This window comes from Heterodontus francisci, chromosome 39, assembly GCF_036365525.1.
Source record: "Heterodontus francisci isolate sHetFra1 chromosome 39, sHetFra1.hap1, whole genome shotgun sequence".
Lineage (NCBI taxonomy): Eukaryota > Metazoa > Chordata > Chondrichthyes > Heterodontiformes > Heterodontidae > Heterodontus > Heterodontus francisci.
This window is the reverse complement of record NC_090409.1, coordinates 41,291,871-41,363,959: the sequence shown is the minus strand read 5'-3', so window position 1 is coordinate 41,363,959 and position 72,089 is coordinate 41,291,871. Positions and strand designations below refer to the sequence as shown.

Here is a 72,089-nt window from a genome sequence, read left to right as displayed (position 1 = left end):
GGGCTGCTATTCTCTATAATATACACAGGGGCTGCTATTCTCTATAATATACACAGGGGCTGCTATTCTCTATAATATACACAGGGGCTGCTATTCTCTATAATATACACAGGGGCTGCTATTCTCTATAATATACACAAGGGCTGCTATTCACTATAATATACACAGGGGCTGCTATTCACTATAATATACACAGGGGCTGCTATTCTCTATAATATACACAGGGGCTGCTATTCTCTATAATATACACAGGGGCTGCTATTCTCTATAATATACACAGGGGCTGCTATTCTCTATAATATACACAGGGGCTGCTATTCTCTATAATATACACAAGGGCTGCTATTCACTATAATATACACAGGGGCTGCTATTCACTATAATATACACAGGGGCTGCTATTCTCTATAATATACACAAGGGCTGCTATTCACTATAATATACACAGGGGCTGCTATTCTCTATAATATACACAGGGGCTGCTATTCTCTATAATATACACAGGGGCTGCTATTCTCTATAATATAAACAGGGGCTGCTATTCTCTATAATATACATAGGGGCTGCTATTCACTATAATATAAACAGGGGCTGCTATTCTCTATAATATACACAAGGGCTGCTATTCTCTATTATATTCACAGGAGCTGCTATTCTCTATAATACACACAGGGGCTGCTATTCTCTATTATATTCACAGGAGCTGCTATTCTCCATAATACACACAGGGGCTGCAATTCTCTATAATATACACAGGGGCTGCTATTCTCTATAATACACACAGGGGCTGCAATTCTCTATAATATACACGGGAGCTGCTATTCTCCATAATACACACAGGAGTTGCTATTCTCTATAATATACACAGGAGCTGCAATTCTCTATAATATACACAGGAGCTGCTATTCTCCATAATATACACAGGAGCTGCTATTCTCTATAATATACACAGGAGCTGCTATTCTCTATAATATACACAGGAGCTGCTATTCTCCATAATACACACAGGGGCTGCTATTCTCTATAATATACACAGGAGCTGCTATTCTCTATAATATAAACAGGGGCTGCTATTCTCTATAATATACACAGGAGCTGCTATTCTCTATAATATACACAGGGGCTGCTATTCACTATAATATACACAGGGGCTGCTATTCACTATAATATGCACAGGGGCTGCTATTCACTATAATATACACAGGGGCTGCTATTCACTATAATATACACAGGAGTTGCTATTCTCTATAATATACACAGGAGTTGCTATTCTCTGTAATATACAGAGGAGCTGCTATTCTCTATAATATACACAGGAGCTGCAATTCTCTGTAATATACAGAGGAGCTGCTATTCTCTATAATATACACAGGGGCTGCTATTCACCATAATATACACAGGAGTTGCTATTCTCTATAATATACACAGGAGTTGCTATTCTCTGTAATATACAGAGGAGCTGCTATTCTCTATAATATACACAGGAGCTGCAATTCTCTGTAATATACAGAGGAGCTGCTATTCTCTATAATATACACAGGAGCTGCAATTCTCTGTAATATACAGAGGGGCTGCTATTCTCTATAATATTCACAGGTGCTGCTATTCTCTATAATACACACAGGAATTGCTATTCTCTATAATATTCACAGGTGCTGCTATTCTCTATAATACACACAGGAATTGCTATTCTCTATAATATTCACAGGGGCTGCTATTCTCTATAATATACACAGGAGCTGCTATTCTCTATAATACACACAGGGGCTGCAATTCTCTGTAATATACATTGGAGCTGCTATTCTCTATAATATGCACAGGAGCTGCAATTCTCTGTGATATACAGAGGAGCTGCTATTCTCTATAATATACACAGGGGCTGCTATTCTCTATAATATACACAGGAGCTGCTATTCTCTATAATATACACAGGGGCTGCTATTCTCTATAATATACACAGGAGCTGCTATTCTCTATAATATACACAGGGGCTGCAATTCTCTGTAATATACATAGGAGCTGCTATTCTCTATAATACACACAGGGGCTGCTATTCTCTATAATATACACAGGGGCTGCTATTCTCTATAATACACACAGGAGCTGCAATTCTCTGTAATATACAGAGGAGCTGCTATTCTCTATAATATGCACAGGAGCTGCAATTCTCTGTAATATACAGAGGAGCTGCTATTCTCTATAATATACACAGGGGCTGCTATTCTCTATAATATACACAGGAGCTGCTATTCTCTATAATACACACAGGAGCTGCAATTCTCTGTAATATACAGAGGAGCTGCTATTCTCTATAATATTCACAGGAGCTGCTATTCTCTATAATATACACAGGGGCTGCAATTCTCTGTAATATACACAGGAGCTGCTATTCTCTATAATATTCACAGGGGCTGCTATTCTCTATAATATACACAGGGGCTGCTATTCTCTATAATATACACAGGGGCTGCTATTCTCTATAATATGCACAGGAGCTGCTATTCTCTATAATATGCACAGGGGCTGCTATTCTCTATAATATACACAGGGGCTGCTATTCTCTATAATATACACAGGGGCTGCTATTCTCGATAATATACACAGGGGCTGCTATTCTCTATAATATACACAGGGGCTGCTATTCTCCATAATACACACAGGGGCTGCAATTCTCGATAATATACACAGGGACTGCTATTCTCTATAATATACACAGGGGCTGCTATTCTCTATAATATGCACAGGAGCTGCTATTCTCTATAATATACACAGGAGTTGCTATTCTCTATAATACACACAGGGGCTGCTATTCTCTATAATATACACAGGAGTTGCTATTCTCTATAATACACACAGGGGCTGCTATTCTCTATAATACACACAGGGGCTGCTATTCTCTATAATATTCACAGGGGCTGCTATTCTCTATAATATTCACAGGGGCTGCTATTCTCTATAATATACACAGCAGCTGCTATTCTCTATAATATACACAGGAGCTGCTATTCTCTATAATATACACAGGAGCTGCTATTCTCTATAATATGCACAGGAGTTGCTATTCTCTATAATACACACAGGGGCTGCTATTCTCTATAATACACACAGGGGCTGCTATTCTCTATAATATTCACAGGGGCTGCTATTCTCTATAATATTCACAGGGGCTGCTATTCTCTATAATATACACAGGAGATGCTATTCTCTATAATATACACAGGAGCTGCTATTCTCTATAATATACACAGGAGCTGCTATTCTCTATAATATACACAGGAGCTGCTATTCTCTATAATATGCACAGGAGTTGCTATTCTCTATAATACACACAGGGGCTGCTATTCTCTATAATACACACAGGGGCTGCTATTCTCTATAATATTCACAGGGGCTGCTATTCTCTATAATATTCACAGGGGCTGCTATTCTCTATAATATACACAGGAGATGCTATTCTCTATAATATTCACAGGAGCTGCTATTCTCTATAATATACACAGGGGCTGCTATTCTCTATAATATACACAGGAGCTGCTATTCTCTATAATATACACAGGAGCTGCAATTCTCTATAATATACACAGGAGCTGCTATTCTCTATAATACACACAGGGGCTGCTATTCTCTATAATATTCACAGGGGCTGCTATTCTCTATAATATACACAGGAGCTGCTATTCTCTATAATATACACAGGAGTTGCTATTCTCTATAATACACACAGGGGCTGCTATTCTCTATAATATACACAGGAGCTGCAATTCTCTGTAATATACACAGGAGTTGCTATTCTCTATAATATACAGAGGAGCTGCTATTCTCTATAATATACACAGGAGCTGCAATTCTCTGTAATATACAGAGGAGCTGCTATTCTCTATAATATACACAGGAGCTGCAATTCTCTGTAATATACAGAGGAGCTGCTATTCTCTATAATATACACAGGAGCTGCAATTCTCTGTAATATACAGAGGAGCTGCTATTCTCTCTAATATTCACAGGGGCTGCTATTCTCTATAATATACACAGGAGCTGCTATTCTCTATAATATACACAGGAGCTGCTATTCTCTATAATATTCACAGGGGCTGCAATTCTCTATAATATACACAGGGGCTGCTATTCTCTGTACTACACAGAGGAGCTGCTATTCTCTATAATATACACAGGGGCTGCTATTCTCTATAATATACACAGGAGCTGCAATTCTCTGTAATATACAGAGGAGCTGCTATTCTCTATAATATACACAGGAGCTGCAATTCTCTGTAATATACAGAGGAGCTGCTAGTCTCTATAATACACACAGGGGCTGCTATTCTCTATAATATTCACAGGGGCTGCTATTCTCTATAATATACACAGGAGCTGCTATTCTCTATAATATACACAGGAGCTGCTATTCTCTATAATATTCACAGGGGCTGCTATTCTCTATAATATACACAGGAGCTGCTATTCTCTATAATACACACAGGAGCTGCAATTCTCTGTAATATACAGAGGAGCTGCTATTCTCTATAATATTCACAGGAGCTGCTATTCTCTATAATATACACAGGGGCTGCAATTCTCTGTAATATACACAGGAGCTGCTATTCTCTATAATATTCACAGGGGCTGCTATTCTCTATAATATACACAGGGGCTGCTATTCTCTATAATATACACAGGGGCTGCTATTCTCTATAATATACACAGGGGCTGCTATTCTCGATAATATACACAGGGACTGCTATTCTCTATAATATACACAGGGGCTGCTATTCTCTATAATATACACAGGGGCTGCTATTCTCCATAATATTCACAGGGGCTGCTATTCTCTATAATATACACAGGAGCTGCTATTCTCTATAATACACACAGGAGCTGCAATTCTCTGTAATATACAGAGGAGCTGCTATTCTCTCTAATATACACAGGGGCTGCTATTCTCTATAATATACACAGGAGCTGCTATTCTCTATAATATACACAGGAGCTGCTATTCTCTATAATATTCACAGGGGCTGCAATTCTCTATAATATACACAGGGGCTGCTATTCTCTGTACTATACAGAGGAGCTGCTATTCTCTATAATATACACAGGGGCTGCTATTCTCTATAATATACACAGGAGCTGCAATTCTTTGTAATATACAGAGGAGCTGCTATTCTCTATAATATACACAGGAGCTGCAATTCTCTGTAATATACAGAGGAGCTGCTATTCTCTATAATACACACAGGGGCTGCTATTCTCTATAATATTCACAGGGGCTGCTATTCTCTATAATATACACAGGAGCTGCTATTCTCTATAATATACACAGGAGCTGCTATTCTCTATAATATTCACAGGGGCTGCTATTCTCTATAATATACACAGGAGCTGCTATTCTCTATAATACACACAGGAGCTGCAATTCTCTGTAATATACAGAGGAGCTGCTATTCTCTATAAAAGACACAGGAGCTGCAATTCTCTATAATATACACAGGAGTTGCTAGTCTCTATAATACACACAGGAGCTGCAATTCTCTGTAATATACAGAGGAGCTGCTATTCTCTATAATATACACAGGAGCTGCAATTCTCTGTAATATACAGAGGAGCTGCTATTCTCTATAATATACACAGGAGCAGCAATTCTCTGTAATATACAGAGGAGCTGCTATTCTCTATAATATTCACAGGGGCTGCTATTCTCTATAATACACACAGGGGCTGCTATTCTCTATAATAATCACAGGGGCTGCTATTCTCTATAATACACACAGGGGCTGCTATTCTCTATAATATACACAGGGGCTGCTATTCTCTATAATATACACAGGAGCTGCTATTCTCTATAATACACACAGGAGCTGCAATTCTCTGTAATATACAGAGGAGCTGCTATTCTCTATAATATGCACAGGAGCTGCAATTCTCTGTCATATACACAGGAGCTGCTATTCTCTATAATACACACAGGAGCTGCAATTCTCTGTAATATACAGAGGAGCTGCTATTCTCTATAATATGCACAGGAGCTGCAATTCTCTGTCATATACACAGGAGCTGCTATTCTCTATAATACACACAGGGGCTGCAATTCTCTATAATATACACAGGGGCTGCTATTCTCTATAATATACACAGGGGCTGCTATTCTCTATAATATACACAGGGGCTGCAATTCTCTATAATATACACAGGGGCTGCAATTCTCTATAATATACACAGGGGCTGCTATTCTCTATAATATACACAGGGGCTGCTATTCTCTATAATATGCACAGGAGCTGCTATTCTCTATAATATACACAGGGGCTGTTATTCTCTATAATATACACAGGAGCTGCAATTCTCTGTAATATACACAGGAGCTGCAATTCTCTATAATACACACAGGAGCTGCAATTCTCTGTAATATACAGAGGAGCTGCTATTCTCTATAATATTCACAGGAGCTGCTATTCTCTATAATATACACAGGGGCTGCTATTCTCTATAATATGCACAGGAGCTGCAATTCTCTGTAATATACACAGGAGCTGCAATTCTCTATAATACACACAGGAGCTGCAATTCTCTGTAATATACAGAGGAGCTGCTATTCTCTATAATATGCACAGGAGCTGCAATTCTCTGTAATATACACAGGGGCTGCTATTCTCTATAATATACACAGGGGCTGCTATTCTCTGTACTATACAGAGGAGCTGCTATTCTCTATAATATACACAGGGGCTGCTATTCTCTATAATATACACAGGAGCTGCAATTCTTTGTAATATACAGAGGAGCTGCTATTCTCTATAATATACACAGGAGCTGCAATTCTCTGTAATATACAGAGGAGCTGCTATTCTCTATAATACACACAGGGGCTGCTATTCTCTATAATATTCACAGGGGCTGCTATTCTCTATAATATACACAGGAGCTGCTATTCTCTATAATATACACAGGAGCTGCTATTCTCTATAATATTCACAGGGGCTGCTATTCTCTATAATATACACAGGAGCTGCTATTCTCTATAATACACACAGGAGCTGCAATTCTCTGTAATATACAGAGGAGCTGCTATTCTCTATAAAAGACACAGGAGCTGCAATTCTCTATAATATACACAGGAGTTGCTAGTCTCTATAATACACACAGGAGCTGCAATTCTCTGTAATATACAGAGGAGCTGCTATTCTCTATAATATACACAGGAGCTGCAATTCTCTGTAATATACAGAGGAGCTGCTATTCTCTATAATATACACAGGAGCAGCAATTCTCTGTAATATACAGAGGAGCTGCTATTCTCTATAATATTCACAGGGGCTGCTATTCTCTATAATACACACAGGGGCTGCTATTCTCTATAATAATCACAGGGGCTGCTATTCTCTATAATACACACAGGGGCTGCTATTCTCTATAATATACACAGGGGCTGCTATTCTCTATAATATACACAGGAGCTGCTATTCTCTATAATACACACAGGAGCTGCAATTCTCTGTAATATACAGAGGAGCTGCTATTCTCTATAATATGCACAGGAGCTGCAATTCTCTGTCATATACACAGGAGCTGCTATTCTCTATAATACACACAGGAGCTGCAATTCTCTGTAATATACAGAGGAGCTGCTATTCTCTATAATATGCACAGGAGCTGCAATTCTCTGTCATATACACAGGAGCTGCTATTCTCTATAATACACACAGGGGCTGCAATTCTCTATAATATACACAGGGGCTGCTATTCTCTATAATATACACAGGGGCTGCTATTCTCTATAATATACACAGGGGCTGCTATTCTCTATAATATGCACAGGAGCTGCTATTCTCTATAATATACACAGGGGCTGTTATTCTCTATAATATACACAGGAGCTGCAATTCTCTGTAATATACACAGGAGCTGCAATTCTCTATAATACACACAGGAGCTGCAATTCTCTGTAATATACAGAGGAGCTGCTATTCTCTATAATATTCACAGGAGCTGCTATTCTCTATAATATACACAGGGGCTGCTATTCTCTATAATATGCACAGGAGCTGCAATTCTCTGTAATATACACAGGAGCTGCAATTCTCTATAATACACACAGGAGCTGCAATTCTCTGTAATATACAGAGGAGCTGCTATTCTCTATAATATGCACAGGAGCTGCAATTCTCTGTAATATACACAGGGGCTGCTATTCTCTATAATATACACAGGAGCTGCAATTCTCTGTAATATTCACAGGAGCTGCAATTCTCTATAATATGCAGAGGAGCTGCTATTCTCTATAATATACACAGGGGCTGCTATTCTCTATAATATACACAGGAGCTGCTATTCTCTATAATACACACAGGAGCTGCAATTCTCTGTAATATGCAGAGGAGCTGCTATTCTCTATAATATACACAGGGGCTGCTATTCTCTATAATATACACAGGAGCTGCTATTCTCTATAATATACACAGGGGCTGCTATTCTCTATAATATACACAGGGGCTGCTATTCTCTATAATATGCACAGGAGCTGCTATTCTCTATAATATACACAGGGGCTGCTATTCTCTATAATATACACAGGGGCTGCTATTCTCTATAATATACACAGGGGCTGCTATTCTCTATAATATACACAGGGGCTGCTATTCTCGATAATATACACAGGGACTGCTATTCTCTATAATATACACAGGGGCTGCTATACTCTATAATATACACAGGGACTGCTATTCTCTATAATATACACAGGGGCTGCTATTCTCTATAATATACACAGGAGCTGCTATTCTCTATAATATTCACAGGGGCTGCTATTCTCTATAATATACACAGGAGCTGCTATTCTCTATAATACACACAGGAGCTGCAATTCTCTGTAATATACAGAGGAGCTGCTATTCTCTATAATATTCACAGGAGCTGCTATTCTCTATAATATACACAGGGGCTGCAATTCTCTGTAATATACACAGGAGCTGCTATTCTCTATAATATTCACAGGGGCTGCTATTCTCTATAATATACACAGGGGCTGCTATTCTCTATAATATACACAGGGGCTGCTATTCTCTATAATATACACAGGGGCTGCTATTCTCGATAATATACACAGGGACTGCTATTCTCTATAATATACACAGGGGCTGCTATTCTCTATAATATACACAGGGGCTGCTATTCTCCATAATATTCACAGGGGCTGCTATTCTCTATAATATACACAGGAGCTGCTATTCTCTATAATACACACAGGAGCTGCAATTCTCTGTAATATACAGAGGAGCTGCTATTCTCTCTAATATACACAGGGGCTGCTATTCTCTATAATATACACAGGAGCTGCTATTCTCTATAATATACACAGGAGCTGCTATTCTCTATAATATTCACAGGGGCTGCAATTCTCTATAATATACACAGGGGCTGCTATTCTCTGTACTATACAGAGGAGCTGCTATTCTCTATAATATACACAGGGGCTGCTATTCTCTATAATATACACAGGAGCTGCAATTCTTTGTAATATACAGAGGAGCTGCTATTCTCTATAATATACACAGGAGCTGCAATTCTCTGTAATATACAGAGGAGCTGCTATTCTCTATAATACACACAGGGGCTGCTATTCTCTATAATATTCACAGGGGCTGCTATTCTCTATAATATACACAGGAGCTGCTATTCTCTATAATATACACAGGAGCTGCTATTCTCTATAATATTCACAGGGGCTGCTATTCTCTATAATATACACAGGAGCTGCTATTCTCTATAATACACACAGGAGCTGCAATTCTCTGTAATATACAGAGGAGCTGCTATTCTCTATAAAAGACACAGGAGCTGCAATTCTCTATAATATACACAGGAGTTGCTAGTCTCTATAATACACACAGGAGCTGCAATTCTCTGTAATATACAGAGGAGCTGCTATTCTCTATAATATACACAGGAGCTGCAATTCTCTGTAATATACAGAGGAGCTGCTATTCTCTATAATATACACAGGAGCAGCAATTCTCTGTAATATACAGAGGAGCTGCTATTCTCTATAATATTCACAGGGGCTGCTATTCTCTATAATACACACAGGGGCTGCTATTCTCTATAATAATCACAGGGGCTGCTATTCTCTATAATACACACAGGGGCTGCTATTCTCTATAATATACACAGGGGCTGCTATTCTCTATAATATACACAGGAGCTGCTATTCTCTATAATACACACAGGAGCTGCAATTCTCTGTAATATACAGAGGAGCTGCTATTCTCTATAATATGCACAGGAGCTGCAATTCTCTGTCATATACACAGGAGCTGCTATTCTCTATAATACACACAGGAGCTGCAATTCTCTGTAATATACAGAGGAGCTGCTATTCTCTATAATATGCACAGGAGCTGCAATTCTCTGTCATATACACAGGAGCTGCTATTCTCTATAATACACACAGGGGCTGCAATTCTCTATAATATACACAGGGGCTGCTATTCTCTATAATATACACAGGGGCTGCTATTCTCTATAATATACACAGGGGCTGCAATTCTCTATAATATACACAGGGGCTGCAATTCTCTATAATATACACAGGGGCTGCTATTCTCTATAATATACACAGGGGCTGCTATTCTCTATAATATGCACAGGAGCTGCTATTCTCTATAATATACACAGGGGCTGTTATTCTCTATAATATACACAGGAGCTGCAATTCTCTGTAATATACACAGGAGCTGCAATTCTCTATAATACACACAGGAGCTGCAATTCTCTGTAATATACAGAGGAGCTGCTATTCTCTATAATATTCACAGGAGCTGCTATTCTCTATAATATACACAGGGGCTGCTATTCTCTATAATATGCACAGGAGCTGCAATTCTCTGTAATATACACAGGAGCTGCAATTCTCTATAATACACACAGGAGCTGCAATTCTCTGTAATATACAGAGGAGCTGCTATTCTCTATAATATGCACAGGAGCTGCAATTCTCTGTAATATACACAGGGGCTGCTATTCTCTATAATATACACAGGGGCTGCTATTCTCTGTACTATACAGAGGAGCTGCTATTCTCTATAATATACACAGGGGCTGCTATTCTCTATAATATACACAGGAGCTGCAATTCTTTGTAATATACAGAGGAGCTGCTATTCTCTATAATATACACAGGAGCTGCAATTCTCTGTAATATACAGAGGAGCTGCTATTCTCTATAATACACACAGGGGCTGCTATTCTCTATAATATTCACAGGGGCTGCTATTCTCTATAATATACACAGGAGCTGCTATTCTCTATAATATACACAGGAGCTGCTATTCTCTATAATATTCACAGGGGCTGCTATTCTCTATAATATACACAGGAGCTGCTATTCTCTATAATACACACAGGAGCTGCAATTCTCTGTAATATACAGAGGAGCTGCTATTCTCTATAAAAGACACAGGAGCTGCAATTCTCTATAATATACACAGGAGTTGCTAGTCTCTATAATACACACAGGAGCTGCAATTCTCTGTAATATACAGAGGAGCTGCTATTCTCTATAATATACACAGGAGCTGCAATTCTCTGTAATATACAGAGGAGCTGCTATTCTCTATAATATACACAGGAGCAGCAATTCTCTGTAATATACAGAGGAGCTGCTATTCTCTATAATATTCACAGGGGCTGCTATTCTCTATAATACACACAGGGGCTGCTATTCTCTATAATAATCACAGGGGCTGCTATTCTCTATAATACACACAGGGGCTGCTATTCTCTATAATATACACAGGGGCTGCTATTCTCTATAATATACACAGGAGCTGCTATTCTCTATAATACACACAGGAGCTGCAATTCTCTGTAATATACAGAGGAGCTGCTATTCTCTATAATATGCACAGGAGCTGCAATTCTCTGTCATATACACAGGAGCTGCTATTCTCTATAATACACACAGGAGCTGCAATTCTCTGTAATATACAGAGGAGCTGCTATTCTCTATAATATGCACAGGAGCTGCAATTCTCTGTCATATACACAGGAGCTGCTATTCTCTATAATACACACAGGGGCTGCAATTCTCTATAATATACACAGGGGCTGCTATTCTCTATAATATACACAGGGGCTGCTATTCTCTATAATATACACAGGGGCTGCTATTCTCTATAATATGCACAGGAGCTGCTATTCTCTATAATATACACAGGGGCTGTTATTCTCTATAATATACACAGGAGCTGCAATTCTCTGTAATATACACAGGAGCTGCAATTCTCTATAATACACACAGGAGCTGCAATTCTCTGTAATATACAGAGGAGCTGCTATTCTCTATAATATTCACAGGAGCTGCTATTCTCTATAATATACACAGGGGCTGCTATTCTCTATAATATGCACAGGAGCTGCAATTCTCTGTAATATACACAGGAGCTGCAATTCTCTATAATACACACAGGAGCTGCAATTCTCTGTAATATACAGAGGAGCTGCTATTCTCTATAATATGCACAGGAGCTGCAATTCTCTGTAATATACACAGGGGCTGCTATTCTCTATAATATACACAGGAGCTGCAATTCTCTGTAATATTCACAGGAGCTGCAATTCTCTATAATATGCAGAGGAGCTGCTATTCTCTATAATATACACAGGGGCTGCTATTCTCTATAATATACACAGGAGCTGCTATTCTCTATAATACACACAGGAGCTGCAATTCTCTGTAATATGCAGAGGAGCTGCTATTCTCTATAATATACACAGGGGCTGCTATTCTCTATAATATACACAGGAGCTGCTATTCTCTATAATATACACAGGGGCTGCTATTCTCTATAATATACACAGGGGCTGCTATTCTCTATAATATGCACAGGAGCTGCTATTCTCTATAATATACACAGGGGCTGCTATTCTCTATAATATACACAGGGGCTGCTATTCTCTATAATATACACAGGGGCTGCTATTCTCTATAATATACACAGGGGCTGCTATTCTCGATAATATACACAGGGACTGCTATTCTCTATAATATACACAGGGGCTGCTATACTCTATAATATACACAGGGACTGCTATTCTCTATAATATACACAGGGGCTGCTATTCTCGATAATATACACAGGAGCTGCTATTCTCTATAATATACACAGGGGCTGCTATTCTCTATAATATACACAGGGGCTGCTATTCTCGATAATATACACAGGGACTGCTATTCTCTATAATACACACAGGGGCTGCTATTCTCTATAATATACACAGGGAATGCTATTCTCTATAATATACACAGGAGTTGCTATTCTCTATAATACACACAGGAGCTGCTATTCTCTATAATATGCACAGGGGCTGCTATTCTCTATAAAATTCAAAGGAGCAGCTGAAAAAGTTTTCGAATCCGATAATTTTATTGTGCCCCCGATCCCATCGATGATAGTCCAGTCTGTAACTCACTCCCAGGTATCTGTTATACTATATATAAACCCCCCGAACCCCTCGATTAGATTACAGTCTGTAACTCACTCCCAGGTATCTGTTATTCTATATATAAACCCCCCGAACCCCTCGATTAGATTCCAGTCTGTAACTCACTCCCAGGTATCTGTTATACTATATATAAACCCCCCGAACCCCTCGATTAGATTACAGTCTGTAACTCACTCCCAGGTATCTGTTATTCTATATATAAACCCCCCGAACCCCTCGATTAGATTCCAGTCTGTAACTCACTCCCAGGTATCTGTTATACTATATATAAACCCCCCGAACCCCTCGATTAGATTCCAGTCTGTAACTCACTCCCAGGTATCTGTTATTCTATATATAAACCCCCCGAACCCCTCGATTAGATTCCAGTCTGTAACTCACTCCCAGGTATCTGTTCTACTATATATAAAATCCCCGAACCCCTCGATTAGATTCCAGTCTGTAACTCACTCCCGGGTATCTGTTATTCTATATATAAACCTCCCTGTACCCCTCGATTAGATTCCAGTCTGTAACTCACTCCCGGGTATCTGTCTTTCTATATATAAACCCCCAGAACCCTTCGATTAGATTCCAGTCTGTAACTCACTCCCGGGTATCTGTCTTTCTATATATAAACCCCCCGAACCCTTCGATTAGATTCCAGTCTGTAACTCACTCCCAGGTATCTGTTATTCTATCTATAAACCCCCCGAACCCCTCGATTAGATTCCAATCTGTAACTCACTCCCGGGTATCTGTTATTCTATATATAAACCCCCCGAACCCTTCGATTAGATTCCAGTCTGTAACTTACTCCCGGGTATCTGTTTTTCTACATATAAACCCCCCGAACCCCTCGATTAGATTCCAGTCTGTAACTCACTCCCAGGTATCTGTTATTCTATATATAAACTCCGCGAACCCCTCGATTAGATTCCAGTCTGTAACTCACTCCCAGGTATCTGTTATACTATATATAAACCCCCCGAACCCCTCGATTAGATTCCAGTCTGTAACTCACTCCCGGGTATCTGTTATTCTAGATATAAACCTCCCCGTACCCCTCGATTAGATTCCAGTCTGTAACTCACTCCCGGGTATCTGTTATTCTGTAGATAAACCCACCCCCCCGAACCCGTCGATTATATTCCAGTCTGTCACTCACTCCCGGGTATATGTTATTCTATATATAAACCCCCCGAACCCTTCGATTAGATTCCAGTCTGTAACTCACTCCCGGGTATCTGTTATTCTATATATAAACCCCCCGAACCCCTCGATTAGATTCCAGTCTGTAACTCACTCCCGGGTATCTGTTATTTTATATATAAATCTCCCGAACCCCTCGATTAGATTCCAGTCTGTAACTCACTCCCGGGTATCTGTTATTCTATATATAAACCCCCGAACCCATCGATTAGATTCCAGTCTGTAACTCACTCCTGCGTATCTGTTATTCTATATATAAACCCCCCGAACCCCTCGATTAGATTCCAGTCTGTAACTCACTCCCGGGTATCTGTTATTCTATACATAAACCACCGAACCCCTCGATTAGATTCCAGTCTGTAACTCACTCCCCGGTATCTGTTATTCTATATATAAACCCCCCCGAACCCCTCGATTAGATTCAGGTCTGTAACTCACTCCCAGGTATCTGTTATTCTATATATAAACCCCCCGAACCCCTCGATTAGATTCAGGTCTGTAACTCACTCCCAGGTATCTGTTATTCTATATATAAAGCCCCCGAACCCCTCGATGATATTCCAGTCTGTAACTCACTCCCAGGTATCTGTTATTCTATATATAAACCCCCCGAACCCCTCGATTAGATTCAGGTCTGTAACTCACTCCCGGGTATCTGTTATTTTGTATATAAACCCCCCGAACCCCTCAATTAGATTACAGTCTGTAACACACACCCGGGTATCTGTTATTCTATATATAAACAACCTGAACCCCTCGATTAAGTTCCAGTCTGTAACTCACTCCCGAGTATCTGTTATTCTATATATAAACCCCCCGAACCCCTCGATTAGATTCCAGTCTGAAACTCACTCCCGGGTATCTGTTATTCTATATATAAACCCCCCGAACCCTTCGATTAGATTCCAGTCTGTAACTTACTCCCGGGTATCTGTTATTCTATATATAAACCCATCCCCCCGAACCCCTCGATTAGATTCCAGTCTGTAACTCACTCCTAGGTATCTGTTATACTATATATAAACCCCCCGAACCCCTCGATTAGATTCCAGTCTGTAACTCACTCCCGAGTATCTGTTATTCAATATGTAAACCTCCCCGTACCCCTCGATTAGATTCCAGTCTGTAACTCACTCCCGGGTATCTGTTATTCTATATATAAACCGTCCCCGAACCCCTCGATTAGATTCCAGTCTGTAACTCACTCCCGGGTATCTGTTATTCTATAGATAAACCACCCGAACCCCTCGATTAGATTCCAGTCTGTAACTCACTCCCAGGTATCTGTTATTCTATATATAAACCGTCCCCGAACCCCTCGATTAGATTCCAGTCTGTAACTCACTCCCGGGTGTCTGTTATTCTATATATAAACCCACCCCGGACCCCTCGATTAGATTCCAGTCAGTAACTCACTCCCGGGTATCTGTTATTCTATATATAAACCCACCCCGAACCCCTCGATTAGATTCCAGTCTGTAACTCACTCCCGGGTATCTGTTATTCTATATATAAACCCCCCGAACCCCTCGATTAGATTCCAGTCTGTAACTCACTCCCGGGTATCTGTTATTCTATATATAAACCCCCCGAACCCCTCGATTAGATTCCAGTCTGTAACTCACTCCCAGGTATCTGTTATTCTATATATAAACCCCCCCCCCCCGAACCCCTCGATTAGATTCCAGTCTGTAACTCACTCCCGGGTATCTGTTATTCTATAGATAAACCCACCCCCCCGAACCCGTCGATTAGATTCCAGTCTGTAACTCACTCCCAGGTATCTGTTATTCTATATATAAACCCCCCCCCCCCGAACCCCTCGATTAGATTCCAGTCTGTAACTCACTCCCGGGTATCTGTTATTCTATAGATAAACCCACCCCCCCGAACCCGTCGATTAGATTCCAGTCTGTAACTCACTCCCAGGTATCTGTTATTCTATATATAAACCGTCCCCGAACCCCTCGATTAGATTCCAGTCTGTAACTCACTCCCGGGTGTCTGTTATTCTATATATAAACCCACCCCGGACCCCTCGATTAGATTCCAGTCAGTAACTCACTCCCAGGTATCTGTTATTCTATATATAAACCCCCCCCCCCCGAACCCCTCGATTAGATTCCAGTCTGTAACTCACTCCCGGGTATCTGTTATTCTATAGATAAACCCACCCCCCCGAACCCGTCGATTAGATTCCAGTCTGTAACTCACTCCCAGGTATCTGTTATTCTATATATAAACCGTCCCCGAACCCCTCGATTAGATTCCAGTCTGTAACTCACTCCCGGGTGTCCGTTATTCTATATATAAACCCACCCCGGACCCCTCGATTAGATTCCAGTCAGTAACTCACTCCCAGGTATCTGTTATTCTATATATAAACCCCCCCCCCCCCCGAACCCCTCGATTAGATTCCAGTCTGTAACTCACTCCCGGGTATCTGTTATTCTATAGATAAACCCACCCCCCCGAACCCGTCGATTAGATTCCAGTCTGTAACTCACTCCCAGGTATCTGTTATTCTATATATAAACCGTCCCCGAACCCCTCGATTAGATTCCAGTCTGTAACTCACTCCCGGGTGTCTGTTATTCTATATATAAACCCACCCCGAACCCCTCGATTAGATTCCAGTCAGTAACTCACTCCCGGGTATCTGTTATTCTATATATAAACCCCCCGAAACCCTCGATTAGATTCCAGTCTGTAACTCACTCCCGGGTATCTGTTATTCTATATATAAACCCCCCCGAACCCCTCGATTAGATTCCAGTCTGTAACTCACTCCCGGGAATCTGTTATTCTATATATAAACCCCCTGAACCCCTCGATTAGATTCCAGTCTGTAACTCACTCCCGGGTATCTGTTATTCTATATATAAACCCCCCGAACCCCTCGATTAGATTCCAGTCTGTAACTCACTCCCGGGTATCTGTTATTCTATATATAAACCCCCCGAACCCCTCGATTAGATTCCAGTCTGTAACTCACTCCCGGGTATCTGTTATTCTATATATAAACCCCCCGAACCCCTCGATTAGATTCCAGTCTGTAACTCACTCCCGGGTATCTGTTATTCTATATATAAACCCCCTGAACCCCTCGATTAGATTCCAGTCTGTAACTCACTCCCGGGTATCAGTTATTTTATATATAAACCCCCCGAACCCCTCGATTAGATTCCAGTCTGTAACTCACTCCCGGGTATCTGTTATTCTATATATAAACCCCCCGAACCCCTCGATTAGATTCCAGTCTGTAACTCACTCCCGGGTATCTGCTATTCTATATATAAACCACCCGAACCCCTCGATTAGATTCCAGTCTGTAACTCACTCCCGGGTATCTGTTATTCTATATATAAACCCCCCGAACCCCTCGATTAGATTCCAGTCAGTAACTCACTCCCGGGTATCTGTTATTCTATATATAAACCCCCTGAACCCCTCGATTAGATTCCAGTCTGTAACTCACTCCCGGGTATCTGTTATTCTATATATAAACCCCCTGAACCCCTCGATTAGATTCCAGTCTGTAACTCACTCCCGGGTATCTGTTATTTTATATATAAACCCCCCCGAACCCCTCGATTAGATTCCAGTCTGTAACTCACTCCCGGGTATCTGTTATTCTATATATAAACCCCCGAACCCATCGATTAGATTCCAGTCTGTAACTCACTCCCGGGTATTTGTTATTCTATATATAAACCACCCGAACCCCTTGATTAGATTCCACTCTGTAACTCACTCCCGGGCATCTGTTATTCTATATATAAACCCCCCCGAACCCCTCGATTAGATTCAGGTCTGTAACTCACTCCCAGGTATCTGTTATTCTATATATAAAGCCCCCGAGCCCCTCGATGATATTCCAGTCTGTAACTCACTCCCGGGTATCTGTTATTCTATATATAAACCCCCCGAACCCCTCGATTAGATTCAGGTCTGTAACTCACTCCCGGGTATCTGTTATTTTGTATATAAACCCCCCGAACCCCTCAATTAGATTACAGTCTGTAACACACACCCGGGTATCTGTTATTCTATATATAAACCCCGCGAACCCCTCGATTAGATTCCAGTCTGTAACTCACTCCCGGGTATCTGTTATTCTGTACATAAACCCCACCCCCCCCGAACCCCTCGTTTAGATTCCAGTCTATAAGTCACTCCCGGGTATCTGTTATTCTATATATAAACCCCCCCCGCGCCCCTCGATTAGATTCCAGTCTGTAACTCACTCCCGGGTATCTGTTATTCTATATATAAACCCCCCCCGAACCCCTCGTTTAGATTCCAGTCTGTAACTCACTCCCGGGTATCTGTTATTCTATATATAAACCCCCCCCGTACCCCTCGATTAGATTCCAGTCTGTAACTCACTCCCGGGTATCTGTTATTCTATATATAAACCCCCCCGAACCCCTCGATTAGATTCCAGTCAGTAACTCACTCCCGGGTATCTGTTATTCTATATGTAAACCCCATGAGCCCTTCGATTAGATTCAGGTCTGTAACTCACTCCCGGGTATCTGTTATTCTATATATAAACCGCCCGAACCCCTCGATTAGATTCCAGTCTGAAACTCACTCCCGGGTATCTGTTATTCTATGTATAAACCCCCCGAACCCCTCGATTAGATTCCAGTCTGTAACTCACTCCCGGGTATCTGTTATTCTATATCTCAACCTCCCGAACCCCTCGATTGGATTCCAGTCTGTTACTCACTCCCGGGTATCTTTTATTCCATAAATAATCCCACCCCGAACCCCTCGATTAGATTCCAGTCTGTAACTCACTCCCGGGTATCTGTTATTCTATATATAAACCCCCCCCGAACCCCTCGTTTAGATTCCAGTCTGTAACTCACTCCCGGGTATCTGTTATTCTATATATAAACACCCCCCGAACCCCTCGATTAGATTCCAGTCTGTAACTCACTCCCGGGTATCTGTTATTCTATATATAAACCCCCCGAACCCCTCGATTAGATTCCAGTCTGTAACTCACTCCCGGGTATCTGTTATTCTATATATAAACACCCCGAACCCCTCGATTAGATTCCAGTCTGTAACTCACTCCCGGGTATCTGTTATTCTATATATAAACCCCCCGAACCCCTCGATTAGATTCCAGTCTGTAACTCACTCCCGGGTATCTGTTATTCTATATATAAACCCCACCGAACCCCTCGATTAGATTCCAGTCTGTAACTCACTCCCGGATATCTGTTATTCTATATGTAAACCCCCCGAACCCCTCGATTAGATTCCAGTCTGTAACTCACTCCCGGGTATCTGTTATTCTATATGTAAACCCCCCGAACCCCTCGATTAGATTCCAGTCTGTAACTCACTCCCGGGTATCTGTTATTCTATATGTAAACCCCCCGAACCCCTCGATTAGATTCCAGTCTGTAACTCACTCCCGGGTATCTGTTATTCTATATGTAAACCCCCCGAACCCCTCGATTAGATTCCAGTCTGTAACTCACTCCCGGGTATCTGTTATTCTATATGTAAACCCCCCGAACCCCTCGATTAGATTCCAGTCTGTAACTCACTCCCGGGTATCTGTTATTCTATATGTAAACCCCCCGAACCCCTCGATTAGATTCCAGTCTGTAACTCACTCCCGGGTATCTGTTATTCTATATATAAACCCCCCCGAACCCCTCGATTAGATTCCAGTCTGTAACTGACTCCCGGGTATCTGTTATTCTATATATAAACCCCCTGAACCCCTCGATTAGATTCCAGTCTGTAACTCACTCCCGGGTATCTGTTATTCTATATATAAACCCCCTGAACCCCTCGATTAGATTCCAGTCTGTAACTCACTCCCGGGTATCTGTTATTCTATATATAAACCCCCCGAACCCCTCGATTAGATTTCAGTCTGTAACTCACTCCCAGGGGAGAAGGAGGAGGGGGAAAGGTCCTTATGGCCAGGCTGGAGGAATAGAGAATGATCGGTAGGATTGATGAGGAGACAGAATAAATCAAATTTTTGCAGTGCAGAAACATTATAACAGCAGATGTGATATGAAAGGAAGTTTGATTGCTGAATAAAAATTACAAACATTCGGAAACCCACCGACCTCCTACCTGAAACTAAACCTACTGAAAAACCCGAGCCCATATTCCAGGCTGAAAATGCCGTGTGTCAGTACTGAGGGAGTGCTGCACTGTCGGAGGGTCAGTACTGAGGGAGTGCTGCACTGCCAGAGGGTCAGTACTGAGGGAGTGCTGCATTGTCGGGGGGTCAGTACTGAGGGAGTGCTGCACTGTCGGAGGGTCAGTACTGAGGGAATGCTGCATTGTCGGGGGGTCAGTACTGAGGGAGTGCTGCACTGTCGGAGGGTCAGTACTGAGGGAATGCTGCATTGTCGGGGGATCAGTACTGAGGGAGTGCTGCACTGTCGGAGGGTCAGTACTGAGGGAATGCTGCACTGTCGGAGGGTCAGTACTGAGAGATTGCTGCACTGTTGCAGGGTCAGTACTGAGGGAGTGCCGCACTGTCAGAGGGTCAGTACTGAGGGAGTGCTGTACTGTCGGAGGGTCAGTACTGAGGGAGTGTCGCACTGTCAGAGGGTCAGTACTGAGGGAGTGTCGCACTGTCAGAGGGTCAGTACTGAGGGAGTGCTGCACTGTCGGAGGGTCAGTACTGAGGTAGGGCTGCACTGTCGGAGTGTCAGTACTGAGGGAACGCTGCATGTCAGAGGGTCAGTACTGAGGGAATGCTGCACTGTCGGAGGGTCAGTACTGAGGGCGCGCTGCACTGTCAGAGGGTCAGTACTGAGGGAGTGCCGCACTGTCGGAGATTCAGTACTGAAGGAGTGCCGCACTGTCGGAGGGTCAGTACTGAGCAAGTGCTGCACTGTCGAGGGTCAGTACTGAGGGAGTGCTCCGCTGTCAGAGGATCAGTACTGAGGGAGTGCTGTACTGTTGGAGGCTTAGTACTGAGGGAGTGCCGTACTGTCGGAGGGTCAGTACTGAGGGAGTGCTGCACTGTCGGAGGGTCAGTACAGAGGGAGTGCTCTGCTGTCGGAGGATCAGTACTGAGGGAGTGCTGTACTGTCGGAGGGTCAGTACTCAGGGAGTGCCGCACTTTCGGAGGGTCAGTACTGAGGGTGCGCTGCACTGTCAGAGGATCAGTACTGAGGGAGTGCTGTACTGTCGGAGGGTTAGTACTGAGGGAGTGCCGCACTGTCGGAGGGTCAGTACTGAGGGTGCGCTGCACTGTCAGAGGATCAGTACTGAGGGAGTGCTGCACTGTCAGAGGATCAGTACTGAGGGAGTGCTGTACTGTCGGAGGGTTGGTACTGAGGGAGTGCTGCACTGTCGGAGGGTTAGTACTGAGGGAGTGCTGCACTGTCGGAGAGTCTTATATTGATGGCCCCGAGTTCTGGTCTCTCCTCCACAAGTGGAAACATCTTCTCTACGTCTACCCGATCGAAACCCCCTTCATCATTTTCAAGACCTCAATCAGGTCACCCCTCAGCCTTCTCTTTTCCCGAGAAAAGAGCCCCCAGACTGGTCAGCCTTTCCTGACAGTTGTAACCTCTCTCCATTCCCAGATCCCTTGCAGAAACAGTTACCAGCAAAATCAATTTCCAAACTCCTTGCCTGGGAAGGGTTAAGGAATCCAAGCTGTTGCCTCCGCCCCTTGTGGAGTGGGTGTGGAGTGAATATTTCAGCAGTCTGACTGTTGCATTCTCTACTCATATGTGTTGTGAGTTTAACCTTGCCTAGTTTTCACCTTTGTGGCTTGCAGAAGTGATCGAATTGTAAGTAATTTCGACTGGAAGCATCACTGTAAAATTTTCTGGGTGATTTTTGTTCGTTTTAAAGTGGGTTTCCTTATTTGAAAGCTTGTCCTCAACCCTCAGTGAATACAGCAGTCGGGGCCTCCCTTTTGAATTTGTGGAAGGCATCCATTTTTTTTGTGTGTGACTCTGTCGACTTGTTTGGTTCAGTGACATTATTCCGGGGAGTTAGGAAGTCTCGGGCTGTGGAGCTTTGAGGTGAATTGTACGGATCCAGTCTTTTTTTTCCCTGATGCAGATAGATGTTTTTATTTTTGTGTTTGCAGGATTTCAAGAAGCAGTCAGACAAAGTGTGGACCCTTTCCCCAATCTCTGTTGCCTGCCAATTATTTGACTGAAGTGTTTGGAGTAAAATCTGCATTCCTTAATGGGGAGTGTTTAAAGGACTTGTTTCAAACACTCTAATCTCATTAATTTAGAATCCTCTAACCCAACCCTCCTCTCAATTTTTAAATTGGATTAAACTCCTCTCTTTTAAAAAAAAAATAGGGAGGAACTAGTTTTCTGGGAAAGAGGAGGATAAAGTTTTATAAACTTTCTATATCTGCTTGAACTTTTGTGTGTGTGTGTGTGTGTCAGGCTGTTGAATGGGTTGAAACTGACTTTGATTTTCCCCAATCTCCTGATGTCAGTTTCACTTATTTTTGGGTGGGGGAAAAAAAAAGTTTGGTTCAAAGTTTTTCAAGTTTTCCCCAAAAAACTAAACTTTAAAAAATTTTATTATCAGGTCGAGATGTTTGAGACAGCAACTGGGCTGATGTTCCTTGCTGCTGGTAAGAATTGTCATTTTTTTTTTCTTCTCTCTCCTTCCTTCCTCTCTCTTATTTTTCCGTTGTGAAATTGTTGGGGATTTGATGGTGTTGGATGCAGGCTGATAGAACACTTTGTTGTTTTTTTCTGCAAAGAGAGAGAGAGAGAATGGAGATTAGAATCACGATATTGTCTTATTTACATGAAAGCTTTTGTTAGGCTCTTTTTTTTTTTGGTTGGTTTTATAACACGCAACCTAGCTCTGTTCTCTGAGACGCTGGCTCTTGAGATCTTCCTGTGCACGGTAAGTGGAGCTGGGTTCAATTGTTGTTTTAACTGCTGAGTGCTTTTTTTTTTAAAGAGAGAGAGAGAGACAGCTTCACTCTAGCTCCCTCCCAGTGGAACATTCTGTCTGCTGCGAGTCAGAGGATTTTTAATGGGGTTTTTTTTTTCCCTGAAATTGCGTCTGCTGGACGTGTCTCCTGTCATGATCGCAGGCAGCCCAGCCCAGAATGGGGACCTCCCCTCTCTTTTCTACCTGATGCTCTCCATGGGAATTGTCCTCACTGTTGTAATGTAGGAAACGCAGCGGCCGATTTGCGCACAGCAAGATCCCACAAACAGCAATGTGATAATGACCCAGCTCATTTTTTTAAGTGGTGTTGGTTGAGGGATAAATATTGTCCTCAGGACACCGGGGAGAACTCCCCCGCCACCCCCCCCCCCAACCGCTCTTCTTCCAAATAGTGGCCGTGGGATCTTTTACACCCACCTGAGAGGGCAGACGGGGGCCTCGGTTTAATGTCTCATCTGAAAGACGGCACCTCCGACAGTGCGGCACTCCTTCAGTACTGGCCCTCCGACAGTGCAGCAATCTCTCAGTACTGACCCTCCAACAGTGTGGCTCTCCCTCAGTACTGACTCCAGCCCCTACAACCCTCCCTATCTCTGTAACCTCCTCCAGCCCCTACGACCCTCCCTATCTCTGTAACCTCCTCCAGCCCCTACGACCCTTCCTATCTCTGTAACCTCCTCCAGCCCCTATGACCCTCCCTATCTCTGTAACCTCCTCCAGCCCCTACAACCCTCCCTATCTCTGTAACCCTCCTCCAGCCCTTACAAACCCTCCCTAACTCTGTAACCTCCTCCAGCCCATGCAACCCTCCCTATCTCTGTAACCTCCTCCAGCCCCTACAACCCTCCGAGATCTCTGCGCTCCCTCCAATTCCGGTCTCTCTCCCATCCCCCGATTCCCATCGCTCCACCATTGGCGGTCATGCCTTCAGCTGCCTGGGGGCCCAAAGCTCTGGAATTCCCTCCCTAAACCTCTCCACCTCTCTCTCTCTCTCCTCCTTTAAGACGCTCCTTAAAAAACCGACCTCCCTGACCGAGCCTTTGGTCGCCGGTCCCTAATATCTCGGGGTCGGATTTTTGTTTGATTAAACGCTCCTGTGGAGCACCCTGGGGCGCTTTCCGCGATGAAAGGTGCCAGATAGATGCAAGTAGCTGTTGTGTGTTCTCTGCTCTCAAGAGTCCTAAAGGTTCACCTTTCTCCGAACGTTTAACCTTGGAGCGTTTTACTGCCTCATTTGGTGACTCTGATGGCTGTTTTGATGACTGGGCACGGCTCTGAACGACTCACCTGACATTTTATGGCTTTATATATTTTAAAAAAACCGTAATAAATCTTTGTAACATGGCTTCAGTCCAGGTTAGCTAGTTGTTGTTGTCCCGTGTGGAGCCCTCCCCTCCCCTCCCCTCCACTCTCCTAACTCGTGACTCGTTATGCAGCCCGGGGTCCGTTGCAGTTTTACACCTCTGGAATTTCCACTAGGGGCAGGGGTAGAAAGTTCGATCCCTTTCTCCTTCCTGAGGGCGACTATTTCACTATCCGGAGTTAAAGCAGATAATAAGGAAATGGCAGATGAAATGAACAAAAATTTGCTTCTGTCTTCACGAGAGAGGATACAAGAAACATTCCAGTACTAGCTGTAAATCAGGAGGTGGAAGGAAGAGAGGAATTTGGTGAAATTGCAATCACCAGGGACACGGTACTGAGCAAAGTAATGGAGCTGTGGGCTGACAAGTCCCCGGGTCCTGATGGAATTCATCCGAGGGTCTTAAAAGAGGTGGGGAATGAAGTAGCAGATGTATTGGTGTTAATTTTTCAAAATTCGCTAGATTCTGGAATGGTTCCATCAGACTGGAAAGTAGCAAATATAACCCCTCTATTCAAGAAGTAGGGGAGGCAGAAAACAGGTAACTGAAGGACAGTTACTTTAATGTCTGTCATGGGGAAGGTGTTAGAATCGATCATGAAGGAGGCTATAGCTGGGCACTTAGAAAAACTCAAGGTAATCAGGAACAGTCAGCATGGTTTTGTGAAAGGGAAATCGTGTTTAACCAATTTATTGGAGTTCTTTGAAGGAGTAACATGCGCTGTGGATAAAGGGGAGCCCGTAGATATACTGTACTTGGATTTCCAGAAGGCATTTGACAAGGTGCCACATAAAAGGTTATTGTGCAAAGTAGGAGCTCATGGTATAGTGGATAACATATTAGAATGGATAGAAGATTGGCTGGCAGGGAGAGAATAGAGTATGTATAAGTGGATCCTTTTCTGATTGGTAGGATGTGACGAGTGGAGTCCCACAGGGGTCTGTGCTGGACCCTCAACTTTTTACAATTTATATCAATGACTTAGATGAGGGGAGCGATGGCATGGTAGCTAAATTTGCAGATGACACCAAGATAAGTAGGAAAGTATGTTGTGAAGAGGACATAAGGAGGTTGCAGACTGATATAGACAGGTTGAGTGAGTGGGCAAAAATCTGGCAGATGGTGTATAATGTGTGAAAATGTGAAGTTGTTCACTTTGGCAGGAAGAATAAAAAAGCAGAGTATTACTTAAACAGAGGACTACAGAACTCTGAGGTGCAGAGGGATCTAGATGTTCTCGTGCATAAGTCACAAAAAGTTAGTAGGCAGGTACAGCAAGTAATAAAGACGGCTAATGGAATGCTATCCTTTATTACAAGAGCAATTGAAAATAAAAGTAAGGATATTGTGTTTCAGTTCCTCTCGGAGGGTCAGTACTGAGGGAGTGCCGCACTGTCGGAGGGTCAGTACTGAGGGAGTGCCGCACTGTCGGAGGGTCAGTACTGAGGGAGTGCCGCACTGTCGGAGGGTCAGTACTGAGGGAGTGCCGCACTGTCGGAGGGTCAGTACTGAGGGAGTGCCGCACTGTCGGAGGGTCAGTACTGAGGGAGTGCCGCACTGTCGGAGGGTCAGTACTGAGGGAGTGCCGCACTGTCGGAGGGTCAGTACTGAGGGAGTGCAGCACTGTCGGAGGGTCAGTACTGAGGGAGTGCCGCACTGTCGGAGGGTCAGTACTGAGGGAGTGTCGCACTGTCGGAGGGTCAGTCCTGAGGGAGTGCTGCACTGTCGGAGGTGCCGTCTTTCAGATGAGACATTAAACCGAGGCCCCCGTCTGCCCCCTCAGGTGGGTGTAAAAGATCCCACGGCCACTATTTGGAAGAAGAGCAGTGGGGGGGAGTTCTCCCCGGTGTCCTGGGGACAATATTTATCCCTCAACCAACATCACTAAAAAAAAAAATGGATTATCTGGGTCATTATCACATTGCTGTTTGTGGGATCTTGCTGTGCGCAAATTGGCTGCCGCGTTTCCTACATTACAACGGCGACCGCACTTCAGAAACAGCCCTTCATTGGCTGTGAAGCTCTTTGGGATGTCCCGAGAAGGTGAAAGGCGCTATAGAAATGCAAGTCTCTCTTTTCGACACAGAGAGTGGTGAGAATGTGGAACTCGCTCCCACAGGGAGTGGTTGAGGTGAATAGTATCGATGTATTTAAGGGGGAAGTTGGATAAACACATGAGGGAGAAAGGAATAGAAGGATATGGTGATAGGGTGAGATGGAGAGGGGTGGGGGGTGGGAGGAGGCTCGAGTGGAGCAGAAACACCAGCACGGGAGCAGATGGGCCAAATGGCCTGTTTCTGTGCCTGTGGACTCAATGCTATCGAATCCTAATGGAGCAGCTCAGTGATTGGTTTGTCCCTCCCTTCCTGTGAGGTAAAGATTAAAAATCTATATTTCCTTACGTGCAGAATGAGGGCGAGGATCTTCAAACTCAAGGTCACAAGGCAATCCTCTTTTCCCCACCCCCCTCCGGTTCTTTTACCGATTTATCCTCAATCTGTGTCCCTCTGGTTACCGACCCTCCCGCCACTGGGAACAGTTTCTCCTCATTTAACTCCATCAAAACCCCCTCATGATTTTGAACGCCTCGATTAAATCTCCCCCTTAACCTTCTCTGCTCTGAGGAGAACAATCCCAGCTTCTCCCAGTCTCTCCACGTTAACTGAAGTCCCTCATCCCTGAGACCGCTCCGGTAAATCTCCCTCCGCACCCGCCCCCCCCCACCACCCCCGCCGGTCCCATCTTTTCAAGACAGCGCCATTTGGATTACACACCGCCCCCCACCCCCCCCCCGCGATGTTTTCACCCAAAGCACATCGGTTCACACTCATCTGCCTTAAACTGTATTTGCCGCACGTTGGCCCATGCCACTATTCTGTGGAAGTCCTCCCGGAGTCTTATTATCCTGCTCGCTATTTATCGGTTGCCAATTTTTTTTTTCTTTTTGCATCATCAAAATTGTCACAGAGTGACTGTCTATCCTCAAAACAGAGTCTGACTCTTTCCGGATGGGAAAGTGGGAGGGGGTGCGGGTTTGCAGATTTAATGTCTGGTTTTTGAGTTTCAATTTAAAAACCTTTCAATTAAATGTCTGCTCAGTGCGAGACTCGCACAGCGTAAACACTGCTGTGACACAGTCACTGCTACATTCATTAACCCCTTCAGCGTGCTGTCAGAATTCTCTCTCCATTCAGCTGTCCTAATTCTTTACCCACCCACCCCCCCCACCCCCCTCAATTACCTTCTTTAACCAGTCTGTTGCCTCTGACAAGATTGCATTTCTCTAGCGCCTTTCCCCACCCTCAGGACGTGCCCAAAGCGCCTCACGGCCGGTGTAACACATTTTGTTTCGAAGCGCGGTCTCTGTTTGTAATGTGAGAGACATGGTAGCCGATTTGTGCACAGCAAGATCCCACAAACAGCAATGTGATAATGACCCGGATCATCTGTTTTTTTTTTAAGTGATGTTGGTTGAGGGATAAATATTGTCCACAGGACACCGGGGAGAACTCCCTCCCCCCCACCCCTGCTCTTCTTCCAAATAGTGGCCGTGGGATCTTTTACACCCACCTGAGAGGGCAGACGGGGGCCTCGGTTTAATGTCTCATCTGAAAGACGGCACCTCCGACAGTGCAGCACTCCCTCAGCACTGACCCTCCGACAGTGCAGCGCTCCCTCAGTACTGACCCTCCGACAGTGCAGCACTCCCTCAGCACTGACCCTCCGACAGTGCAGCACTCCCTCAGCACTGACCCTCCGACGGCGCGGCGCTCCCTCAGTACTGACCCTCTGACAGTGCAGCGCTCCCTCAGCACTGACCCTCCGACAGCGCAGCACTCCCTCAGTACTGACCCTCCGACAGTGCAGCACTCCCTCAGTACTGACCCTCCGACAGTGCAGCACTCCCTCAGTACTGATCCTCTGACAGTGCAGCGCTCCCTCAGTACTGACCCTCCGACGGCGCAGCGCTCCCTCAGTACTGACTCTCCGACAGTGCAGCACTCCCTCAGTACTGATCCTCTGACAGTGCGGCACTCCCTCAGTACTGACCCTCTGACAGTGCAGTACTCCCTCAGTACTGACCCTCTGACAGCGCAGCACTCCCTCAGCACTGACCCTCCGACGGCGCGGCGCTCCCTCAGCACTGACCCTCCGACGGCGCGGCGCTCCCTCAGCACTGACCCTCCGACAGCGTCTGCCCCGGATTATGGGGCTGAAATCTCTGATGAGGGAGATAGTATTTCTTTTTTCTCCCCTTTTGACCTCCTGACTGCGGGGCGAGAGGGTCCTGATCCAAGACGGATGCCTCCGATCCGAGGCGTGGGGGTGGGGGGTGGGGGGGGGGGGTGGGTGGAGGGGAGCTACGAGCAGGGGGTAGAAAAAAAAACCCATTCCAATTATTTGTGCTGCGCGTCTGACCTTGAACACTCTGTCGTCAGCGACTGAGTGACGGTAAGTATCTGACAGCCGATCAGCTTTCGACTGAGGAGTTTTTAGCCTTCAGGCAAGTCTTGCTTTATTTTTTTTTGTTGTTTGAAAAAGCAGTCTGGCTGCAGCCCAGTGCCTTCTCGATCAGAGCAAACCAGACGTTGGGTACCGACCCTGGGGTGGGGTGGGGTGGCGGGGGGCGGGGGGGGAAAGGAGGGTGTCGAATCTCACACGCACCGCTCAGTGATTTGACAGCTTTGCAACGCAGTGTGATTTTAGTGAGAATCTGTATGTTGCTTAACATGCGAGTGAGACACGTCGGGGTACGGTGCGGGCGGGTTCAAAGGCAGACCCGAGCTGCGGGTTTGGACAGCGGGTAGGACCCGCGTTCAGAGCAAAGCGCCTGACCCTCAATGCATCACAAATATTGACCCTTTTTTCTGACATGGGGGTTTTTGGCGGAGAGTTGTGTGTGTCTGTGTGTGTGTCTGCGTGTGTGTCTGCGTGTGTGTCTGCGTGTGTGTCTGCGTGTGTGTCTGCGTGTGTGTCTGCGTGTGTGTGTGTCTGTGTGTGTGTCTGTGTGTGTGTGTGTCTGTGTGTGTGTCTGTGTGAGCGCAGTAGGAGTTCGATCGCTCGTGCGGTTTGCTGCTTTTACTAATGGTTTTCTGTCTCCACTTTCTGTTTTCCAGTGACTCAGGGATTTTGGGTCGTGAAGGCTGGTGAGTGCATCACCTCCTGTTGTGTTTTTTTTATTTTGTTGCGTGCAGCTGTGCTCTGGAATCTATTCTGAGGGCGTCGCGAATTGAGTACCGAGGGAAGACCTCACGTGTATCTCCCTCTACGGCGTCTGCAGTCAATTGTGGTTTATAATTTTTATAATTGACGAACGAAGGGGTTTGGAAGAAAATTAAAACAAGCGCGCGGGCTGATTTTTTTTTTTTTTGGTTTTATTTTCACCCGGGTTTCCGGCAGTACAGAGCCCCGGGAAAGGGGCCGCGCACAGGGGGAGACCATTCGGCCACTCGTGTCTGTGCTGGCTCCTTTCCCAGAATTTACGATCAAAGTTTAAATTCAACCGGGGATCAGTTGAAAGTGACTGGGATTGTCATGGGTGCTGACCCTCACTGGGGTGTAGCCTTCCATTGGGCGTTGACGGCAGGAGTTTCTACGCAGACTGGCGACATATTTGTCAAATTCTCTGCTGACTTCTATTTTTTATTTGTTTTGTTTTTTATTTCCAGCGGACACAGACCATGACGATCGTTTCACTTACGGTGAGTTTTTCTGACCTGTTCCCATCTCCGCTCATTTTTTTTTGTTTTCTCCCTACGTCCAGCTGCTTCAACGTCGCCTGAAGCCGGACTCTGGAACGGGACGGACATCGATGTGACGGCAGTCCGGGGCAGTCCCGAATGAGCTCCATCGCACAAACGTGCATTTATATAGAGCCTGCGGCATACTAAAACTGGAGCGTAAATCCAGACACAGTGGCGCAGTGGTTAGCACCGCAGCCTCACAGCTCCAGCGACCCGGGTTCAGTTCCGGGTACTGCCTGTGTGGAGTTTGCAAGTTCTCCCTGTGTCTGCGTGGGTTTTCTCCGGGTGCTCCGGTTTCCTCCCACAGCCAAAAGACTTGCAGGTTGATAGGTAAATTGGCCATTATAAATTGTCACTAGTATAGGTAGGTGGTAGGGAAAATATAGGGACAGGTGGGGATGTGGTAGGGAGATATGACGAAGAGGACAGCTCCGATCCACTCATCATCATCAATTCCGTCCTCTCTCCCATCCCCCGATTCCCATCGCTCCACCATTGGCGGCCGTGCCTTCAGCTGCCTGGGGGCCCTAAGCTCCGGAATTCCCTCCCTAAACCTCTCCGCCTCTCTCTCTCTCTCTCTCTCTCTCTCTCTCCTCCTTTAAGACGCTCCTTAAAAAAACCGACCTCTCCGACCGAGCTTTTGGTCGCCGGTCCCTGATATCTCCTGACGTGGCTCGGGGTCAAATTCCGTCTGCCAGATGTTCTGTGAAGCGCCCTGGGATGTTTCACTTTCCACGGCGCTATATAAACGCACAGTGTCACTGTTGCCGGTTCTGGGTGAACACTTAACGTATTCGTGTGTCTGTCGCTCAACACTTTGTGTTTAAATTTCCCTTTGAGCCGGCTGATAGCACTTTCTAAAATGATATAGGGCGGTTACATCCGGATAACCCCCAGGCGGAGGTGGGGGGGGGGGGGGGGAGCGGGTGAAGAACTTGCGTTTTTCTAGCGCCTTTCCCCATCTCAAGACATCCCAAAGCGCCTCGCAGACATTGAAGGATTTTTATTTTTTTTTTGGTTGAGGAAGCGCGGTCACTGTTGTAATGTCGGAAATTCGGCAGCCAGTTTGCGCACAGAAAGATCCCACAAACAGCCGGGTGCCTTCGGAACGAAGATGAACGGTCCAGAGACTAATTGATTTTTCTATTCAGCCAGTTTGGTCCCCTCCCTGTTGTCGAGTACGTGACCGTCTTGCTCACTGACCCTGGCGTCCAGATGCTTCAGTCGTTACGGTTGTCTCCTGTGCACCAACTGCTCTCTCTAATCTCCTTTTTTTTTTTTTGCACAGATTATTACAGACTGCGTGTTGTCGGATTGATTGTAGCTGCAGTGCTGTGCGTGATCGGAGTGATAATTCTCCTGGGTGAGTGTCGCGTTGACAGCAGAGGAGGAGGCCGCTCGGCCCGTCCCGTCTGTGCTGGCCCTCCGTCAGAGCAACTCAGCTGGTCCCACTGCCTTTTCCCCTGTAGCCCCCGCACAACTTTACTCTTCACATCATTATCCAATTGCCTTTTGAAATCCACCATCGAATGTGCCTCCACCACACTCTCTCAGGCAGCGCATTCCACATCCCAAACACTCGCTGACCATAAATGTTTCCCCCACCGCCCCACACCCCCCTCCCCCCACCCGCGCCCCTCAAGCCGCCATTGCTTCTTTCACCAATCACTTCAAATCGGTGTCCTCTGACTCTCCATCCTTCCGCCAACGGGAACAGTTTCTCCCGATCGACTCCGTCCGGAGCCCTGGTGGTTTCGAACACCTCGATCAAATCTCCTCTCGACCTTCTCCTCTCCAAGGAGAACGGTCCCCAGCTTCTCCAATCTATCCACGTAACTGAAGTCCCTCCTCCCTGGAACCGTTCTGGTGAATCTTTTCTGCACCCTCTCGAAAGCCTTCACATCCTTCCTAACGTGTGGTGCCCAGAATTGGACACAATACTCTAGTTGAGGCCGAACCAGTGTTTTATAAAAGGTTCAGAACTTCCTTGCTTTTGTACACAATGCCTCTATTTAAAAGCCCGGGGTCCCGCGTGTTTTATTAACCGCTCTCTCAACCTGTCCTGTCACCGTCAATGATTTGTGCAAATACACCCCCAGATCTCTCTGCTCCTGCACCCTCTCTAGAATTGTACCCTTTAATTTGCCATGGACTGAAGGTGAAGAGGCTTTTTATTTTCAAATTGCAGTTTGATAATTTAATTAATTCCTCTGGTGGGGGGAGGGGGAGTCCAGAACAAGGGGGCAGAACCTTAAAATCAGAGCCAGGCCGTTCAGGGGGTGATGTCAGGAAGCACTTCTTCACACAAAGGGGAGTGGGAATCTGGAACTCTCTCCCCCCGGAAAGCTGTCCAGGCCGGGGGTCAACTGGAAATTTCAAACCTGAGTGACGGATTTTTACTGGGTGAGGGGATTAAGGGTTACAGAACCAAGGCGGGGAGATGGAGTTAAGATACAGATCAGTCATGATCTCATTGAATGATGGAACAGGCTCGAGAGGGGCTGAATGGGCCTCCTCCTGTTCCTGTGTAACAGGCTCGAGAGGGGGCTGAATGGGCCTCCCCCTGTTCCTGTGTAACAGGCTCGAGAGGGGGCTGAATGGGCCTCCCCCTGTTCCTGTGTAACAGGCTCGAGAGGGGGCTGAATGGGCCTCCTCCTGTTCCTGTGTAACAGGCTCGAGAGGGGGCTGAATGGGCCTCCTCCTGTTCCTGTGTAACAGGCTCGAGAGGGGCTGAATGGGCCTCCTCCTGTTCCTGTGTAACAGGCTCGAGAGGGGGCTGAATGGGCCTCCTCCTGTTCCTGTGTAACAGGCTCGAGAGGGGGCTGAGTGGGCCTCCTCCTGTTCCTGTGTAACAGGCTCGAGAGGGGGCTGAATGGGCCTCCTCCTGTTCCTGTGTAACAGGCTCGAGAGGGGGCTGAATGGGCCTCATCCTGTTCCTGTGTAACAGGCTCGAGAGGGGGCTGAATGGGCCTCCTCCTGTTCCTGTGTAACAGGCTCGAGAGGGGGCTGAATGGCCCTCCTCCTGTTCCTGTGTAACAGGCTCGAGAGGGGCTGAATGGGCCTTCTCTTGTTCCTGTGTAACAGGCTCGAGAGGGGCTGAATGGGCCTCCTCCTGTTCCTGTGTAACAGGCTCGAGAGGGGGCTGAATGGGCCTCCTCCTGTTCCTGTGTAACAGGCTCGAGAGGGGGCTGAATGGGCCTCCTCCTGTTCCTGTGTAACAGGCTCGAGAGGGGCTGAATGGGCCTCCTCTTGTTCCTGTGTAACAGGCTCGAGAGGGGCTGAATGGGCCTCCTCCTGTTCCTGTGTAACAGGCTCGAGAGGGGGCTGAATGGGCCTCCTCCTGTTCCTGTGTAACAGACTCGAGAGGGGGCTGAATGGGCCTCCTCCTGTTCCTGTGTAACAGACTCGAGAGGGGCTGAATGGGCCTCCTCCTGTTCCTGTGTAACAGGCTCGAGAGGGGCTGAATGGGCCTCCTCCTGTTCCTGTGTAACAGGCTCGAGAGGGGGCTGAGTGGGCCTCCTCCTGTTCCTGTGTAACAGGCTCGAGAGGGGGCTGAATGGGCCTCCTCCTGTTCCTGTGTAACAGGCTCGAGAGGGGGCTGAATGGGCCTCATCCTGTTCCTGTGTAACAGGCTCGAGAGGGGGCTGAATGGGCCTCCTCCTGTTCCTGTGTAACAGGCTCGAGAGGGGCTGAATGGACCTCCTCCTGTTCCTGTGTAACAGGCTCGAGAGGGGGCTGAATGGGCCTCCTCCTGTTCCTGTGTAACAGGCTCGAGAGGGGGCTGAATGGGCCTCCTCCTGTTCCTGTGTAACAGGCTCGAGAGGGACTGAATGGGCCTCCTCCTGTTCCTGTGTAACAGGCTCGAGAGGGGCTGAACGGGCCTCCTCCTGTTCCTGTGTAACAGGCTCGAGAGGGGGCTGAATGGGCCTCCTCCTGTTCCTGTGTAACAGACTCGAGAGGGGCTGAATGGGCCTCCCCCTGTTCCTGTGTAACAGGCTCGAGAGGGGGCTGAATGGGCCTCCTCCTGTTCCTGTGTAACAGACTCGAGAGGGGCTGAATGGGCCTCCCCCTGTTCCTGTGTAACAGGCTCGAGAGGGGCTGAATGGGCCTCCTCCTGTTCCTGTGTAACAGGCTCGAGAGGGGCTGAATGGGCCTCCTCCTGTTCCTGTGTAACAGACTCGAGAGGGGCTGAATGGGCCTCCCCCTGTTCCTGTGTAACAGGCTCGAGAGGGGCTGAATGGGCCTCCCCCTGTTCCTGTGTAACAGGCTCGAGAGGGGCTGAATGGGCCTCCCCCTGTTCCTGTGTAACAGGCTCGAGAGGGGGCTGAATGGGCCTCCTCCTGTTCCTGTGTAACAGACTCGAGAGGGGCTGAATGGGCCTCCCCCTGTTCCTGTGTAACAGGCTCGAGAGGGGCTGAATGGGCCTCCTCCTGTTCCTGTGTAACAGGCTCGAGAGGGGCTGAACGGGCCTCCTCCTGTTCCTGTGTAACAGGCTCGAGAGGGGGCTGAATGGGCCTCCTCCTGTTCCTGTGTAACAGACTCGAGAGGGGCTGAATGGGCCTCCCCCTGTTCCTGTGTAACAGGCTCGAGAGGGGGCTGAATGGGCCTCCTCCTGTTCCTGTGTAACAGACTCGAGAGGGGGCTGAATGGGCCTCCCCCTGTTCCTGTGTGTGACTTGGAAATCAGTCAGTTCCTGATGTCGCAATCTTGGTTACCTATTAAATTGCCACCTGCTAACTAGTTTCTTTATCACTCATTGTGTGCTGACAAGAGCCAGGTAATACGCACACGCATCTTCAATTTCCTAATCTCTCCAGTCATTTTTCCAGTTGATAAAAGCTCTCCTGTTTTATCTCTTAGACAATCTCGCTCTGCCCAGCCCTCCTTTCCCCCAGCGCCTCTGAGTCTCTCTCTCTCTGTACATTCAGAGGTGCCTTGAGCCGAAAGATCTCAACTCCGCCCCCTGTTTCCACTGTGCGATCTGTGAAAATCTCACCCAGTGCCTACAATACAACCTTGTGTTGTAACAGGACCCCCTTATGGCCAACACTGGCCTTGAGCCACGGTTTGTTGTGAAATTAATATTCTATTGAGTAATCTCAGGTGTTACTGCCTCGGCACATAATTCCTTTAATCACCTTGTATATGTAGATACCCAGGAGTGAGTTACAGACTGGAATCTAATCGAGGGGTTCGGGGGGTTTATATATAGAATAACAGATACCCAGGAGAGAGTTACAGACTGGAATCTAATCGAGGGGTTCGGGGGTTTATATATAGAATAACAGATACCCGGGAGTGAGTTACAGACTGGAATCTAATCGAGGGGTTCGGGTGGTTTATATATAGAATAACAGATACCCAGGAGTGAGTTACAGACTGGAATCTAATCGAGGGGTTTCGGGGGGGTTTATATATAGAATAACAGAAACCCGGGAGTGAGTTACAGACTGGAATCTAATCGAGGGGTTTCGGGGGGGTTTATATATAGAATAACAGATACCCGGGAGTGAGTTACAGACTGGAATCTAATCGAGGGGTTCGGGGGGTTTATATATAGAATAACAGATACCCGGGAGTGAGTTACAGACTGGAATCTAATCGAGGGGTTTCGGGGGGGTTTATATATAGAATAACAGAAACCCGGGAGTGAGTTACAGACTGGAATCTAATCGAGGGGTTTCGGGGGGGTTTATATGTAGAATAACAGATACCCGGGAGTGAGTTACAGACTGGAATCTAATCGAGGAGTTCGGGGGGGTTTATATATAGAATAACAGATACCCGGGAGTGAGTTACAGACTGGAATCTAATCGAGGGGTTCGGGGGGTTTATATATAGAATAACAGATACCCGGGAGTGAGTTACAGACTGGAATCTAATCGAGGAGTTCGGGTGGTTTATATATAGAATAACAGATACCCGGGAGTGAGTTACAGACTGGAATCTAATCGAGGGGTTCGGGTGGTTTATATATAGATTAACAGATACCCGGGAGTGAGTTACAGACTGGAATCTAATCGAGGGGTTCGGGGGGTTTATATATAGAATAACAGATACCCGGGAGTGAGTTACAGACTGGAATCTAATCGAGGGGTTCGGGGGGTTTATATATAGAATAACTGATACCCGGGAGTGTTTGATGGGGACAGTGTAGAGGGAGCTTTACTCTGTATCTGAACAGTTTTGAAGGGCGATCTCAGGTACTGGTAGAGGGAGGGGAAGTGCTGTGTGGAACTGTGCAAACAAATCTGGACTGTGAACATTGTCCCTTTCCCGTATAATGTCTTTTATGATCTGATAACTGCTTTTTCTTTCTCTCCTAGCTGGGAAATGCAGATGCAAATTCAATCAGAACAAGAGGTATGTGTCTGTGTTTGTTAAATGTTCTAAATGTGCATTACCATCACTGAATCCCCCATTATCAACATCCTGGGGGTTACCATTGACCCGAAACTGAACTGGAGTAGCCATATAAATATCGTGGCTACAAGAACAGGTCAGAGGCTAGGAATCCTGCGGTGAGTAACTCACCTCCTGACTCCCCAAAGACTGTCCACCATCTACAAGGCACAAGTCAGGAGTGTGATGGAATACTCTCCACTTGCCTGGATGGGTGCAGCTCCAACAACACTCAAGAAGCTCGACACCATCCAGGACAAAGCAGCCCGCTTGATTGGCACCCCATCTACAAACATTCACTCCCTCCACCACCGACGCACAGTGTCAGCAGTGTGTACCATCTACAAGATGCACTGCAGCAATGCACCAAGGCTCCTTAGACAGCACCTTCCAAGCCCGCGACCTCTACCAACTCGAAGGACAAGGGCAGCAGATGCATGGGAACACCACCACCTGCAAGTTCCCCTCCAAGTCACACACCATCCTGACTTGGAACTATATCGCCGTTCCTTCACTGTCGCTGGGTCAAAATCCTGGAACTCCCTTCCTAACAGCACTGTGGGTGTACCTACCCCCACATGGACTGCAGCGGTTCAAGAAGGCAGCTCACCACCACCATCTCAAGGGGCAATTAGGGATGGGCGATAAATGCTGGCCTGGCCAGTGACGCCCACATCCCATGAATGAATTAACACTGGCGGCCACACCTTCCTCCACTTCAGGATGAGGAACTCCTGTTAAACTCCTTTCCAAAACTTTCTAAAGAGGGCAAAGTAGTTTGACTGGGATCTGTTGGGCGTAGGGAGGTGATGGGAGGCTGTTTGGAATGATACTCTCAATTTGGAGTTACTAATTCTCTCTCTGCGTCTCTGTCTGATTATTTTTTGCAGGACCCGGTCTAACAGTGGCACTGCCACAGCCCAGCATCTCCTTCAACCAGGTAAGCGGGGGGAAAGTTGCCAGGCTTGTTGAGAGGAGTTGGGTCATCTACCAAAATGGATTTCCTCTCGGTCCTCTGCTGTGTCTGTCTCTTGGCGGTGTGTGATCTGAAGGGTTAATGGGCCCAGGCAGAGAGCTGCTTAAAGCTGAGGTTGGCTGGGCTGAGTCTCCAGTCCTGGACACGATACCTTCGGAGACCCCTCAGCGCCGTGACTCAGGAACAGGAGGAGGCCCATTCAGCCCCTCTCGAGCCTGTCCCGTCATTCAATGTGATCCTGTCTGATATGTATCCGAACTTCCTCCACCCGCCTTGTCTCCTTATCCCTCAGTCCCCTTGTCTGGCAAAAATCCACCGCTCTCAGATTGAAAATGATTCACTGACCTCCCTCCCCATCCCCCCACTCCCTCCAGCATCAACTCCTTTTTGTGGCAGAGATTCCAATCTTCTGTCGGAGGGTCAGTACTGAGGGAGTGCCGCACTGTCGGAGGGTCAGTACTGAGGGAGTGCTACACTGTCGGAGGTGCCGTCTTTTAGATGAGACATTAAACCGAGGCCCCCGTCTGCCCTCTCAGTTGGGTGTAAAAGATCCCACGGCCACTATTTGGAAGAAGAGCTGGGTGGGGGGTGGGGGTGGGGGGGGAGTTCTCCCCGGTGTCCTGGGGACAATATTTATCCCTCAACCAACATCAATAAAAAAAAACAGATGATCCGGGTCATTATCACATTGCTGTTTGTGGGATCTTGCTGTGCGCAAATTGACTGCCGCGTTTCCCGCATTCCAACAGTGACTGCACTTTTGAATGAAGTGTTTCATTGGCCGTGAGGGTCTTTGGGACGTCCTGGGGCGGAGTGGGGGGGGGGGGGGGGTGGGGGGAGGTGGTGAAAGGCGCTGAAGAAATGCAGTAATGCCAGCGCACAGCAAGATCCCACAGCCAGCCGCCACGCCGTGTTTGTTCGGATGGTTGAGGGATGAATATCGGCTTGGGGGGGCCCCGGGGTGAAACTCCGACCTCTTCCCCACCCCCGCCCCCCCCCCCAGTGCTTGCCGAATTGGTGGTTACGGGATTTTTCTCGATTTGGGATGAACTCTGAACTCCTTCTCTCTCTCTTTTTTTCTCCGCAGGCGAAGCAACTGAATGCTAAACATCTCCGGAATGACGTCAACCGACGCCAGCAGAAAGGGGGCCAACCATCCCCCTTCCCTTTAATCCCCCGTGTGTCGTGTATCTATTTATGATTTGCCTCTTGTCCCCTCCTCTCCTCACCTGATGTTAATTGTAATCACCTAGGGTCTGTCTCTCGGTCCCACGTGTGGATCGAACGGGACTCGCAAGTTTATGCCATTTAATATCTTCAACATCGTTCCACATTCTGTCACTGTGTGTGTGTGTCTGTCTTTATGCTATCGTTAACAATTCTGCTACTGCTATCTAGAACCCAGGTGATGTTTGTCCTTAATAGTGCACCTGATATTTTTAATTCCACCTGACTGTGTGATATTATTGGTTGTAAATCCTGTGTGTGGCTCGTCCATCCTCTCCCAGTGCAGAAATCCCAGCACCCTCCGCGGTGTCTGTTTTTGAAGAATTTGTTGACGATTCTCTCTCGCGCGCTCTCTCTATCTACCCCTGGTCCTTTTTTTTTTTGTTCAATCTCCGTTTTGTAATTTCCAATTGACTCCCGGCCTCGTGATTTTAAAGGGCAGGTGGGGCAGAGGGTACCAGGAGATAATGCTAAACCGTGAGGGAGCAGCGTCTGAGAAGGGGGGGTGGGGGTGGGGGTGGGGGGGGGGGGGGCGCGGGAACCTCCTCGTGTTTTATGGCGCAAGTCTGGCAGTTACGCAAGGCTGCACAGGCTGAGAGACGTGTGGTCTGCGTGGTAACGGCTTGGGAGCAGAAGAGAACTTTAAAACACGCTCTCTCTCTCTCTCTCTCTCTCTCTCGCGTTCGTCCAGGGAGAGGTGACTGCCTGTCGTGCTCAGGAGGTGAGGGATAATTGCACCAGGGCATGTGATTTGGGTCCACTTTGCAAAATCGTACACTCGGTCCTTATCTTTTTCTTCCAATACTAGAAACTGGTTTGAGTCGGCATTTATAATGGGAACTGCGTGTCTAAACTCTTCAGTGCAGTCTGTCGAGGATTGGGCGGGGTTGGGGTTTATAGCAAACAGTCCACAGAGTCTATTTAAATGGCACACTGCAGCAAACAGTCTACAGAGTCTATATTTAAACAGTCTCTAAGTACCATGGCAAACAAAACTCCTGACTGAAACTGCAGCAAAATCTCCTGGCAAAGGAAGGATTATTTCTCCAGCAGAATACGGTGAGTGGAGGACAGTTACAGAATAGCAAATGACGTGTGTGAGAGCAAGCAGTGGTGGGGGTAGAAGGGGGCATCGCCCATCGAGCCAGGACCCGCGATGTCACCCGTAAAACTGGCCGTCCTGTAATGGCACCTGTGTGCCGGCTGTGGCGATGCAGCACCTCCAGTGGTGGGAGGGTGTAACTGCAGTGTGACTGTTTACATAGAATTGCCCATTATAAATGCACTGGTGTGGAAAGAGAGGGCGGGGGTGCTATTTTCTGCATGGAAGGGGAAGAGAGATTTCTGTCGATGTTTGTGTGTATTGCAGGCGCAGCTGCTTTCCGATTACTTGTCATAAATGTTCAATTCAAGGGGTGACTTTGAACTATTCCCATTGCCTTAAATGTTTTCTGTAATTTGAAAGTGTCGGCACTTTGTCCTTTTCGAAGAAAGGTTAATAAAGAGGATTATAACAGGAGTTAGCGTGTTTGTGTGTACTTTTCGAAAACATCAGCTGTGTGGACATTTGCGATCAACGGGGATCAGTGCTGCAGCCATGTTTGCGCGCAGCCTATTTCCAGCACAGAAACAGGCCGTTCGGCCCATCTGCTCCGTGCTGGTGTTTCTGCCCCACACGAGCCTCCTCCCCACCCCCCCCTCTCTCCATCTCACCCTATCACCATATCCTTCTATTCCTTTCTCCCTCATGTGTTTATCCAGCTTCCCCCTTAAATACATCGATACTGTTCACCTCGACCACTCCCTGTGGGAGCGAGTTCCACATTCTCACTACTCTCTGGGGAAAGAGGTTTCTCCGGAATTCCCCATCGGATTTATTAGTGACTGTCTTATATTGATGGCCCCGAGTTCTGGTCTCTCCCCCCCACAAGTGGAAACATCTTCTCTACGTCTACCCGATCGAAACCCCCTTCATCATTTTAAAAACCTCAATCAGGTCACCCCTCAGCCTTCTCTGTCCAAGAGAAAAGACCCCCAGATTGTTCAGTCTTTCCTGATAGTTATAACCTCTCAGTTCTGGGATCGTCCTTTTGAATCTCTTTTGCATCTTCTCCAGTGTCCCTATATCCATCTTTTACAAGACCGGGATTGTGCACAGTGCTCCGAGTGTGGTCCAACTGAGGTAGATGGAGACCGGGACTGTGCACAGTGCTCCGAGTGTGGTCCAACCGAGGTAGATGGAGACCGGAACTGTGCACAGTGCTCCGTGTGTGGTCCAAACGAGGTATATGGAGACCGGAACTGTGCACAGTGCTCCGAGTGTCGTCCAAACGAGGTATATGGAGACCGGAACTGCGCACAGTGCTCCAAGTGTGGTCTAACCGAGGTATATGGAGACCGGAACTGCGCACAGTGCTCCGAGTGTGGTCTAACCAAGGGATATGGAGACAGGAACTGCGCACAGTGCTCCATGTGTGGTCTAACCAAGGGATATGGAGACCGGAACTGCACACAGTGCTCCAAGTGTGGTCTAACCAAGGGATATAGAGACAGGAACTGTGCACAGTGCTCCGGGTGTGGTCCAACCGAGGTAGATGGAGACCGGGACTGTGCACAGTGCTCCGGGTGTGGTCCAACCGAGGTAGATGGAGACCGGGACTGTGCACAGTGCTCCGGGTGTGGTCCAACCGAGGTAGATGGAGACCGGGACTGTGCACAGTGCTCCAACCAAAGTTCAACATAATTTCTTTGCTTATCAATTCTATGCCTTGAGAAATGGGTCTCAGTCTTGATTTTTTTTAGCTTTGTTAACTGATGTCTTTGCTTCTGGTGATTTGGAAATGTTGTGAAGATATCCTCATTCTGCTGACAGCTGACAGATTCTGCAGTCTGACCTAAACCCTGGTGGTTAGAAGGGGATTGAGTCTTTCCACTGACGAGCAGAGGCAGTAACAGACTGAAATAATTACCGCCTGTACCTGGTGTTTAGTGATTAGAGGCTGCTCGAGAGTTGGGTGTCTACGTGATTTCTGCACACATAAACAAAACTATTTGGAAATTTATATAATCAACGTGAGGGTGTTTCCTGCAGGGGATTGCCATATCTTATATCACACACACCCAGTGTCAGTATAGAACTCAGCTGGGGAAGGTTAGATACAGAGTAAAGCTCCCTCTACACTGTCCCCCATCAAACACTCCCAGGACAGGTACAGTACGGGGGTTAGATACAGAGTAAAGCTCCCTCTACACTGTCCCCCATCAAACACTCCCAGGACAGGTACAGTACGGGGGTTAGATACAGAGTAAAGCTCCCTCTACACTGTCCCCCATCAAACACTCCCAGGACAGGTACAGTACGGGGGGTTAGATACAGAGTAAAGCTCCCTCTACACTGTCCCCATCAAACACTCCCCAGGACAGGTACAGCACGGGGGGTTAGATACAGAGTAAAGCTCCCTCTACACTGTCCCCACCAAACACTCCCAGGACAGGGACAGCACGGGGGGTTAGATACAGAGTAAAGCTCCCTCTACACTGTCCCCATCAAACACTCCCAGGACAGGTACAGTACGGGGGGTTAGATACAGAGTAAAGCTCCCTCTACACTGTCCCCATCAAACACTCCCAGGACAGGTACAGTACGGGGGGTTAGATACAGAGTAAAGCTCCCTCTACACTGTCCCCATCAAACACTCCCCAGGACAGGTACAGCACGAGGGTTAGATACAGAGTAAAGCTCCCTCTGCACTACAAAAAAAGACAAAAAAATGGGCTACATACAGAGTGATTGAAGGGACAGTCATAGAGTCATAGAGAGATACAGCACTGAAACAGGCCCTTCGGCCCACCGAGTCTGTGCCGACCAACAACCACCCATTTATTCTAATGCTCCATCAATCCCATATTCCCTACCACAGTGTTGCACTCCCCCCACACTGCACTATATAGGGAGTGAGGGGGAGAGTGGGATTAGACTGGGTGGGATATTAAAGGGTGTGGGGAGTGAGGAGGAGAGTGGGATTAGACTGGGTGGGATATTAAAGGGTGTGGGGAGTGAGGAGGAGAGTGGGATTAGACTGGGTGGGATATTAAAGAGTGCGGGGAGTGAGGGGGAGAGTGGAATTAGACTGGGTGGGATATTAAAGGGTGTGGGGAGTGAGGGGGAGAGTGGGATTAGACTGGGTGGGTTATTAAAGAGTGCGGGGAGTGAGGGGGAGAGTGGGATTAGACTGGGTGGGATATTAAAGGGTGTGGGGAGTGAGGAGGAGAGTGGGATTAGACTGGGTGGGATATTAAAGAGTGCGGGGAGTGAGGGGGAGAGTGGGATTAGACTGGGTGGGTTATTAAAGAGTGCGGGGAGTGAGGGGGAGAGTGGGATTAGACTGGGTGGGATATTAAAGGGTGTGGGGAGTGAGGAGGAGAGTGGGATTAGACTGGGTGGGATATTAAAGAGTGCGGGGAGTGAGGGGGAGAGTGGGATTAGACTGGGTGGGTTATTAAAGAGTGCGGGGAGTGAGGGGGAGAGTGGGATTAGACTGGGTGGGATATTAAAGGGTGAGGGGAGTGAGGGGGAGAGTGGGATTAGACTGGGTGGGTTATTAAAGGGTGTGGGGAGTGAGGGGGGAGAGTGGGATTAGACTGGGTGGGATATTAAAGGGTGTGGGGAGTGAGGGGGAGAGTGGGATTAGACTGGGTGGGATATTAAAGGGTGTGGGGAGTGAGGGGGAGAGTGGGATTAGACTGGGTGGGATATTAAAGGTTTTTAAGGGATACAGGCCAAGGGTTGACTGGTACTGAATGGGCTACTCCTCCGACATTAAGAGTCTGGCTGTGCGGTCTGGGTCTGACTGTGAACCAAGCTCCAAGATCACGAAGCATCTTGAGGATTGAGAAAAACATCAGTGAAATGATGAGCTCAGAGACTCGAAAACTCCCCCACTGGGAACTGGTTCAAAAGTGCACAGTCATTCTCCAGTTATTTACATCCAGTCATATCACACAGCACGATTAAACTGCCTGACTGTTGGAGCAGTTTACACCTTGTACGTCTGCTCACTGTATATACTTAGCAACCTTCACTGACAGCACGCTGCATTTTCATAGCGCCGTTACTGCAGTACAACATCACAAGGTGCTTCACAGGAGCTAAAATCAGAGAGAATCTGACCCCGAGCCACATCCGGAGATATTAGGGACCGGCGACCGAAAGCTCAGTCAGAGAGGTCGGTTTTTTTTTAAGGAGCGTGTTAAAGGAGGAGAGGGAGAGAGAGAGGCGGAGAGGCTTAGGGAGGGAATTCCGGAGCTCAGGGCCCCCAGGCAGCTGAAGGCACGGCCGCCAATGGTGGAGCGATGGGAATCGGGGGGGACGGGCGAGAGGGCGGAATGAAATAACATGAGGCAACAATGGAAAATGCGCCTGTTTGTGGAAGGGTCATGTGGCCAACCCTGGGAGCAGATCCGTGCACAGAAAGACCCCACAAATTCATACTGGGGCTGAAAGGGTTAAATTACGAGGACGGGTTGCACAGACTGGGCTTTGTCTCCCCGCGAGTGTAGAAGATTAAGGGGGGTGATCGAATCGAGGGGGGTTTAAGATGATTAAAGGATTCGATCGGGTCGATAGAGAGAAACTATTTCCTCTGGTGGGGGGAGGGGGAGTCCAGAACAAGGGGGCAGAACCTTAAAATCAGAGCCAGGCCGTTCAGGGGGTGACGTCAGGAAGCACTTCTTCACACAAAGGGGAGTGGGAATCTGGAACTCTCTCCCCCAAAAAAGCTGTCGAGGCCGGGGGTCAATTGGAAATTTCACACCTGAGATTGATGGATTTTTACTGGGTGAGGGGATTAAGGGTTACAGAACCAAGGGGGGGGAGATGGAGTTAAGATACAGATCAGTCATGATCTAATTGAATGGTGGAAAATGGCTCGAGGGGCTGAATGGGCCACCTCCTGTTCCTGTGTAACAGGCTCGAGAGGGGCTGAATGGGCCTCCTCCTGTTCTAGTGTAACAGGCTCGAGAGGGGCTGAATGGGCCTCCTCCTGTTCCTGTGTAACAGGCTCGAGAGGCTGAACGGGCCTCCTCCTGTTCCTGTGTAACAGGCTCGAGAAGGGGCTGAATGGGCCTCCTCCTGTTCCTGTGTAACAGGCTCGAGAAGGGGCTGAATGGGCCTCCTCCTGTTCCTGTGTAACAGGCTCGAGAAGGGGCTGAATGGGCCTCCTCCTGTTCCTGTGTAACAGGCTCGAGAAGGGGCTGAATGGGCCTCCTCCTGTTCCTGTGTAACAGGCTCGAGAAGGGGCTGAATGGGCCTCCTCCTGTTCCTGTGTAACAGGCTCGAGAGGGGGCTGAATGGGCCTCCTCCTGTTCCTGTGTAACAGGGGTGAGAGAGGGGCTGAATGGGCATCCTCCTGTTCCTGTGTAACAGGGGTGAGAGAGGGGCTGAATGGGCCTCCTCCTGTTCCTGTGTAACAGGCTCGAGAGGGACTGAATGGGCCTCCTCCTGTTCCTGTGTAACAGGGGTGAGAGAGGGGCTGAATGGGCCTCCTCCTGTCCCTGTGCAACAGACTTGAGAGGGGCTGAATGGGCCTCCTCCTGTTCCTGTGTAACAGGCTCGAGAGGGGGCTGAATGGGCCTCCTCCTGTTCCTGTGTAACAGGAGTGAGAGAGGGGCTGAATGGGCCTCCTCCTGTTCCTGTGTAACAGGCTCGAGAGGGACTGAATGGGCCTCCTCCTGTTCCTGTGTAACAGGGGTGAGAGAGGGGCTGAATGGGCCTCCTCCTGTCCCTGTGTAACAGGGGTGAGAGAGGGGCTGAATGGGCCTCCTCCTGTTCCTGTGTAACAGGGGTGAGAGAGGGGCTGAATGGGCCTCGCCCTGTTCCTGTGTAACAGGGGTGAGAGAGGGGCTGAATGGGCCTCCTCCTGTTCCTGTGTATCAGGCTCGAGAGGGGGCTGAATGGGCCTCCTCCTGTTCCTGTGTAACAGGCTCGAGAGGGACTGAATGGGCCTCCTCCTGTTCCTGTGTAACAGGCTCGAGAGGGGCTGAATGGGCCTCCTCCTGTTCCTGTGTAACAGGCTCGAGAGGGGCTGAATGGGCCTCCTCCTGTTCCTGTGTAACAGGCTCGAGAGGGGGCTGAATGGGCCTCCTCCTGTTCCTGTGTAACAGGGGTGAGAGAGGGGCTGAGTGGGCCTCCTCCTGTTCCTGTGTAACAGGCTCGAGAGGGGGCTGAATGGGCCTCCTCCTGTTCCTGTGTAACAGGGGTGAGAGAGGGGCTGAGTGGGCCTCCTCCTGTTCCTGTGTAACAGGGGTGAGAGAGGGGCTGAATGGGCCTCCTCCTGTTCCTGTGTAACAGGGGTGAGAGAGGGGCTGAATGGGCCTCCTCCTGTTCCTGTGTAACAGGCTCGAGAGGGGCTGAATGGGCCTCCTCCTGTTCCTGTGTGACAGGCTCGAGAGGGGCTGAATGGGCCTCCTCCTGTTCCTGTGTAACAGGCTCGAGAGGGGGCTGAATGGGCCTCCTCCTGTTCCTGTGTAACAGGCTCGAGAGGGGGCTGAATGGGCCTCCTCCTGTTCCTGTGTAACAGGCTCGAGAGGGGGCTGAATGGGCCTCCTCCTGTTCCTGTGTAACAGGGGTGAGAGAGGGGCTGAATGGGCCTCCTCCTGTCCCTGTGTAACAGGGGTGAGAGAGGGGCTGAATGGGCCTCCTCCTGTTCCTTCCTTTGCCATGTTCAGCGAACTGGAAAAGCGACATATTTTCCAAACCTGTCACATGATTCATTGATCGCCTGCCGAGACAGAGACAGATCCGTGCGATTCAGGAGCAATTGACAACAAAGGAACTCAGTACTCTGAATGGAGCTCCGGAATGTTCTCTTCAACCAGCTCTATTCACCCACTCCTTTGTAACCGGGATTTCAATTGCCAGCAACAAGATTCGAGCATTCAAAACAGTCGTGAATTACACCTTCCCCCGATCCTGTATTCACACTGCACTGTCGGAGAGTCAGTACTGAGGGAGTGCTGCACTGTCCGAGGGGCGTCACTGAGGGAGAACTGCACTGTCGGAGGGTCAGTACTGAGGGAGTGCCGCACTGTCGGAGGGTCAGTACTGAGGGAGTGCTGCACTGTCGGAGGGTCAGTACTGAGGGAGAACTGCACTGTCGGAGGGTCAGTACTGAGGGAGAGCTGCACTGTCGGAGGGTCAGTACTGAGGGAGTGCCGCACTGTCGGAGGGTCAGTACTGAGGGAGTGCCGCACTGTCGGAGGGTCAGTACTGAGGGAGTGCGCACTGTCGGAGGGTCAGTACTGAGGGAGTGCTGCACTGTCAGAGGTGCCGTCTTTCAGATGAGACATTAAACCGAGGCTCCCGTCTAATCTCTCAGGTGGGTGTAAAAGATCCCACGGCCACTATTTGGAAGAAGAGCAGGGAGGGAGTTCTCCCTGGTGTCCTGGGACCAAATAATGATATACTGAAGTGTTCTCGGTTTAATTGGGAGGGTTGTGAGCAACCTGTGAAATTCAGTCCAACACACACAGCACAATAGCTCCCCCAGCTGGCACGAGCCAGAGCTCCATCAGGCATCAGACAACACTTTCACCAACACACAATGCATCCACCACCACCACACACCTACACAGAGCCAGGTCCGTCCTTTATCATTTCAAATCTGCACATCTCACCGTCCTTCCCTGACTCTCACTGGGGTACGGGTCCCACACACACTGACTCTCACTGGGGTACGGGTTCCACACACACTGACTCTCACTGGGATACGGGTCCCACACACACTGACTCTCACTGGGATACGGGTCCCACACACACTGACTCTCACTGGGGTACGGGTTCCACACACACTGACTCTCACTGGGGTACGGGTTCCACACACACTGACTCTCACTGGGATACGGGTCCCACACACACTGACTCTCACTGGGGTACGGGTTCCACACACACTGACTCTCACTGGGATACGGGTCCCACACACACTGACTCTCACTGGGGTACGGGTTCCACACACACTGACTCTCACTGGGATACGGGTCCCACACACACTGACCACTGACTTTCACTGGGGTACGGGTCCCACACGCACTGACTCCCACTGGGATACGGGTCCCACACGCACTGACTCCCACTGGGATACGGGTCCCACACACACTGACTCTCACTGGGGTACGGGTTCCACACACACTGACTCTCGCTGGGGTACGGGTCCCACACACACTGACTCTCACTGGGGTACGGGTTCCACACACACTGACTCTCACTGGGGTACGGGTCCCACACACACTGACTCTCACTGGGGTACGGGTTCCACACACACTGACTCTCACTGGGGTACGGGTCCCACACACACTGACTCTCACTGGGGTACGGGTTCCACACACACTGACTCTCGCTGGGGTACGGGTCCCACACACACTGACTCTCACTGGGGTACGGGTTCCACACACACTGACTCTCACTGGGGTACGGGTCCCACACACACTGACTCTCACTGGGGTACGGGTTCCACACACACTGACTCTCACTGGGGTACGGGTCCCACACACACTGACTCTCACTGGGGTACGGGTCCCACACACACTGACTCTCACTGGGGTACGGGTCCCACACACACTGACTCTCACTGGGGTACGGGTCCCACACACACTGACTCTCACTGGGGTACGGGTCCCACACACACTGACTCTCACTGGGGACTCTCACAGTTATTTCAATCTGCCATTTACACCTCGCCGGCCGGGAGTTATTTTGCGGCCTAGTTCAGGCTTCGTGTGAAAGAATCTTTGTGTGATGATTGGCAACTTGAATGGAGACTTGCGAAGGAGCACGTGCTGTGGACATTGCAGTGGTGACCCCCATCGCGGGCGCCATGCACTCCCCACTGACCGTCCGCTATGACCGCTGTCAATGCTCCTTCCCAGGTTTCCAAGGAGACGAGCAGGCCTTGGCTCTGAAATGAGCCGAGAAGGATCTCCGTATCCACAGCAACCATTCTGGGTTAGGTGTCAGCCGTGACTCAGTGAGTTTTTAGCGTTCCCTCTGTCACAGTCACTTCAATGTCAACGGGTCCTGGGTCTGAACCCCCCACTCCCGAGACGTGAGCCCCATAAACCAGGCCGACACTTCCCAGCGCCAGTATTGAGGGAGTGCTGCACTGTCGGAGGGTCAGTACTGAGGGAGTGCCGCGCTGTCGGAGGGTCAGTACTGAGGGAGTGCAGCGCTGTCGGAGGGTCAGTACTGAGGGTGTGCCGCACTGTCGGAGGGTCAGTACTGAGGGACTGCTGCACTGCCGGAGAGTCAGTACTGAGGGTGTGCCGCACTGTCGGAGGGTCAGTACTGAGGGACTGCTGCACTGCCGGAGAGTCAGTACTGAGGGAGTGCCGCACTGTCGGAGGGTCAGTACTGAGGGAGTGCAGCGCTGTCGGAGGGTCAGTACTGAGGGAGTGCTGCACTGTCGGAGGGTCAGTACTGAGGGAGTGCAGCGCTGTCGGAGGGTCAGTACTGAGGGAGTGCTGCACTGCCGGAGAGTCAGTACTGAGGGAGTGCCGTACTGTCGGAGGGTCAGTACTGAGGGACTGCTGCACTGTCGGAGGGTCAGTACTGAGGGAGTGCCGCACTGTCGGAGGGTCAGTACTGAGGGAGTGCCGCACTGTCGGAGGGTCAGTACTGAGGGAGTGCTGCACTGTCAGATGGTGAGTACTGAGGGAGAGCTGCACTGTCGGAGGGTCAGTAGTGAGGGAGCGCGGCACTGTCGTAGGTGCCGTTTTTCAGATGAGACATTAAACCCCCGTCTGCCCTCTCAGGTGGGTGTAAAAGATCCCACGGCCACTATTTGGAAGAAGAGCAGGGGGGAGTTCTCCCCGGTGTCCTGGGGACAATATTTATCCCTCAACCAACATCACTATAAAACCCGTACCCCAGTGAGAGTCAGTGTGTGTGGGACCCGGACCCCAGTGAGTGTCAGTGTGTGTGGAACCCGGACCCCAGTGAGAGTCAGTGTGTGTGGAACCCGTACCCCAGTGAGAGTCAGTGTGTGTGGGACCCGTACCCCAGTGAGAGTCAGTGTGTGTGGAACCCGGACCCCAGTGAGAGTCAGTGTGTGTGGAACCCGGACCCCAGTGAGAGTCAGTGTGTGTGGGACCCGGACCCCAGTGAGTGTCAGTGTGTGTGGAACCCGTACCCCAGTGAGAGTCAGTGTGTGTGGAACCCGTACCCCAGTGAGAGTCAGTGTGTGTGGAACCCGTACCCCAGTGAGAGTCAGTGTGTGTGGAACCCGTATCCCAGTGAGAGTCAGTGTGTGTGGGACCTGTACCCCAGTGAGAGTCAGTGTGTGTGGGACCCGTACCCCAGTGAGAGTCAGTGTGTGTGGGAGATGTTGATGAGGACTGTTTGTATGTGGTTTTCGAACACTTAATGATTAGAAGAAAACATTTGTAAAACTGCTAGGTTGAAGAGATTGCTGGCTGCTCTGCAGATAAAGATTGTTGCTCTGAATTCGATCCAGATGCACCTTGTCGGAAACCAGGAGTGCGCTGAATCACTTTGATTGCAGATACACATTCACTGAACATTTACTGGTGAGTCCAGCAGAGGGTAGTATAGATACTGAGAAACACAAGGACTGTACAGGAGTGAATCATTACCCTTTACCCACTGTGTGTACTGTACATGTACAGGAGCTGACACTGAGACACACACACACACAGACCGTACAGTACCAGACAGGAGTGAATCATTACCCTTTACCCACTGTGTGTACTGTACATGTACAGGAGCTGACACTGAGACACACACACACAGACTGTACAGTACCAGACAGGATTGAATCATTACCCTTTACCCACTGTGTGTACTGTACATGTACAGGAGCTGACACTGAGACACACACACACACACAGACCGTACAGTACCAGACAGGAGTGAATTATTACCCTTTACCCACTGTGTGTACTGTACATGTACAGGAGCTGACACTGAGACACACACACACAGACCGTACAGTACCAGACGGGAGTGAATCATTACCCTTTACCCACTGTGTGTACTGCACATGTACAGGAGCTGACACTGAGACACACACACACACACAGACCGTACAGTACCAGACGGGAGTGAATCATTCCCTTTTACCCACTGTGTGTACTGTACATGTACAGGAGCTGACACTGAGACACACACACACACACAGACCGTACAGTACCAGACGGGAGTGAATCATTCCCTTTTACCCACTGTGTGTACTGTACATGTACAGGAGCTGACACTGAGACACACACACACACACAGACCGTACAGTACCAGACGGGAGTGAATCATTACCCTTTACCCACTGTGTGTACTGTACATGTACACGAGCTGACACTGAGACACACATACACACAGACCGTACAGTACCAGACGGGAGTGAATCATTACCCTTTACCCACTGTGTGTACTGTACATGTACACGAGCTGACACTGAGACACACACACACACACAGACCGTACAGTACCAGACGGGAGTGAATCATTACCTTTTACCCACTGTGTGTACTGTACATGTACACGAGCTGACACTGAGACACACACACACACACAGACCGTACAGTACCAGACGGGAGTGAATCATTACCCTTTACCCACTGTGTGTACTGTACATGTACAGGAGCTGACACTGAGACACATACGCACACGGACCGTACAGTACCAGACGGGTTGTGAATCATTACCCTTTACCCACTGTGTGTACTGTACATGTACAGGAGCTGACACTGAGACACACACACAGACCGTACAGTACCAGACAGGAGTGAATCATTACCCTTTACCCACTGTGTGTACTGTACATGTACAGGAGCTGACACTGAGACACACACACACACAGACCGTACAGTCCCAGACAGGAGTGAATCATTACCCTTTACCCACTGTGTGTACTGTACATGTACAGGAGCTGACACTGAGACACAAACACACACAGACCGTACAGTACCAGACAGGAGTGAATCATTACCCTTTTACCCACTGTGTGTACTGTACATGTACAGGAGCTGACACTGAGACACACACGCACACGGACCGTACAGTACCAGACGGGTTGTGAATCATTACCCTTTACCCACTGTGTGTACTGTACATGTACAGGAGCTGACACTGAGACACACACACAGACCGTACAGTACCAGACAGGAGTGAATCATTACTCTTTACCCACTGTGTGTACTGTACATGTACACGAGCTGACACTGAGACACAAACACACACAGACCGTACAGTACCAGACGGGAGTGAATCATTACCCTTTACCCACTGTGTGTACTGTACATGTACACGAGCTGACACTGAGACACACACACACACACAGACCGTACAGTACCAGACAGGAGTGAATCATTACCTTTACCCACTGTGTGTACTGTACATGTACAGGAGCTGACACTGAGACACACACACACACACAGACCGTACAGTACCAGACAGGATTGAATCATTACCCTTTACCCACTGTGTGTACTGTACATGTACAGGAGCTGACACTGAGACACACACACACACACAGACCGTACAGTACCAGACAGGATTGAATCATTACCCTTTACCCACTGTGTGTACTGCACATGTACAGGAGCTGACACTGAGACACACACACACAGACCGTACAGTACCAGACGGGAGTGAATCATTACCCTTTACCCACTGTGTGTACTGCACATGTACAGGAGCTGACACTGAGACACACACACACACGGACCGTACAGTACCAGACGGGAGTGAATCATTACCCTTTACCCACTGTGTGTACTGTACATGTACAGGAGCTGACAGTGAGACACGCACGCACACACACAGACCGTACAGTACCAGACGGGAGTGAATCATTACCCTTTACCCACTGTGTGTACTGTACATGTACAGGAGCTGACACTGAGACACACACACACACACACAGACCGTACAGTACCAGACGGGAGTGAATCATTCCCTTTACCCACTGTGTGTACTGTACATGTACAGGAGCTGACACTGAGACACACACACACAGACCGTACAGTACCAGACGGGAGTGAATCATTACCCTTTACCCACTGTGTGTACTGCACATGTACAGGAGCTGACACTGAGACACACACACACACGGACCGTACAGTACCAGACGGGAGTGAATCATTACCCTTTACCCACTGTGTGTACTGTACATGTACAGGAGCTGACAGTGAGACACGCACGCACACACACAGACCGTACAGTACCAGACGGGAGTGAATCATTACCCTTTACCCACTGTGTGTACTGTACATGTACAGGAGCTGACACTGAGACACACACACACACACACAGACCGTACAGTACCAGACGGGAGTGAATCATTCCCTTTACCCACTGTGTGTACTGTACATGTACAGGAGCTGACACTGAGACACACACACACACACACAGACCGTACAGTACCAGACGGGAGTGTATCATTCCCTTTACCCACTGTGTGTACTGTACATGTACAGGAGCTGACACTGAGACACACACACACAGACCGTACAGTACCAGACAGGAGTGAATCATTCCCTTTACCCACTGTGTGTACTGTACATGTACAGGAGCTGACACTGAGACACACACACACAGACCGTACAGTACCAGACGGGATTGAATCATTACCCTTTACCCACTGTGTGTACTGTACATGTACAGGAGCTGTCACTGAGACACACACACACAGACCGTACAGTACCAGATGGGAGTGAATCATTACCCTTTACCCACTGTGTGTACTGTACATGTACAGGAGCTGACACTGAGACACACACACACACAGACCGTACAGTACCAGACGGGAGTGAATCATTACCCTTTACCCACTGTGTGTACTGTAGCTTATTAATTGTTAAAAATTCAGCTGAGAGATGGCTAATTAGCGCTGACATTTGCAGATGTGGGAACAGGATGTAAAAATTGATCGGGCACGGCGGGTGAGATCTGTGTGAGGGACAGCTCTGATCTGTTAGGACCTGCCACATTCTGCAGTGAGAACTGACGGGAGAGAGATGAGGCAGAGATCAAGGAGATTCCACAATGAACTGATAAAAGGATGTGCAATCATCCTTTTGGACCCTCGATCATTTATTAACCCCTAATAAACAGGTTCCTTGTAAATCCTGTCACAATCCTCCCTGCACTTTCTGGTAACCTGCTTATTTCCTCTCTCAGCAACACCTCACGTTTCCTTCGAACAGCAACAGCAACTGTTTGCACATCGCATTTTCTATAATAAACTATCTCCAGCTGGGCGTCTGAAACTTTGCCTCGAGACTGTTCACTATTCTGACTATCACCTGCCCCGTCTCCCAAATTCCACCCTCCGTCAACTTTGGCTCATTCCAAACTCAGCTAAGCTGCACTCCGTGTCCGAACTCGCACCGAGTCACCTTCACCCATCACCCCCTGTTACTCGCTGACCGACACTGGCTCCCAGTCCGCTAACACCTCCATTTTAAAATTCACCTCCTCATTTTCAAATCCCTCCCTATCTCTGTCACCCTCCTCCAGTCCCTACAACCCTCCCTATCTGTTACCTCCTCCAGTCCCTACAACCCTCCCTATCTCTGTAACCTCCTCCAGCTCCTACAACCCTCCCTATCTCTGTAACCTCCTCCAGCCCCTACAACCCTCCCTATCTCTCTAACCTCCTCCAGCCCCTACAACCCTCCCTATCTCTCTAACCTCCTCCAGCCCCTACAATCCTCCCTATCTCTGTAACCTTCTCCAGCCCCTACAGTCCTCCCTATCTCTGTAACCCTCCTCCAGCCCCTACACCCCTCCCTATCTCTGTAACCTCCTCCAGCCCCGACAACCCTCCCTATCTGTGTAACCTCCTCCAGCCCCGACAACCCTCCCTATCTCTGTAAGCTTCTCCATCCCCAACAGTCCTCCCTGTCTCTGTAACCTCCTCCAGCCCCTACAACCCTCCCTATCTCTCTAACCTCCTCCAGCCCCTACAATCCTCCCTATCTCTGTAACCTTCTCCAGCCCCTACAGTCCTCCCTATCTCTGTAACCTCCTCCAGCCCCTACAACCCTCCCTATCTCTGTAACCTCCTCCAGTCCCTACAACCCTCCGAGTTCTCTGCGCTCCCTCCAATTCCGTCCTCTCGCCCATCCCCCGATTCCCATCGCTCCACCACTGGCGTCCGTGCCTTCAGCTGCCTGGGGGCCCTAAGCTCTGGAATTCCCTCCCTAAACCTCTCCGCCTCTCTCTCTCTCTCCTCCTTTAAGACGCTAGTTTCAAAACCGACCTCTCTGACCGAGGTTTTGGTCGCCGGTCCCTGATATCTGCTTTAGGAAAGTGCGTTGGGATGTTGGAAGTGCCTTTATAAAATAGTTATTGTTGCTCCATTGTCACCTTGTCTCAAGACCTCTGTTGATCCCAGGACAGGAATAGAGATAAATATCCCAGATACTGAACCAACGCCCATCCCGATTGGATGCTGGCGAAGACGGGGCATAGCACGGGGGTTAGATACAGAGTAAAGCTCCCTCTACACTGTCCCCATCAAACACTCCCAGGACAGGGACAGTACGGGGGTTAGATACAGAGTAGAGCTCCCTCTACACTGTCCCCCATCAAACACTCCCAGGACAGGTACAGTACGGGGGGTTAGATACAGAGTAAAGCTCCCTCTACACTGTCCCCCATCAAACACTCCCAGGACAGGTACAGCACGGGGGTTAGATACAGAGTAAAGCTCCCTCGACACTGTCCCCATCAAACACTCCCCAGGACAGGTACAGAAGAATAAAGCGTAGGGGTTAGGTGCAGAGCTGGAGGGAGGCTGAGTTGTCGAGTGGTGCTTTTGTATAAGATTTCTCCTGGGTTTGGCTTGGTTTCAATAATTCATTAACCCACGGCTGGGTGATTAATGCGGTGACGTTCTCTGAACAGGGACAACTGCCCGAGAAGGGTTTTGGAGCTTTTCATGATTACGTTGGTGTTTTTTTATTAACACAACGATTGTGGCGCTGAGTTAGATAGTGGGAAGGGAGATGCAATCTCTGGTTTGCTTTCAGGGGAGTTAATCCCAGGGAGGGGAGATGCTGGCACTCTGCGCACTGCCCGCACCGCCCTTCCACTGCTCAATTGGACCAACACAGCGTAGCGTAGCAGAGGCTGTGAGGTGTGTGTGTGTGTGTGTGTGCACTGCTACAGGAGATTCACAGTGCTGGTGGGGTAGGAGCAGCCTGTGTTGCAGGACTCTGCTGTAATTCGTTTAGTGGCAGCCTCTGAAGACCGACGCAGTGCTGCATCTCCAGCAGAGAAGAGAGAGGGAGAGAGAGGGAGCGATCTTGAAGATGGCTGGGCATTCTGTAAGCAAGACTGACAGTGAGTATTTCCCCCCCCCCCCCCCAAAAAAAAACCATCTCTCTGATAATCCCTTCACTTTTGCTGGCACACGATAGAACATCGGGCTGTTTTAATCATTAATCACCTCGGAAGTTTTACACTTCCCGGCCGTGTCTCCTCCACCCCGAGAAATCTTCAGTAACCTGCAACATCCTCTCTGGAAATATCTGCGTGCGGGAGACACGGACCCCTGTTAACTTTCTGTACGAGCAAACAAAATGCTCCTCCACTTGAATCACGTACCCCCTCCCTCACCGTCTCTTTGCAAACAATTTAAAGCTAGTCTAATGATGGCCATGAAACCATCGTCGATTGTTGTAAAAACCCATCTGGTTCACTAATGTCCTTTAGGGAAGGAAATCTGCTGTCCTTACCCGGTCTGGCCTACATGTGACTCCAGACCCACAGCAATGGGGTTAACTCTTACACGGCAGTCAAATTCCTCGCTGCTACTCCGATGCGACCAATATTCCTGGCTGCTCGCGCCGGTGTGCGAGTGAGCACACGCCCGACCGCAAGTGTGTGAGGGGGGCGATTGCGTGTTCGAGGCAGCACATGCGTGACAGAGCGCGTGGGTCAGCGGGGATTGTGTGTGTGCGGGGGTGAATGTGTGTGTGAGAGTGAGAGAGGGGCTGCAGGAGTGTGCGTGTGAGTATGAGTGTGTGTGCGAGTGTGAAAGAGAGTGTGTGTGTGTGAGTTTGTGACTGAGTGAGTGTGTGTGTGAGAGAGAGTGTGTGTGTGAGTGTGAGTGAGTGAGTGAGTGATTGAGTGTGTGTGTGTGTGAGATTGTGTGTGTTCGAGTGTGTTTGTGTTTCAGTGTGTGTTTGAGTGTGTGTGTTTGTGTGTGTGTTTGTGTGTGTGATTATGTGTGTTTGAGTGTGTGTGTTTGAGTGTGTGTGTTTGTGTGTGTGAGAGAGTGTTGAGTGTGATTGTGTGTGTGTTTGAGAGTGTTCAGTGTGATTGTGTGTGCGTTTGTGACTGAGTGTGTGACTGTGAGTGTATGACTGTGACTGTGTGTGAGTGAGTGTTGAGCATGAGTGAGTGTGTGTGTTGAGTGTGAGAGAGTGTGAGTGTGGGTGTGTGTGAATGAGTTTGTGTGAGTTTGAGAGTGCGTGTGAGTTAGGGTGTGTGAGTTTGTGTGAGTGTGAGTTTGTGACCGAGTGGGTTGAGTATTGAGTGTGTGCTTGTGACTGAGTGTGAGAGTGAGTGTGTGTGAGTGAGTGTGAGCACGGTAGTGACTGAGTGTGTGAGTGTTGAGTGTGTGAGTGTGTGTTTTAGTGCGAGTGTGTTTGTGACTGAGTGTGTGTGTTGAGTGTGAGTGTTAGTGTGTGTGTGTTTGTGACTGAGTGTGTGAGTGTTTAGTGTGTGTGTTAGTGAGTGTGTTTGTGACTGAGTGTGTGTGTTGAGTGTGAGAGAGTGTGTGTATTAGCGTGTGTGTGTTTGTGACTGAGTGTGTGTGTTGAGTGTGAGAGAGTGTGTGTGTTAATGTGAGTGTGTTTGTGACTGAGTGTGAGTGTTGAGTGTGAGAGAGTGTGTGAATGTGTGTGTGTTTGTGACTGAGTGTGTGTGTTGAGTGTGAGAAAGTGTGTGTGTTAGTGTGTGTGTGTTTGTGACTGAGTGTGTGAGTGTTGAGTGTGAGAGAGTGTGTGTGTGTTTGTGACTGAGTGTGAGTGTTGAGTGAGAGAGTGTGTGTGTTAGTGTGAGTGTGTTTGCGACTGAGTGTGAGTGTTGAGTGTGAGAGAGTGTGTGTGTTAGTGTGTGCGTTTGTGACTAAGTGTGAGTGTTGAGTGAGAGAGTGTGTGTGTTTGTGACTGAGTGAGAGTGTTGAGTGTGAGAGAGTGTGTGTGTTAGTGTGTGCGTTTGTGACTAAGTGTGAGTGTTGAGTGAGAGAGTGTGTGTGTTAGTGTGTGTGTTTGCGACTGAGTGTGAGTGTTGAGTGTGAGAGAGTGTGTGTGTTAGTATGAGTGTGTTTGTGACTGAGTGTGAGTGTTGAGTGTGAGAGAGTGTGTGTGTTAGTCTGTGTGTGTTTGTGACTGAGTGTGTGTGTTGAGTGTGAGAGAGTGTGTGTGTTAATGTGAGTGTGTTTGTGACTGAGTGTGAGTGTTGAGTGTGAGAGAGTGTGTGTGTTAATGTGAGTGTGTTTGTGATAGAGTGTGAGTGTTGAGTGTGAGAGTGTGTGTGTGTTAGTGTGTGTGTGTTTGTGACTGAGTGTGAGTGTTGAGTGTGAGAGAGTGTGTGTGTTTGTGTGAGGGTGTTTGGGACTGAGTGTGAGTGTTGAGTGTGAGAGAGTGTGTGTGTTAATGTGAGTGTGTTTGTGACTGAGTGTGAGTGTTGAGTGTGAGAGAGTGTGTGTGTTAATGTGAGTGTGTTTGTGACAGAGTGTGAGTGTTGAGTGTGAGAGAGTGTGTGTGTTAGTGTGTGTGTGTTTGTGACTGAGTGTGAGTGTTGAGTGTGAGAGAGTGTGTGTGTTTGTGTGAGGGTGTTTGTGACTGAGTGTGAGTGTTGAGTGTGAGAGAGTGTGTGTGTTAGTGTGAGTGTGTTTGTGACGGAGTGTGAGTGTTGAGTGTGAGAGAGTGTGTGTGTTAGTGTGAGGGTGTTTGTGACTGAGTGTGTGTGTTGAGTGTGAGAGAGTGTGTGTGTTAGTGTGTGCGTGTTTGTGACTGAGTGTGAGTGTTGAGTGTGAGAGAGTGTGTGTGTTAGTGTGTGTGTGTTTGTGACTGAGTATGAGTGTTGAGTGTGAGAGAGTGTGTGTGTTAGTGTGTGTGTTTGTGACTGAGTGTGAGTGTTGAGTGTGAGAGAGTGTGTGTGTTAGTGTGTGTGTGTTTGTGGCGGAGTGTGAGTGTTGAGTGTGAGAGAGTGTGTGTGTTAGTGTGAGGGTGTTTGTGACTGAGTGTGTGTGTTGAGTGTGAGAGAGTGTGTATGTTAGTGTGTGTGTGTTTGTGACTGAGTGTGAGTGTTGAGTGTGAGAGAGTGTGTGTGTTAGTGTGTGTGTGTTTGTGACTGAGTGTGAGTGTTGAGTGTGAGAGAGTGTGTGTGTTAATGTGTGTGTGTTTGTGACTGAGTGTGAGTGTTGAGTGTGAGAGAGTGTGTGTGTTAGTGTGTGTGTGTTTGTGGCGGAGTGTGAGTGTTGAGTGTGAGAGAGTGTGTGTGTTAGTGTGAGGGTGTTTGTGACTGAGTGTGTGTGTTGAGTGTGAGAGAGTGTGTATGTTAGTGTGTGTGTGTTTGTGACTGAGTGTGAGTGTTGAGTGTGAGAGAGTGTGTGTGTTAGTGTGTGTGTGTTTGTGACTGAGTGTGAGTGTTGAGTGTGAGAGAGTGTGTGTGTTAATGTGAGTGTGTTTGTGACTGAGTGTGTGAGCGTTGAGTGTGAGAGAGTGTGTGTGTTAGTGTGTGTGTGTGTTTGTGACTGAGTGTGAGTGTTGAGTGTGAGAGAGTGTGTGTGTTAGTGTGTGTGTGTTTGTGACTGAGTGTGAGTGTTGAGTGTGAGAGTGTGTGTGTGTTTGTGACTGAGTGTGAGTGTTGAGTGTGAGAGAGTGTGTGTGTTAGTGTGTGTGTGTTTGTGACTGAATGTGGGTGTTGAATGTGAGAGAGTGTGTGTGTTAGTGTGAGTGTGTTAGTGACTGAGTGTGAGTGTTGAGTGTGAGAGAGTGTGTGTGTTAGTGTGAGTGTGTTTGTGACTGAGTGTGAGTGTTGAGTGTGAGAGAGTGTGTGTGTTAGTGTGTGTGTGTTTGTGACTGAGTGTGAGTGTTGAGTGTGAGAGAGTGTGTGTGTTAGTGTGTGTGTGACTGAGTGTGAGTGTTGAGTGTGAGAGAGTGTGTGTGTTAGTGTGAGTGTGTTTGTGACTGAGTGTGAGTGTTGAGTGTGAGAGAGTGTGTGTGTTAGTGTGAGTGTGTTTGTGACTGAGTGTGAGTGTTGAGTGTGAGAGAGTGTGTGTGTTAGTGTGTGTGTGTTTGTGACTGAGTGTGAGTGTTGAGTGTGAGAGAGTGTGTGTGTTAGTGTGTGTGTGTTTGTGACTGAGTGTGAGCGTTGAGTGTGAGAGAGTGTGTGTGTTAGTGTGTGAGTGTGTTTGTGACTGAGTGTGAGTGTTGAGTGTGAGAGAGTGTGTGTGTTAGTGTGAGTGTGTTTGTGACTGAGTGTGAGTGTTGAGTGTGAGAGAGTGTGTGTGTTAATGTGAGTGTGTTTGTGACTGAGTGTGTGTGGTGAGTGTGAGAGAGTCTGTGTGTTAGTGTGAGTGTGTTTGTGACTGAGTGTGTATGTTGAGTGTGAGAGAGTGTGTGTGTTAGTGTGTGTGTGTTTGTGACTGAGTGTGAGTGTTGAGTGTGAGAGAGTGTGTGTGTTAGTGTGAGTGTGTTTGTGACTGAGTGTGAGTGTTGAGTGTGAGAGAGTGTGTGTGTTTCGGATAGTGTTAAAAATGATTGTGTTATTCCCTGACAATAGGGAGGTGACATGAAACTCCTGCACGTTCAGTGTTAGTCCTGGAGAGTGAAGGAGATGGGAAAGCCGGGGCTGATAATCTGGGAATACTGGGAGGCAGGAATGCTTCAAACCCAGCGTATCAATCACTGCTGTCATGGCAGCCGGAGAAGCAGTAATCACCCTGGGACAATCAATCAGGAATCGGCAGAAAAGCTGATTCAGCACTGCAGGGAATCACAGAGAGCCAGCCCATTCATTTCACTGACTCCAGCTGCCAGTGGCTCCTGTCTTAGGGCAGGGCTGGAGATGTTCGAGCTGCAGAAAACATTGCAGCATCCTCTGCGTCACTCCCTCTTTCCTCCTGTCTCCAAACCTGCAATGCAAAAAAAAACAAAGATTGCACCACTGCAGAAATTGCAGCACACTCCCCTCGTAAAACATCGATTTCACTTCCCAATTCACTCCGTTCATCTCACGATCACTATCGATGGGGATCCAGGGGCTCCTGTATCTAAGCCCCGTGCTGTACCTGTCCTGGGAGTGTTTGATGGGGGACAGTGTAGAGGGAGCTTTACTCTGTATCTAACCCCCGTGCTGTCCCTGTCCTGGGAGTGTTTGATGGGGGACAGTGTAGAGGGAGCTTTACTCTGTATCTAACCCCGTACTGTACCTGTCCTGGGAGTGTTTGATGGGGACAGTGTAGAGGGAGCTTTACTCTGTATCTAACCCCGTACTGTACCTGTCCTAGGGAGTGTTTGATGGGGACAGTGTGGAGGGAGCTTTACTCTGTATCTAACCCCCGTACTGTACCTGTCCTAGGGAGTGTTTGATGGGGACAGTGTCTGAGGAATTGTCACCGCACATTTCTCCCTGACCCAGTCTGCAGCTCCTGTTAATATATCGAGTTACCGTCGATATGACTTCCTGACCCCTGCTCTCTGAACCCTGTGCCTTAGGTATTCTACTGAACGAGGGAGAGAGGGAGAGAGAGATGTGAGAGAGACAGAAAGAGAGGCAGAAAGCAACAGAAAGAGACAGTGGCAGTGAGAGAGGGAGCTACACGGACGGGGAGGGAGAGGAGTGGATAGAGGGAAGGAGTCAGAGAGGGGAAGGCAGAGTGGGAGAGCGAGGGTGTGATTCACAGTCGGACCTGGAGACGAGATGAGATCGTATCTGACAACTGGGATGTGGGGCTCCCTGGTTACCGAGGATGAATTCAGTTGCTCTCTGTCAGACTCGGAGACAACAGGTTGCTCTCCTGTTAATTAATTAATGAAACACACATTTCAAGGATGGATTGGGTGGAATCAAAGCCATCCAATGGTGACCAGGAGCACATCTTATCCACAAATCATCATCAGATAGTAATTGTGTCTTCTCTCCCTTTAATTTCCAGTGACCTCTGCGAACCAGGATCAGTTTGCATACGGTGAGGACAGACCTTTCTTCATCAAACACTAGTATATGTATCTATAAAAAGATACAGGTCCCACGCACACTGACTCTCACTGGGGTACGGGTCCCACACACACTGACTCTCACTGGGGTACGGGTCCCACACACACTGACTCTCACTGGGGTACGGGTCCCACACACACTGACTCTCACTGGGGTACGGGTCCCACGCACACTGACTCTCACTGGGGTACGGGTCCCACACACACTGACTCTCACTGGGGTACGGGTCCCACGCACACTGACTCTCACTGGGGTACGGGTCCCACACACACTGACTCTCACTGGGGTACGGGTTCCACACACACTGACTCTCACTGGGGTACGGGTTCCACACACACTGACTCTCACTGGGGTACGGGTCCCACACACACTGACTCTCACTGGGGTACGGGTCCCACACACACTGACTCTCACTGGGGTACGGGTCCCACGCACACTGACTCTCACTGGGGTACGGGTCCCACACACACTGACTCTCACTGGGGTACGGGTCCCACACACACTGACTCTCACTGGGGTACGGGTCCCACACACACTGACTCTCACTGGGGTACGGGTCCCACACACACTGACTCTCACTGGGGTACGGGTCCCACACACACTGACTCTCACTGGGGTACGGTTCCCACGCACACAGACTCTCACTGAGGTCCCACACACACTGACTCTCACTGGGGTACGGGTCCCACACACACTGACTCTCACTGGGTTACGGGTTCCACACACACTGACTCTCACTGGGGTACGGGTCCCACACACACTGACTCTCACTGGGGTACGGGTCCCACACACACTGACTCTCACTGGGGTACGGGTTCCACACACACTGACTCTCACTGGGGTACGGGTCCCACACACACTGACTCTCACTGGGGTACGGGTCCCACATACACTGACTCTCACTGGGGTACGGGTCCCACACACACTGACTCTCACTGGGATACGGGTCCCACACACACTGACTCTCACTGGGATACGGGTTCCACACACACTGACTCTCACTGGGGTACGGGTCCCACACACACTGACTCTCACTGGGGTACGGGTCCCACACACACTGACTCTCACTGGGGTACAGGTCCCACACACACTGACTCTCACTGGGGTACGGGTCCCACACACACTGACTCTCACTGGGGTACGGGTCCCACACACACTGACTCTCACTGGGGTACGGGTCCCACACACACTGACTCTCACTGGGATACGGGTCCCACACACACTGACTCTCACTGGGGTACAGGTCCCACACACACTGACTCTCACTGGGGTACGGGTCCCACACACACTGACTCTCACTGGGGTACGGGTCCCACACACACTGACTCTCACTGGGGTACAGGTCCCACGCACACTGACTCTCACTGGGGTATGGGTTCCACACACTCTGACTCTCAGTGGGGTACGGATTCCACACACACTGACTCTCACTGGGGTACGGGTCCCACACACACTGACTCTCACTGGGGTACGGGTTTCCACACACACTGACTCTCACTGGGGTATGGGTCCCACACACACTGACTCTCACTGGGGTACGGGTCCCACACACACTGACTCTCACTGGGGTACGGGTTCCACACACACTGACTCTCACTGGGGTACGGGTCCCACACACACTGACTCTCACTGGGGTACGGGTTCCACACACACTGACTCTCACTGGGGTACCGGTTCCATACACACTGACTCTCACTGGGGTACGGGTCCCACACACACTGACTCTCACTGGGGTACGGGTCCCACACACACTGACTCTCACTGGGGTATGGGTTCCACACACTCTGACTCTCAGTGGGGTACGGGTCCCACACACACTGACTCTCGCTGGGGTACGGGTTCCACACACTCTGACTCTCAGTGGGGTACGGATTCCACACACACTGACTCTCACTGGGGTACGGGTTCCACACACTCTGACTCTCAGTGGGGTACGGATTCCACACACACTGACTCTCACTGGGGTACGGGTCCCACACACACTGACTCTCACTGGGGTACGGGTCCCACACACACTGACTCTCACTGGGGTACGGGTCCCACACACACTGACTCTCACTGGGATACGGGTTTCCACACACACTGACTCTCACTGGGGTACGGGTCCCACACACACTGACTCTCAGTGGGGTATGGATTCCACACACACTGACTCTCACTGGGGTACGGGTCCCACACACACTGACTCTCACTGGGGTACGGGTCCCACACACACTGACTCTCACTGGGATACGGGTTTCCACACACACTGACTCTCACTGGGGTATGGGTTCCACACACACTGACTCTCACTGGGGTACGGATTCCACACACACTGACTCTCACTGGGGTACCGGTCCCACACACACTGACTCTCACTGGGGTACAGGTCCCACACACACTGACTCTCACTGGGGTACGGGTTCCACACACACTGACTCTCACTGGAGTACGGGTCCCACACACACTGACTCTCACTGGGGTACGGGTTCCACACACACTGACTCTCACTGGGGTACGGGTCCCACACACACTGACTCTCACTGGGGTACCGGTTCCACACACACTGACTCTCACTGGAGTACGGGTCCCACACACACTGACTCTCGCTGGGGTACGGGTCCCACACACACTGACTCTCGCTGGGGTACGGGTTCCACACACACTGACTCTCGCTGGGGTACGGGTTCCACACACACTGACTCTCACTGGGGTACCGGTCCCACACACACTGACTCTCACTGGGGTACGGGTTCCACACACACTGACTCTCACTGGGGTACGGGTTCCACACACACTGACTCTCACTGGGGTACGGGTTCCACACACACTGACTCTCATTGTAATACGGGTCCCACACACACTGACTCTCACTGGGGTACGGGTCCCACACACACTGACTCTCACTGGGGTACGGGTTCCACACACACTGACTCTCACTGGGGTACAGGTCCCACACACACTGACTCTCACTGGGCTACGGGTCCCACACACACTGACTCTCACTGGGGTACGGGTTCCACACACACTGACTCTCACTGGGGTACGGGTTCCACACACACTGACTCTCACTGGGGTACGGGTTCCACACACACTGACTCTCACTGGGGTACGGGTACCACACACACTGACTCTCACTGGGGTACGGGTTCCACACACACTGACTCTCATTGTAATACGGGTTCCACACACACTGACTCTCACTGGGGTACGGGTCCCACACACACTGACTCTCACTGGGGTACGGGTTCCACACACACTGACTCTCATTGTAATACGGGTCCCACACACACTGACTCTCACTGGGGTACGGGTCCCACACACACTGACTCTCACTGGGGTACGGGTCCCACACACACTGACTCTCACTGGGGTACGGGTCCCACACACACTGACTCTCACTGGGGTACGGGTCCCACACACACTGACTCTCACTGGGGTACGGGTCCCACACACACTGACTCTCACTGGGGTACGGGTTCCACACACACTGACTCTCACTGGGGTACGGGTCCCACACACACTGACTCTCACTGGGGTACGGGTCCCACACACACTGACTCTCACTGGGGTACGGGTCCCACACACACTGACTCTCACTGGGGTACGGGTCCCACACACACTGACTCTCACTGGGGTACGGGTCCCACAAACACTGACTCTCGCTGGGGTACGGGTCCCACACACACTGACTCTCATTGTAATACGGGTCCCACACACACTGACTCTCACTGGGGTACGGGTCCCACACACACTGACTCTCACTGGGGTACGGGTCCCACACACCGTCGGCCTGTTGACGTGCCACTGTGTGAGAATCAGTGAATGCATGTGAATCTGGATCATTCATTCCTAGACGTTTGTTTGTTCTGTTGTCCTTCTGCCTGATAACACATCAGATTGCTTAACTGCCCAATACCTCGATCTTTGTATCTTGATTACCCGTGGAACAAGCTGAATCACATCCCTTGTCTTTCTGTGCAGTGGAGCGTGGGGGAGGTTGGATTCCTGAGAAACATTCCCTGGTCGAATAACTCTCAAAATGAATCTCTTTCGCAGCCGCCATTCTCTCACTCTCTCTCTCCACCCCTAAACCACAGCCACACTCTCCCTCTTTGTAATTTAACAAACTGCTTTCATTTCTCTAGCACCTTTCCCCGCCTCAGGATAACCCAAAGCCACTCACAGCCAATGGAGTATTTATTTTTTGAAGGGTGCTCACTGTTGTAATGTAGGCAACCAATTTGCGCACAGCAAGATCCCAATGTGACAATGACCCAGAACACCTATGTTCTTTTTTTCCAGCGATGTCAGCTGAGTGTCTCGTCCTCTGGCCTCTGGGTCAGAGGATCGGGGTTTCAGGTCGGCATGCCGACGATTTGAGCCCCATAATCCAGGCCGACTCGCCCCGCCGACACTACTGAGGGAGTGCCGCACTCTCGGAGGGTCAGTACTGATGGAGCGTTGCACTGTCGGAGGGTCACTACTGAGGGAGTGCTGCACTCTCGGAGGGTCAGAACTGAGGGAGTGCCGCACTGTCGGAGGGTCAGTACTGAGGGAGTGCCGCGCTGTCGGAGGGTCAGTACTGAGGGAGTGCCGCGCTGTCGGAGGGTCAGTACTGAGGGAGTGCCGTAGTGTCGGAGGGTCAGTACTGAGGGAGTGCCGCACTGTCGGAGGGTCAGTACTGAGGGAGTGCTGCACTGTCGGAGGGTCAGTACTGAGGGAGTGCTGCACTGTCGGAGGGTCAGTACTGAGGGAGTGCTGCACTGTCGGAGGGGCAGTACTGAGGGAGTGCTGCACTGTCGGAGGGTCAGAACTGAGGGAGTGCCGCACTGTCGGAAGGTCAGTACAAAGGGAGTGCTACACTGTCGGAGGGTCAGTACTGAGGGAGTGCTGCACTGTCGGTGGGTCAGTACTGAGGGAGTGCCGCACTGTCGGAGGGTCAGTACTGAGGGAGTGCTGCACTGTCGGAGTGTCAGTACTGTGGGAGTGCCGCACTGTCGGAGGGTCAGTACTGAGGGAGTGCCGCACTGTCAGAGGGTCAGTACTGAGGGAGTGCCGCACTGTCGGAGGGTCAGTACTGAGGGAGTGCCGCACTGTCGGAGGTTCAGTACTGAGGGAGCGCTGCACTGTCGGAGGGTCAGTACTGAGGGAGTGCTGCACTATCGGAGGGTCAGTACTGAGGGAGTGCCGCACTGTCGGAGGGTCAGTACTGAGGGAGTGCCGCACTGTCGGAGGGTCAGTACTGAGGGAGCGCCGCACTGCCAGAGGGTCAGTACTGTGGGAGCGCCGCACTGTCGGAGGGTCAGTACTGAGGGAGTGCCACACTGTCGGAGGGTCAGTACTGAGGGAATGCTGCACTGTTGGAGTGTCAGTACTGTGGGAGTGCCGCACTGTCGGAGGGTCAGTACTGAGGGAGTGCCGCACTGTCAGAGGGTCGGTACTGAGGGAGTGCTGCACTGTCGGAGAGTCATTACTGAGGGAGTGTCAGTACTGAGGGTGTGCCGCACTGTTGGAGGGTCAGTACTGAGGGAGTGCTGCACTGTCGGAGTGTCGGAACTGTGGGAGTGCCGCACTGTCGGAGGGTCAGTACTGAGGGAGTGCCGCACTGTTGGAGGGTCAGTACTGAAGGAGTGCTTCACTGTCAGAGGGTCAGTACTGAGGGAGTGCTGCACTGTTGGAGGGTCAGTACTGAGGGAGTGCTTCACTGTCAGAGGGTCAGTACTGAGGGAGTGCTGCACTGTTGGAGGGTCAGTACTGAGGGAGTGCTGCACTGTCAGAGGGTCAGTGCTGAGGGAGTGCCGCACTGTCGGAGGTGCCGTCTTTCAGATGAGACATTAAACCGAGGCCCCCGTCTGCCCTCTCGGGTGGGTGTAAAAGATCCCGCGTCCACTATTTGGATGAAGAGCAGGGGGGGGGGCGGAGTTCTCCCCGGTGTCCTGGGGACAATATTTATCCCTCAACCAACATCACTAAAAAAAAAAAACACATGATCTGTGTCATTATCACCTGGCCGCTTGTGGGATCTTGTTGTGCACAATTTAGCTAATGCATTTCCTAAATTTCAACAGTGAACACACTTCATAAAAAGTCCTTCATTGGCTGTGAGGCCCGTCGGGATGTCGTGAGATACTGCAAGGTGCGAGCGAAATGCAAGTCTTTCCTTTTTTTGTGTGGAGAGAATTGAGAAATGTTGCCTGTTGAAGCGTTTCGAAGATTCCTTCACACTGCTCACCGCGTGTTTTGATTGTTTTCACAGATTACGATACTTTGAGGACAACGGGTCTGATTCTGGCTGTCATCATGTTTGTAGCTGGGATCGTTATCGCTTTGAGTAAGTGGAATTCACTGAGTCGAGGAGGCTCTTAACGCTCCTGCACCTCCACAACATCCACATCTGTTGACCAAACCTCACTTCCTGTCGATAGACGTTCACTTCCTGTCTACAAAACCTCACTTCCTGCCCTTAGACCTGTGTATCAACCTTTCCCATTATAAATTCTGAGGTTTGCATTTATAAAGGGGAAATGTCCATGTAAACAGTCACGCCGCAGTTGCATCCTCCAGCCACTGATGCCGCTGTGCTGTCTCAGTTTTGCATCTCCCGGCTCCTCGGCCGTCCAAAGCTGCAATGGACTCTCCTTTCCAAGTTGGTATCAATTAGTCTACCTAACTGGACCGAACAATAAACACAGTTTTGTTTGGAATTGAGGAATTGATCAAGTTCTGCGCATCCTGGTCATATTAACCCTCAAACTCTAACCCTACTTCATTTATTGCCCATCCCTAATTGCCCTTGAGAAGGTGGTGGTGAGCTGCCTCCTTGAACCGCTGCAGTCCATGTGGGGTAGGTACACCCACAGTGCTGTTAGGAAGGGAGTTCCAGGATTTTTGACCCAGCGACAGTGAAGGAATGGTGATATAGTTCCGAGTCAGGATGGTGTGTGACTTGGAGGGGAACTTGCTGGTGGTGGTGTTCCCATGTATCTGCTGCCCTTGTCCTTCTAGTTGGTAGAGGTCGCGGGTTTGGAAGGTGCTGTCTCAGGAGCCTTGGTGCATCTTGTAGATGGTGCACACTGCTGCCACTGTGCGTCGGTGGTGGAGGGGGTGAATGTTTGTGGATGGGGTGCCAATCAAGCGGGCTGCTTTGTCCTGGATGGTGTCGAGCTTCTTGAGTGTTGTTGGAGCTGCACCCATCCAGGCAAGTGGAGAGTATTCCATCACACTCCTGACTTGTGCCTTGTAGATGGTGGACAGGCTTTGGGGAGTCAGGGGATGAGTTACTCGCCTCAGGATTCCTAACCTCTGACCTGCTCTTGTAGCCACGGTATTTATATGGCTACTCCAGTTCCGTTTCTGGTCAATGGTAACCCCCAGGATGTTGATAGTGGGGGATTCAGCGATGGTAATGCCGTTGAATGTCAAGGGGAGATGGTTAGATTCTCTCTTGTTGGAGATGGTCATTGCCTGGCACTTGTGTGGCGTGAATGTTACTTGTCACTTATCAGCCCAAGCCTGGATATTGTCCAGGTCTTGCTGCATTTCTACACAGACTGCTTCAGTATCTGTGGAGTTGAAGGCTTCACTGCTGAACTGTAACCCTTGCTCTGGTTCAGAGGTCGCTGAGAGTGTGTTGCAATGCTGAACTGATAATTGTGAAGGACCGCACTAATTCACAATCAGATTAAGACTGATTATTAGCACCCAGCCAAAGCAAGCAGTCGAAATCCTGTGTGCTCCCCATCGGGGGTTTAAACTCGACTGCAGCAGCTGGAGTGTCAGTCGTGACTCAGTGGGTCGCTTGCTCGTGTCTGAGACAGAGGATTGTGCATTCAAGCCGCCATTCCAGAGACCTGAAGTCCACAATCCAGGGCAACAGTCCCAGTGTCAGTACTGAGGGAGTGCTGCACTGTCGGAGGGTCAGTACTGAGGGAGTGCTGCACTGTCGGAGGGTCAGTGCAGAGGGAGTGCTGCACTGTGGGAGGGTCAGTACGGAGGGAGTGCTGCACTGTCGGAGGGTCAGTACTGAGGGAGTGCTGCACTGTTAGAGGGTCAGTACGGAGGGAGTGCTGCACTGTCGGAGGGTCAGTACTGAGGGACTGCTGCACTGTTGGGGGGTCAGTCTTGAGAGAGTGCTGCACTGTGGGAGGGTCAGTACTGAGGGAGTGCTGCACTGTCGGAGGGTCAGTACTGAGGGAGTGCTGCACTGTCGGAGGGTCAGTACTGAGGGAGTGCCGCACTGTCGGAGGGTCAGTACTGAGGGAGTGCTGCCATCTCTCAGTTCAGTCATTAAACTGATAACTCCTCTCTCAGCTGGATGTACGAGATCCCATGAGCCCAGTTTTGTATATGGGGTGCTCTCTATGGTGTCAAGGCACCAATATTTATCCCGAAACCAACAGCGTGCATTTATGTAGCACCTTTAACATTGCAGAGGATCCCAGGGCAGGTCACATGAACATAGTCAAACTAAATTTGACCCCGAGCCACATCAGGAGATATTAGGGATCAGCGACCAAAAGCTCGGTCAGAGAGGTCGGTTTTTAAGGAGCGTCTTAAAGGAGGAGAGAGAGAGAGAGGCGGAGAGGTTTAGGGAGGGAATTCCAGAGCTTAGGGCCCCCAGGCAGCTGAAGGCACGGCCGCCAATGGTGGAGCGATGGGAATCGGGGGATGAGCAAGAGGCTGGAATTGGGGGGAGCGCAGAGATCTCGGAGGGTTGCAGGGGCTTGAGGATGTTACTGAGGTAGGGAGGGTTGTCGGGACTAGAAGAGGTTACAGCGATAGGGAGGGTTGTCGGAGCTGGAGGAGGTTACTGAGGTAGGGAGGGTTGTAGGAGCTGAAGGAGGTTACTGGGGTAGGGAGGGTTACAGGGGCTGGAGGAGGTTACTGAGGTAGGGAGAGCTGTAGGGGCTGGAGGAGGTTACAGAGATAGGGAGAGTTGTCGGGGCTGGAGGAGGTTACAGAGATAGGGAGGGTTGTAGGGACTGGAGGAGGTTCCAGAGATAGGGTGGGCTGTAGGGGCTGGAGGAGGTTACAGAGATAGGGAGGGTTGTAGGGGTTGGAGGAGTTTACAGAGATAGGGAGGGTTGTAGGGGGCTGGAGGAGGTTACAGAGATAGGGAGGGTTGTAGGGGCTGGAGGAGGTTACAGAGATGGGGAGGGTTGTTGGGGCTGGAGGAGGTTACAGAGATGGGGAGGGTTGTAGGGGCTGGAGGAGGTTACAGAGATGGGGAGGGTTGCAGGGGCCGGAGGAGGTTACAGAGATAGGGAGGGTTGTAGGAGCTGGAGGAGGTTACAGAGATAGGGAGGGTTGTAGGGGCTGGAGGAGGTTTCAGAGATAGGGAGGGTTGTAGAGGCTGGAGGAGGTTACAGAGATAGGGAGGGTTGTAGGGGCTGGAGGAGGTTACAGAGATAGGGAGGGTTGTCGGGGCTGGAGGAGGTTACAGAGATAGGGAGGGTTGTCGGGGCTGGAGGAGGTGACAGAGATGGGGAGGGTTGTAGGGGCTGGAGGAGGTTACAGAGATA

At 49.0% G+C, this 72,089-nt stretch overlaps 1 protein-coding gene and 1 long non-coding RNA gene across 2 annotated transcripts; both read left to right on the top strand.

Moving 5' to 3' along the window:
- The first annotated feature begins 22,376 nt into the window (after positions 1 to 22,376).
- fxyd3 (FXYD domain containing ion transport regulator 3) lies at positions 22,377 to 40,860 on the top strand. Its single transcript, XM_068018604.1, has 8 exons — positions 22,377 to 22,484; positions 23,251 to 23,296; positions 30,110 to 30,139; positions 30,662 to 30,694; positions 32,025 to 32,099; positions 37,063 to 37,099; positions 38,029 to 38,078; positions 39,202 to 40,860. The coding sequence occupies exons 2-8, from the start codon at positions 23,257 to 23,259 to the stop codon at positions 39,219 to 39,221; spliced, it is 285 nt and encodes a 94-aa protein (XP_067874705.1). The 5' UTR covers positions 22,377 to 22,484; positions 23,251 to 23,256; the 3' UTR covers positions 39,222 to 40,860.
- A 6,772-nt stretch (positions 40,861 to 47,632) lies between these two features.
- Positions 47,633 to 68,865, top strand: LOC137352675 (uncharacterized). Its single transcript, XR_010969757.1, has 3 exons — positions 47,633 to 47,716; positions 62,525 to 62,557; positions 68,825 to 68,865. It is a non-coding gene; the product is annotated as an uncharacterized lncRNA (long non-coding RNA).
- Positions 68,866 to 72,089: the final 3,224 nt, after the last annotated feature.

Bases quoted from the DNA above. Each gene is read 5' to 3' on its own strand.
- fxyd3 (XM_068018604.1), top strand. From the start codon at position 23,257: ATGTTTGAGACAGCAACTGGGCTGATGTTCCTTGCTGCTG. The intron at 30,140-30,661 runs GTGAGTGCATCA...TTTTATTTCCAG, and splicing joins ATTTTGGGTCGTGAAGGCTG to CGGACACAGACCATGACGAT. The intron at 38,079-39,201 runs GTAAGCGGGGGG...TTTTCTCCGCAG, and splicing joins CCAGCATCTCCTTCAACCAG to GCGAAGCAACTGAATGCTAA.